This window comes from Electrophorus electricus, chromosome 5 (genome assembly GCF_013358815.1).
Source record: "Electrophorus electricus isolate fEleEle1 chromosome 5, fEleEle1.pri, whole genome shotgun sequence".
NCBI lineage: Eukaryota > Metazoa > Chordata > Actinopteri > Gymnotiformes > Gymnotidae > Electrophorus > Electrophorus electricus.
Genome location: NC_049539.1, coordinates 28,421,817 through 28,493,905, shown reverse-complemented (window position 1 = coordinate 28,493,905; position 72,089 = coordinate 28,421,817). Strand labels below are relative to the sequence as shown.

The 72,089-nt window shown below is 41.4% G+C and overlaps 3 protein-coding genes and 2 long non-coding RNA genes across 5 annotated transcripts in view; 4 read left to right on the top strand and 1 right to left on the bottom strand.

Annotated features, from left to right (window-relative positions):
* LOC118241314 (pre-mRNA-processing factor 17-like) overlaps nucleotides 1-6,014 on the top strand; it is a 10,773-nt gene extending 4,759 nt beyond the window's left edge. The window contains exons 8-12 of the mRNA XM_035525967.1: nucleotides 785-886; nucleotides 1,366-1,481; nucleotides 2,071-2,204; nucleotides 3,903-3,981; nucleotides 5,802-6,014. Coding sequence (XP_035381860.1) covers nucleotides 785-886; nucleotides 1,366-1,481; nucleotides 2,071-2,204; nucleotides 3,903-3,981; nucleotides 5,802-6,014 — 644 coding nt within the window. The remainder of the gene's footprint in view (nucleotides 1-784; nucleotides 887-1,365; nucleotides 1,482-2,070; nucleotides 2,205-3,902; nucleotides 3,982-5,801) is intronic.
* A 32,243-nt stretch (nucleotides 6,015-38,257) lies between these two features.
* Nucleotides 38,258-42,900, top strand: LOC118241313. Its single transcript, XM_035525966.1, has 5 exons — nucleotides 38,258-38,300; nucleotides 40,656-40,949; nucleotides 41,059-41,349; nucleotides 41,939-42,075; nucleotides 42,691-42,900. Exons 1-5 carry the CDS (start codon nucleotides 38,258-38,260, stop codon nucleotides 42,898-42,900), a joined length of 975 nt encoding a protein of 324 aa, XP_035381859.1.
* A 12,912-nt stretch (nucleotides 42,901-55,812) lies between these two features.
* LOC118241349 lies at nucleotides 55,813-57,554 on the top strand. The gene is made up of 3 exons (XR_004776004.1): nucleotides 55,813-55,940; nucleotides 57,007-57,047; nucleotides 57,288-57,554. It is a non-coding gene; the product is annotated as an uncharacterized LOC118241349 (long non-coding RNA).
* A 1,341-nt stretch (nucleotides 57,555-58,895) lies between these two features.
* Nucleotides 58,896-59,895, top strand: LOC118241312. Its single transcript, XM_035525965.1, has 4 exons — nucleotides 58,896-58,956; nucleotides 59,060-59,353; nucleotides 59,463-59,753; nucleotides 59,888-59,895. Exons 1-4 carry the CDS (start codon nucleotides 58,896-58,898, stop codon nucleotides 59,893-59,895), a joined length of 654 nt encoding a protein of 217 aa, XP_035381858.1.
* Nucleotides 59,896-64,777: 4,882 nt separating this feature from the next.
* LOC118241346 lies at nucleotides 64,778-65,505 on the bottom strand. Its single transcript, XR_004776000.1, has 4 exons — nucleotides 65,466-65,505; nucleotides 65,227-65,310; nucleotides 65,023-65,097; nucleotides 64,778-64,887 (listed from the first exon to the last, which is right to left on the bottom strand). It is a non-coding gene; the product is annotated as an uncharacterized LOC118241346 (long non-coding RNA).
* Between the last annotated feature and the right edge of the window lie 6,584 nt (nucleotides 65,506-72,089).

Sequence of the window (72,089 nt, the reverse complement as noted above, 5' to 3'; positions counted from 1 at the left end):
TGGTGCTCCAGATGAATATAGTGATGTTATTTTGTTTGCACCTCGAGGCAGAGAATTGATGAGACTGAGCTTAAGAACATGAAAGGCTCTCAGAACACGGTGCCCTCTGATCAATGTCTCTCCCTCTTTCCCTGCTTCCCTCTGTCTCTCCCTCCTCTGTTCTCTTTATTGAGCTTTGTCAGATACCACCAGAATGTTTTTGCTTGTGTTATGGTTTCATGAGGGAGCGTGCAGGTAACGTGTACAGAATCTTCTGATGTTTTCCCAGCCTATAGACGAAGTGGAGTAAAGTCGAAACGGGCTTTTCTACTGGTCCGGTTGTGCTTGTCGAGATCCATCCATCGTGTATTATTCAACAATGAGGCGGTTGCCGGGCGATCGAGCCCCGCAGCATGAGCACCGGCTCACTGGAGGCGTCGTTAAGGGGTCCCTGCTACCCAAGCCAGTATCTGTGGGGCACCGTCCCGGTTACATTCGCCAGCTGTTGCAGAAACCCCTCCAAACCAGTGCTGGGTGGTCCACAGCAAGTTTTGTCTCATAACTGACAAAATGTTGCATGTACAAATAGAAAAGAATAGAGCAGGATACTCTGTCGGTGTATCTCTCTCTTTCGCGTTCTCTCTCACATGTACTGTCACATTATACTTCTTGTTGTCATGTCGTTTTCCGCTGGTGATCTCAGTCTACCTTATTATATGTGCTTGTCCGGGACACAACATTGTCAGAACAGATGAAGGCAAATGCTAATGGCTTGCTTTCTCCATGGCCCTTCTCCTTGCTGCAGGTCACAGTAAGGCAGTGCGCGACATCTGCTTCAACAACGCTGGAACTCAATTCCTCAGCGCCGGTTACGATCGCTACCTCAAGCTGTGGGACTCTGAGACAGGTGAGCACCATGCACACACCTTTTGGAGACCAACCTGTTTTCTGTGCCTCCCTAGCTTCCAAGTGTTTCTCTCACATTGAGTTGGCATGCAACTTTTCTGTAGTTGGGGTCTTTAAAGAAGCACTCTGCCAGTCATGCACTCTGCCAGTCACGTCTCTGTACGGATGGGAGTCTCCTTCACCAGCATATACTCGTCCCTTCTCTCTGCTCCTCCACTAGGAGGAGCCACTCGTACAGGGCGCACAGGGTTGTTCTTGGGTCAGATTCTGAAACCGGATGTGGGGTAACTCGCACCGCTGTGCTTTGATCAGTGCCATCCGTGTCTGAGCTTATGATTCACTCACTCAGGCGGCCTGCTTCCTTCCAACCCCGTACTCCTCTGGGGAGAGGAGTGCACCTCCTGTGTGCTGAAAGAGGTTGAGGGGTGGAGGATGTTCGTGTCTGTTGGCCACTCTTGACAGAATTCCTTCTGCCTTCAGGTCAGTGCATCTCCAGGTTCACTAACAGGAAAGTCCCCTACTGTGTAAAGTTTAACCCAGACGAGGACAAACAAAGCCTGTTTGTTGCCGGAATGTCGGACAAGAAGATTGTGCAGGTAAGCTATATGCATGCATGGGGGGGTGTACGTGTGCACATGCCTGAGATAGACTGCCTAAGACTGTCCTTAGCGTTCATCTTGCTGTTAGTTTTTAGGTGTTAGACTGTCCACACATGCATGCTCGCACATCCCCAAACCCACACCCAAGAGAAGCCTTGGTTACCCTCAGTAAATCTGAAGACAGGACCTTATTTCACGCTCTGTGCTTCCCTCAATAGAAGGAGAGAGTGTTTGTGTGTGTATGTGCAATGTGAGGAGGAGGGATACTGAAGGATGGATAGATTCACATGAGGGAGAAGTTGAGGAGGAGAGCGAATGAGTGCAGTCCTTCAGCAGCAAACATGATGGGAGTAAATAATCAAAGCTGAAAAACTACTCACCTCTCCTTCCCTCAGTCTCCAGCTCCATCTCATCAGTCTCTGTCACAGGCAGAGACCAAAAGTCATCATCTGATCTGCTACCGTAGGGATACATTAGAGAGTGTGTGTGTGTGTGTGTGTGTGTGTGTGTGTGTGTGTGTGTGTGTGTGTGTGTGTGTGTGTGTGGAGAATAAAGCCCTGTTCCTGCCCCGCTGTCACCTACCTAGTGGGACATCCGCTCTGGGGAGGTGGTGCAGGAGTATGACCGCCACCTGGGAGCCGTCAACACCATCACGTTTGTGGACGAGAACCGCCGCTTCGTCAGCACCTCCGATGACAAGAGCTTGCGCGTGTGGGAGTGGTGAGTGGGCGGTGCCACATTCACATATGAATGAACAACCTTTTGTTTCTCATATTGATTTTAACTCGGTGTGTTGTATGTGACCACACTGAACTTGATGGGTTGCAGGTTAATGTGTGAGTCGAATGCAGAATTGGCCAGCAATAGTTGGATTCAGTGCATATGGGGAAAGTTTTTAGATGCATATTTAAAATGTTTCATTTTCAAATGCAAAACATTGACTTAAACTGTGTGTATAGACACGCTCCAGCTGGCCATGTCAACATCTGTGTGCAGTATAATCTGTAAAAGACATTAAGCAAATGCACTGTTTTAATATTGTAATTGCATGCAGAACCGAGGTAAATAAGTTCTTTGCCATGAGATCTCCCTGCTTGAGGAGTCTCCATTGCTCTGGGCCATAACGTGGATTTGTCTGTTCTCTTGGGTGTCTAGTATTCAGATCCCTCTGCAAAAAATATAGAACACCTGGGGCTAGTCAGTTATCTGTCTCTTGGCGAGAGTCTTTAGAGTGGACTTATTTACATGTAGATATTGATTGGCTTTCAGCTTAGGCCTTGGTGGTAGTTTGACACTGGGGCACTAATTATTCCCACGGTAACTTTTTAAATAGGCATTAAATACCATGTATCGTGTAGTGTGTGGCACAGGGCAATTACTGTGAGATGTGATGAATGTAGCAGTTTTTGGGTTCGGCCATGTCTAAGCATGATGCAGCTCCATTTCCTCACAGTTGATCCAGTAGCACTTAGTGCTATATCCAAACACTTGAATACTATTTTGTGTGACTTTGCCCTATCTTGTGCATCCCTACAACTTTAGCCCTAATTTCCTTTAGAATACTCTTTGGTAATTATTTTCATAGCTTTTCATCTGATTTACAGTCTGACCAATGGTACTTGAATTAATTTTCTGGATAAAAAGTAAACTTGGAGCTTCCATTGTAAGTAATTAGTCATTTTGTCAGAAAATTTTATCTAAAACCAATATCACTTTAAGGCAGGCAGTACAGTTCTCTTGGAGAATATATTAATCTGATTTGTTAGTAGTGTAATGGATCAAGGAGAACATGAACTTTTTCACATTTTCTTTTTTGTTGTCCTAGTGTCATTAGCTATGAGACATTAATTTGCTGTTAACTTCTGTGCGACATTGCCTTTTGATGAATTTTCACATCAATACACTGTCTTAACTGTTTAAATCTCCACTTTCTGGAGATTTTCTTTTTTTTTTTTTGAGTCACTCCACACTGACATGTGCTCCCTAGGTCGTGAGATGGATGAGGATAAGACTGGACTGCAGTATCATTGTCTTACAAGCTACATTTTTCTCAGTAGATTTTGTAGCTTCTGCCAGTATTTGCGTTTTGTAGTCTGGGAAGGACTACAAAACCCACTGTCTCTCTTTGGGGTAGGAAAGATGACAAATTTACCTTCTTTGTCAACAGAGTGGCACTGGCTAATCAAGAGTGTTTAGTTACACAGCCAGAACAGAAAGGAAAGGAGGAAAACCACAATAAAATAAGTTTGAGGCTCAAATATTTAAAAATGTAGCTCCACATCATTTGCACTTGTTTGTGCAGGTCGAGAGGCCCGGTCTGCTTCCTCTACACCATAGTTTGGTGCTAAACATTAAATGCGCTCATTGCATGAACTGAAGGTGTCTGGTTTTCATAAACACCTCCTCTCGTTTTTTTAGGGACATTCCAGTGGATTTCAAGTACATTGTGGAGCCCAGTATGCATTCGATGCATATCAGCACTTCAGTTCAGCGTGAGGCATCTGTTTCTAAGTGTAATAAAACATTTTGTACATCAGTCTGTTTGGTATCACTGGTGATCAGAATCAGACATGGCTGACAGCACAAGGGGTTCTCATTTGTATATTTGATGTAAGTTGTCTCTATCCTCTGACTACGTTGTATGGGCTAACCAAATGAATCACCATGGCCAGTTCCTCTCCTCTAACCTGGTCTAACTGGATCTGATCAATATTATAGTTGGTTTACATGCAGCTGATATTTTAGGATGATTTTGGCCCTCATTTTCTAATCATCTGAAATGGGACAAATGTGTACAAAACATCTTTGTTTCCAAGCAGGCTGAAAGTGCTATAAATAATTTTTCTAGAAGACATTTGGCAGTTTCTGCCCAAACTTCACTATGGCCTTTGAACAAGCTGATAGCAAACAGCCAACACAAAGCTAAAAGCAGATTAATAACACGGGACTGGGAGGCACTAATCTGCCTCGTGTCATGAATCTACTGATGCAGTGACAAACTGCATTGCTTCCTTTTGATGATAAACATGCCTGATTCTCAAAGGCAAGTCAAATTTCCTTTGGACGGCGAACGTACTTTGTGCACCACAATCAGATGATGATTTATTGTTTGCTTATCTTTGAACAAGAGGAGTCAAGGTGAGACTGCTAATGCAAAGCCCCTATTTTGCACTCCTTTCTTATGCCACTTTCGTTCCCTGTGAGTGCAGTTCATTTACTTGTTTGTTTGGTTTAATTAAGTGCCCAGAGTTCTGGCTTCAGTGAGGAGCAGATGCCTCGTTGGAAGCTATATAACCAGGCATTTGACTTATAAAGGGGGAGACCGCTTTGTAAGTGTGAAAGGCTGGTTTCTATAGTTTTTTTGTTTTGTTTTTTCACATACGAGACCATAGTACTGAAAGCTGAAGCACACGAACGCGCTTAAGCAAGCACGGCTTATGTCTCTCGCACGCATGCACATGCAAGGGAAGTCAACTTCTTGGGTCTCATCCATAATTTATCACGTCACTGTATTCTGACGCAGCAAAGTCAAACCATTTCTATGTAGTCAGCTAATATTTCGGAGAAGCTTTATGTGCTGATAGTGATGATACTGAAAAAAAATTCTCCCCAAGGATGAGGGAGGGAACATTTGTCCAAGCAGTCTGCGTCGACAGCCCAGGGGCTCATTCTCCTGTGCTCTCTGACCAACCTTCTTAAATCGCAGGACCGCTCTGTAGTCAGCTGTGCGTCTCTTAGATTTTGACCATACCAGAGACAAAACTAGTCTGCTGTGTTCTGTTTGAGCTCTTTTCCTGCCTGTAGCTCTATTCCAACCTCATTACTTCTCTTTTTTTGAGCCTGTTCATTTGCCCGCCAGCCAAGACTCGCTCACCCTGTGTCTCCCAGAATGAAGGGTCATCGTTCTCGGACCAGATTCTTCCGATAAGAGGCGGAGGGTCAAACGCCTGACCAGTAGCCAGCAGTAGACGGGCTCTCTCCCGCGGAAGCTTTTCTAACTGCGTCGCTGACCCTCTGGAAATAATACGACCTTTACATAAAACACTGCTGAGCGCTTAGAAGCACTTATAGCCCCCCTTTGTCCTCATCTTTTTCCCTACAAAGGATGATGCAGCTCTGCCATATGAAAACAGCACTACAGTGAACAGGCCAAACTGTCAAATCTGAACACATCTGGTTGCAACTTTTGGCCTCAAAGTTTGCCCTTCTGAACAATGTTCCCCTTAATTCAAATTCGTGCCAGGCAAGTCGATCTCCCTGCGGAGCGTAACGTGTGTTGACCCACCCCAGTATATAAGTGCTGCTTGTGTTGTGTAGGTTCCTCTGAAGAAAGAGGCGTGGTTTTGCGTAGACACTGTAGCTGTGCTAGAGACTGAAATGTGCATGCTCAAGCACTCTCAGCAGGCTAAACCAATAGCACACCACGTTTGGCTCGTCCCCGCCCACCTCGAACCCCGCCCAATGCAGGTGGACCTCAAGAAGCAGGAGGCCTACAGAATGCAAAACTCCTTCCAGGACCAGATTCTCTAGAATCTTCCATTCTGCACTCTCCATGTCTACTTTCAGCACATCCACCTGTGAGGAGAAAGCATGCAAACAAGCATTCACTTCATCAGTGATTCATCGTGGACTAACAATCGCACTGCATCTGATTCTTTTGTCTGGCTGTTGGCAGGAAACCAGACAAAGAACAGCTAAACTTCGACTGCTGAGATCCCTTGCCTCATTATTTCTCATGCATTCAGGACTTTCATTAAAAAAGTTCAGTCTGCTGCTGCCTGAGTGAAGCACAATTGTTACATTTGGCTCATTTCCTTTCATTGGGCAGCTCTGGCTCCATGAGTACACTTTTAATAACTGAATTGAATTGACACCTAACAAGACACTATAGGCTTTTGTTACCAGTAAGTGGTGATCTTTATAATCACAGCTATTCTTTATTTCCTAATATTGGTGTGCAGCAGCTCATTAACATTTATCAGTTTGATAAGCTATGTAAATTTGCATCAGACCACGTATAGACGTTTTCATGCATTGTCTCAATATTTTTATCAAAATCATGAACGAGAGTGTGATAGCTCTCCATGTGGATGTCTCCAGATGTCAGTTATCAAATGGTAAGTTTTCAAATTAACTGTGAACTCCAGACGGGTGTTTCGCACACACATGAATTGAGGTGCATTCCCTCTTTCTCCATCTTGTGTCCAGCTAGAACACTGTCCAAAGTGTCATGTTTCTCTGGAAACTGTGTACTTCAATACAATTCTGAATTGAATCTCTGCAACTTTTACTACAGTACACTACAGCTGAAGAAGATTCCAGAAAGGAACCAGAACGTTTGTACTATACATAGAAAGGTGGGGCCTCCATGGATCAAACTTGTTTTTCCAGCACATCCCACAGATGCTTGGTCGGATTGAGATCTAGGAAATTTGCAGGCCAATTCAAGTTCAAGTTCAAGTTCGGTTTATTCGTCACATACATAGTCATACACAGTATAACTCGCAGTGAAATGGTGGAGAGTGCTCTGTCCAAACTGAGGAAGAGAAACACCCCTATGCACAGGGGTGCATAGAGAAAAATATATATATGCAGATAAATATATATATTCTATGTATGTACAAAATTCAACACCAATTCAACACCTTGAAAGCTTTTTCATATTTCTCAAACAACAAATGAGTTTTTTTCCAGTGTGGTAAGGCACATTATCCTGCTAAAAGAGGCCATTGTCATTAGGGAATACAATTCCTATGAAAGGGTATACTTGATGTACAACAATGTTTATGCAGGCAGAAAATTGCCCTTGCCTCCTTCCCATTGTGACTGCTGGTGATATCTTCCCGAGTTACGCAAAGCACCTGCACTCAGCCATCCACATTACATAAAAGAAAACACGATCCACTGGGCCAGGCCACTTTTCTGCAGTGTCTACATGACCCTGTTGCTGGTTGACTGCTTGTCTTTGCTTGGGCCACTTTTGGTAGGTACTAATCATTTCTGGGAATACCCCACAAGACCTGCCATTTGAGGTGCTCTGACCCAAACTAGGCATCACAATGTCCTATAGTTGCCAATGTCCTATAGTTCCTATTGGTTGCTCATTTTCCTGCTTCCAGCACATCGACATCAAGAACCTTGACAGGTGCCAAAGGGCTGGGATATATCAATGTTATTCATTTTCCCTATAAGTGGTTTTAACGTGGATGATCGGTGTATATTGAAGGTAGTCTATTGATTTTAAATGTAGTTCTATGCTCCTCTTGACAACAAGGAAGCATGCTTTGGTTACAAATGATGAACACTTTATAATGAATTTAGAAATGATTGGTTTACAAAACAGCTAGATCTAGGCAACTATCTTAAAATTGTTTAGTGGTACCACCTGGCAGTGGTAGCTCAGTGGTTAAGGTACTTGATTTGTAATTGGAAGGTTGCTGATTTAAGCCCCACCACTGCCAGGTTGCCGCTGTTGGGCCCATGAGCAAGGCCCTTAACCCTCAAGTGTACTCAATCATAATTGTAAGTTGCTTTGGATAAAAGCATCAGATAAAAGCTTAAACATCTGAAGTAAATTAAACTCCCAGCATGGTCTCCTGTGCTAAATCAGATTTCCCTCAATAAATTTTGTTTCCCCCAGAAGACCTTTCTTGAGATGGTTCACAGAGTGTGCACTTCTGAACTTGGAACCTTAATCCCAGCACCTGTTTTTCAGCATTCTTGGTGTGATAAGTGGCTCATAGTTCTGAGCAAACAATATTGGCCATTTTCCAGGACAAAACCTTAGTTCAAAGTTTAATAGTTTTGGCTTCAGGACATAAATTTTCAACCTCTGTGGTCAGAAACCACCAGTGAGTTTGAGGGTTACAAACACAAACTGCACAGAAACAGAAGGGCTAACAGCATCTAATTGCACAAAGTGTTTCTTATAAATAAAAGTCACTAATGAAGTGGGTGGAAAGTATATGTGGTTGCATATTTATCTTCATTTATCCTGTCTCCATGTTTAGCTAAACAGAATGGTCTATCATTATTGAACATCTGTCTTAAAGAATATTAGCACCTTTTGACTTATCATATTTTTTAGGATTAAGACAAGCAAAAAGGCATGTGAGAAAATATCTGTTGTTTATCATCTTATATGGATAATATAGAAATTGAACCCTTCATTCAAGTTATTGAAACAAATTTTCTCCTTAAAAATGTCATTATTCTATATATTCTTATAAGAAAAGCTGACAAATATTTACATTCACATTTGACCTTTGACCTTTTTATAAGCACTCCTTCGTCTACAGGAACTCCTAAGTCATCTTGCATGAGTTCCTATTTCACTGGGTGTAATTATCTAGCAACACACAAGCCAGATACCTTTCATCACCCATCAACATTAGAGAATCTACAAATGGTATTAAATATTAATGACCTTAATCAATCAGATGAGACAAAAGCTGTAATAAATAATGCCACTCCTACTATTACTATGTCCACTATATTATATTCACTATTAGGAGAATGATTAAGAAAATTTGAAATGAGCTAAAATGGCTGGGAAGAGGAAGTGTATTTTGCCTCCACAGTAAAGAGGTGAAACTTCCTCCACGGATCACAGGTGGAAAACTGTAAAAGCAGATTAAATCCTGAGGACAATATGTGTCTAAAATATCGATGCCAATAAATGATTTGCTCTGTTCAGTAAACATCATCGAAACTCTGAAGAAACCTTTTATCCCAGAAAAGATAAGATAGGAATAGGTGATAGTTGTTATCTTTTCATGTGACTGGAATCCAGAGCATATACTTCCAAATTCATACAGAAATGTTTCAGTGACCACAGAAGCTTCAGAAGCCAAAGTGTCTACAGAAGCATCCTAAACCCCACTGAAAACCTCTGAGTTGCGCTAAAGACGAGAGTCCCCAGAGATTGTCTCTATTTTTTTCCCTTTCCTTTGAATTAAGATGATAAACAAGAAACATCTTTCACAAGAGGTTTTGCTTGTTTTTACCAAGGGTGTCAATAATTCTGGAGAGCACTGTATTACTGGAATGTTTTCCACCTGGGCCACAAAGTTTAATCGATAGAGTATAAAGCATCGACTTGCTGATGCTACGCACCAGAGCGTGGTTTGTAGGCTTTTCAGTGAAGGGCCTGAATATAATTTAAACTCACAGCGTGAGAAGGTGGGAGAGTGATATATAAGAGTGACAAAAAAGCCTGGCATCTTGGGATATGGTGCATAGATACGAAGCAATTATCATTTTTGATAAAGGGGTGGGGGTGGGGATATAGTTCTTTCTTTCAGAGCAAAGTTGAAAAAGACGTTGACTGATGAGATGGGCGTTGTGATATGTCAACTGTGAGATCATTGCACGCCCCGCTGACTGTAGGCATTTGACAGCGCTGTCGCTGTGATGTAGTGCAATACAAGTGTATCACTGCACCAAGTGAAGACGTGGCACCAGTACTGAAGTTCTTGGCTCGAGCTGTGACATGACATGGTGGCCTTTGCTTTAAACATGGGTCAGCAATTCATTAAAACAACTGGGTGTGAAAAGTTCCCAATATTCATAGGGCACAGCACTAACACGACCTCATTTTCCACAGACATGAACCAGTGTGCTTGCGCTACAGACTCCGTACATACAGCTGTAATTTGCTATGCAGACAGCTATCAGGCTGCGCGGTATACCTGGCAGGACTGCGAAAATTTCAGGTTTTGCTAAATGATAATGTGATGATATGCAAGGATAAACCCATTCAGTGGAGAGTGTCTTGCAGCTTTCAGGACTGAATGCAGAATGAGTCAGGATGGATGCCCTGATGACTATGAAGATGTCATCATGGGAAAAGCCCTTGTATGGGGTGCTGCTTTGGTCACAAATAACTCTCCACTTATGAATGATTATGCGGGATTTATCGGAGAACTACATTTGGTATTCCACCATCCCTGTCAGGGAAGGCTCTGCGGGCAATCACTTTTGTGCCTGAGGCAGGGATTGAGCTCCACGGCCAACTATGCCATGGAATTCCGGACCTTAGTTGCAGGAACAGGCTGGAATGAACCCATGCAGATTGATGTGTTCATGAATGGGCTGCGGGCTGACCTACAGGCGGAGCTAGCATGTAGACAGGAGGGGAACACCCTAAATGAAGTGGTTCACCTAGCCATAACGTATGACCGACTCCTGCAGGAAAGGCGGCGGTGTGTGCAACGAGAGGCTACGCAACAAACAGGGGCTGGACCCGCCCGACAAACCGACATGCCTGTGGAGCCCATGCAGCTGGATGCAGCCGGGCTACAGCGAAGAGGAAGAGGCGACAGTAGGATGAGTTGTTCTTCCTCTCGTTCCCTGTTTAAATTACCAGTTAAGGTATCGTGCAAAGGCTGTGTACTGTCATCTTATGCCCTAGTGGATTCGGGAGCTGCAGGGAATGTCATGGACTGGGGCTTTGCGAGGAAGCTGGGTATCAAGCCCATTGCTCTACCCTCCTCGCTAAGCATACAGGCCCTGGGTGGGGGTCCGGTCGGCCCATGATACATCACCCAAGTAACTTCCCGGGTTCTCCTTGTCAGCTGGGAGGGGCATACAGAACGCATCAGTTTCTTCCTCCTGCCTGGCCTGTCTCACTCTCACTCTAGGTTTGCCTTGGCTGCGTGCGCACAATCCACAGATGCTGTGGACGAAAAACCAGATCCTGCAGTGGGCACCGTCCTGCTATCGGAGGTGCTTCCCAAACAAGGCAGTACCCCTCCAGGCTACTTCAATAGAAAGCCCTGAAGCTGATAGGTAGGTGCCTATTCCTTTAGAGTACCAGGACCTGGAGCAGGTCTTCAGCTCCAGCAAAGCCACTCGGCTTCTACCGCATCGAGACTGGGACTGCGCTGTAACACTCAAGGAAGGAGCGGTGCCCCCTCGGTGCAGGATCTACCCCCTCTCTCAGGAGGAGCAGCAGGCTATGGGACAGTATATCAAAGAGGTGCTGCAACAAGGGTATGTCTGACCCTCGACCTCTCCGGCATCAGCAGGGGTCTTCTTTGTAAAGAAGAGGGACGGGGGCCTGAGACCTTGTGTGGACTACCGAGGACTCAACAAGCTGCTGGTACCAGCAGCACTTGAACAACTGAGAGGGGCCAGGTATTTCACGAAACTGGATTTACGCAGCGTATGCAACCTAATCCGGATCAAGGACAGAGATGAATGGAAAACAGCCTTCAGCACCTCCACGGGCCACTATGAGTGTTTAGTTCTGCCGTATGGTCTTGCAATGGCCCTATCGATTTTCCAGGTCTACATTAATGAGGTTCTTAGGGAGTTTTTGGGAAGATCCGTCGTCGCCTATATCGACGACATTTTGATCTATTCCCCCTCCCGGAACCAACATGTGCGTGACGTGCGGGCCATGCTACAGACCTTGTTAGTGAACCAACTGTATTGCAAGGCTGAGAAATGCAAATTCCACTGCAAGGAGGTCGACTTCTTAGTGTTCACTATTCAACAAGGGAGTGTGAGTATGCAACCAGGCAAGATGAAGGCGTGGCCAAGGCTGCTTACACCCAAAGCACTACAATGCTTTCTGGGCTTCGCCAACTTTTATAGGAGGTTTATTAAATCCTTCAGTTCATTGGTAAGGCCCCTCACAGACCAGCTGCAGGGACCTGTGCGAAAGATCAAGTGGACTCAGGAGGTCGACAAGGCCTTCGAGGAGCTCAAGAACACCTTCACAACCGCTCCCGTCTTGCAACAACCAGACCATGAGAGAGCTTTCTTGATAAAGGTAGATGCCTCCAACATGGGAGTGGGCGCAGTACTTTCACAACACACGGGAGAGAGAGGCGGCCTGTGTCCCATCGCTTACTTCTCTGCTGAGCTCAGCTTCTGAGAGAGGAACTACAGGGTTGGGCACCGTGAGCTCCTGGCTATGAAGCTCGCTTTTGAGGAATGGAGGCACTGGCTTGAGGGAGCAAGACACCCATTCACAGTTTATACTGACCATAAGAACCTAGAATACCTCCAGACCACCAAGAGACTAAATGCCAGGCAGGCGAGGTGGTCAATCTTCTTCTCCCGGTTTCAGTTCAAGTCACCTACAGGCCGGGAGAGAAGAACACCCGAGCGGATGTGCTCGCCCAACAATACACAGCAGAAGCATGGCCCACAAGCTCAGAGCCGGTTTTCTCACCCACCTGCTTTTTGGCGTCCCTGGAATGGGAATTGGACCAACAGATCAAGGCTGCTAATCCTCATCCACAATGTCCTGCCAATCGCCTGTATGTCCCCCCAGCACATCGAGGCGTACTTATCACGTGGGCACACACATCCTTGGGGACGGATCACCCAGGCGCAGCCCACACCGCGCAACTGATCGGAGCACATAATTGGTGGTCTGCTATGCCCAAAGACATAGTGAGGTATGTGGCTTCCTGTCCCGATTGCGCATGCAGCAAGATGCCTCTGGCAGGGAAACTCTTCCCCTTGCCTACACCCCACTGACCATGGTCCCACCTAGCCGTGGACTTTGTAACCGACTTACCAGTCTCTGAGGGCAACACCATGATCCTGAGTGTCGTGGATCGGTTCTCAAAGATGGTTCGATTTGTCCCTTTGGTAGCCATGCCCACCGTATTAGAGACGGCTACTTACTGTTCCGCCAGGTCTTCAGACAATTCGGTCTACCTGAGGACATCGTTTCAGACCGAGGTCCCCAATTTATATCACAGGTATGGAAGGAACTACTGGGCAAGCTTAACATCACGGTTAGCTTGACGTCTGGTTACCACCCCCAGGCCAATGGGCAGGTGGAACGAGTTCACCAGGAGCTGGGTAAGTTCTTGCGCCTCTATTGTAACCACCACCCAGAGAAACAGAGTACATATCTCCCATGGGCAGAATACGCGCAGAACTCCATGCAACATACGGGAACTGGTCTCACCCCCTTTGAGTGTGTTCTAGGCTACCAACCGCCTCTCTACCCCTGGAATGTCCCTACATCGGACCAGCTGGCGGTGGATAGATGGTGCCGGGAGAGCGAACAGACCTGGGAAGAGACATACCAGAACCTACGTAGAGCGATTGCTGCCTACAAGAAGAAGGGTGACCAGAAAAGAGTAGAGACCCCCAAGTATGAGATCGGGCAGAAGGTGTGGGTCTCTACCAGGGACGGCCGTGCAGGTGCCACAGGCAAGCTCGAGGTAAGGTATGAGGGCCCCAATTCCACTACTGGCCGGGTTAATGAGGTAACCTACAGAGTGGGCCTGACGGGGAGTAGTTGGGTTTCCTGGGCCTTCCACGTATCCTTGCTGAAGCCCGTGGAGGAGGGGGATTCCCTGGATGTCCCTCCCCCGCCTCTGGAGACAGAGTTGGGCCCAGCATGCAGGGTGCGTTCTCTGCTGGACTCCTGTAGGAGGGCGAGGGGCTTCCAGTACCTTGTGGACTGTGAGGGATACGGCCCTGAGGAGCGCTGTTGGGTCCCGGCCTCCCAGATTTTGGACCCCGACCTCATTGCCCCGTTCCATAGGTGGCGCCCGCAGAGGTTTGCCCCAGGTCGGCGGGGTCGGCCGCGGGCCAAGGGCCGGACGGGGCCTTTGGGGGGGGAGGAGTTCTGTCATGGTTGGCTGGTCCCCTAAAGGGGGGGACACGCCCCTGCCAGACCAGGACCGTGTCACTCACTTTCCCCGTTCGCGATCACGTGTCTTCTGACAGGAGACACCTGGGTCTCATTTACCTGTATGTGTATTTGTACACCCACAGGTTCGGAGGGATGGCGCTGCACATTATTAGTCAAACCACACAAGCCTACTGGAGAGACGTTACTCTGCTGCTGAAAAGCCACTAGACTCGGTATCGCTACTTTGAGAGAATGGATAATAAAGATCCTGTTACTGGAACTTCGCCTCTCGCTTCATCTCTGCCACCGATGTCACACCCACAAAGCCTCGATTTAAATACCCGAACATTAGGAGCTTGTGTTGTCTTTTTTGCTGATCTAGCAATCAAAACACTACTGACAGAACGTGACATTACAATATGCAGACTTCAGTGTATTTAACTGGAAATGCCGAAACAGATTTTATTGTGTTATTCAACATTTATTAATAACTGGCAGTGGTGACTGAAATAGTTATACAGGAACACTGCAGCTATGTGTTTTTTCTTGGTCAAAGCAGGGTCACTTTCTTAAAACATGCTAGAAACATTGCCATCTTGTGGAAAAAATGTGCCTTGATCTTAAATGCTTCTTGGGTTTGCAGACAGGAAGCTGTTTTTTTATCAGGACACACTGGTCCATAAACTTCATGATCAGGAGCATTATTCATTCTATTGGTCTTTCTGAATGTTAAGAGAGCTTGGATTAAGAGGTCTATAATTCCAAGCAAATTCACTTATGTACACATGCTAATGCAGTTTGATTTTATTACTTCAAGAGTCAAATATGTGGCTTATTAACTTACAGTTGTGCATATATTGAGAGAGAGAAAGAACATGCAACATATAAAGTCATAACATCCCCCTGTTATGCCATTACTCAGTGTGGAACCAAAGCAGTTTACACACAAAAACACTCTCAGAAGGGGGTTAATGTTCACACTACACAGAACTTGCTGATTCTGCAAGTTGAGGAATACAGCGAGTCCTCAGTCAAAAAAACGGATCGAGACATGACCTTCACCACAGGAGTAATAGGACAAACTGTGTGTGTGTGTTGCTGTATGTCTGTGTGTCGGTGGGATGCATGACAATGTGAATGACCGAAGGGTGTAAATTATGAGGGGATATTTTTCCATGAAATGAATAAGACTTCAAAGACTTCCTCTTTTTCAGGCCCATTTTAGTTTGTTTTTTAAAATATTTTTACATTTTTATTTATGAAGTTTTATTTGGGTGCAATCCAAGTCTTCTGGCATATGAGTTGAATTCTATAAGATATTTATTAATTTCATCTTAAGGGGTTTGACTGGTCCCTTTACAAAATGTAATGTTTTTATGTCTCTTTCTATCAAGAAGTTGAAACAAAATCTGTCTTAGATGACCTGCAAAATACATTTCCCCATCAAGCAGGTTTCACATTATCTCATTAGTGGTAGGTCTCTGCTGTATTTGAACAGTAGGAAAGAGGGTTCCTTTGGGAAAAATCTTATCTATGTGCACATGTATGAATGCATGAACTGTGTGTGGGTGAGCACATGCATGCATACAGACTGTAGTGAGCATTCATTTCAAAATTTGCCGTGTGATCACATGCAGTCTAAAGCGCTCATTCCTTACCTTTTCACCTGAAATCTTGTTGGCTCCATATCTCGCCCATAAATTTTGGAAGCCGAAAAAGGATCCGTGCCTGACCCGAGTGAGCCCACCTTCCCTAGCTGTATTATACACACATATAAATACATACATACATCTTACTCTCTCTTGTTATCTGTGGAACGAAATCTGCAGCAATAGTTTCATTAATTTGAAAATGAACGTTGCAGTTGAAAAACTAAATTGAAACTGAAACTTCAAGTTTTGATTTTGAACTTTGAAAAATACAACAATTTTATTCAAACTAAAAATAAGTGCAGGAAACGTTTCTGTTTAAACACAGCTTTGATTAAATGATTGAATATGATTTATTAATTCAAAATAATTCTGTTTTCACTTTTATAAGCACTTTGAGATCTTAATCTAGTTAGTACACTGAGAGCACATTATCAGACTATATTCAATATTACATTATGTTACATAATGAACTAACCTATAACTCACTTACACTAGTTAGTACACTGAGAGCACATTATAAGACTATATTCAATATTACATTATGTTACATAATGAACTAACCTATAACTCACTTACTCTAGTTAGTACACTGAGAGCACATTATCAGACTATATTCAATATTACATTGTTACATAATGAACTAACCTATAACTCACTTACTCTAGTTAGTACACTGAGAGCACATTATAAGACTATATTCAATATTACATTATGTTACATAATGAACTAACCTATAACTCACTTACTCTAGTTAGTACACTGAGACCACATTATCAGACTATATTCAATATTACATTGTTACATAATGAACTAACCTATAACTCACTTACTCTAGTTAGTACACTGAGAGCACATTATCAGACTATATTCAATATTACATTATGTTACATAATGAACTAACCTATAACTCACTTACTCTAGTTAGTACACTGAGAGCACATTATCAGACTATATTCAATATTACATTATGTTACATAATGAACTAACCTATAACTTTGCCATCAAGGTTCACATTCATCATATTGACACTAAGACATCACAGCACGTCAGCTGCATATATTTAGCTAATAAATAATAAATCAATTACATTTACTACTGTTGTGTCTACTGTTGTGACTGTGATTGGAGGAATGACGCTTCACTAAGCGATATGGAGATAAGAGAGAGGACCGTGATTTTAGGAATGACACTCACTAAGAGATATGAAAATAAGAGAGAGAGGATCATGATTGGAGGAATGATACTTCACTAAGAGATATGAAGATAAGAGAGAGGACTATGATTGGAGGAATGACACTCACTAAGAGGGAGAAGGATAAAAGACCCCAGAATTAAAGTTTCAGTTGATCTCAAGGAATTCCTTTGTAGTAACCCCTGCTGGTATCAGTAGTACAGAAGTTCATCTTCTGATTTTCTCAACTTCCTGAATGCTGACTCTCATTGCTGTTGAGTGCTTTGATTTTTTGTACATGTCAAATAAAGACAAAGTGGTGTAATGTATGTGTGTGGGAAAGACAGAGCGAGAGCGAGGTGTAGTGTGTGTGAGAAAGAGTTAGAGTATATGTGTGTGAGAGAGAGAAGTGTAGTGTGTGTGAGAAAGAGGTATAGTATATGTGTGCGAGAGAGAGAAAAGTAGTGTGTGTGTATGTGACAGAGTGAGAGTGAGGTATAGAGTGTGACAGAGGTACAGTGTGTGTATGTGAGAGAGATGTGTAGTTTGTGTGAGAGTGAGGTGTAGTGTGTGTGTGTGTTTGTGATAGAGAGAGAGAGAGAGAGAGAGAGAGAGAGGTGTACACTAGTAGCTGAGTGCTGTAGCACAGCAGGGTTCCAGAGAGGAAGGAGAGAACATGGGGTGTATGAGAGAAAGCGTGATGAAGGAGAGGAAGAGGAGGAGAGTGGTGCTGTCATGTGCTTCCGTCACACTTTCTTCATGCTAAGAGCTTTCCGCTCTTTCTCCGCCAGTTCTTTACAAAGAGAACTTTCAGAGCTGCCCATTTGTTTCCTTTGATGCTATTACCCCTCAAACCTACCCCCAACAGCCAAATAGCCCACTGACAGCCCTGCAACACCTACCCCAGAAAGCAGCTTTACAAATGTCAAAGTCCAAGCCCCCAGTGACTAAGACAAGGGTGACAGTGGCAAGGAAAAACTCCCCAGACCAAGAGGAAGAAACCTTGAGAGGAAAAAAGACTCAAAGAGGAGGGGGGGGGGCATCCTCCTCTGGCTGACATTGGACACTACCCCATAGCCAATTAGCCTTCACTTCAAATTACAACCACAGGTACTGCGGAACTTCTACACCTGCACTATCGAGAGCATCCTCACGGGGAACATCACAGTCTGGTTTGGGAATAGCACCAAGCAGGACAGACAAGCACTCCAAAGGGTAGTGCATTCAGCAGAGTGCATCACTCACACGGAACTTCCTGACCTGCAGACCATCTAATACAAGCGGGGCCAGACCAAGGCCAGGAGGATTGTGAAGGACCCCACCCATCCCAACATTAGGCTCTTCTCTCTGTTGAGGTCAGGGAGGCGCTTTCGCTCCCTGAAGACCAAGACAGAGAGACTGAAGAGGAGCTTCTTCCCACAGGCCATTCGGGCCCTGAATCAGGGAAACTGATAAACTATGGGGACCACCACCACCATGTAACATAACTGTATATATATAGATATTCTATTCCATCATGTAACATAAAAACTGTAAAAACTGTAAATATATAATTTTACAAATAGATCTGTACATTCTGTACATTGTGTACATATACATACACAACCATATACATTGTACATGCGAGTTGTACTGTGTATGACTGTGTATGTGACAAATAAACCACACTTGAACTTGAACTTGAACAGTCCTTAAACAACTACCCCATCAGCCAAACTGCCCTCAACCATTTCCCACGCAGCCTAATACCCCTAAACAACAATTAACCCATTAGACTAACAGCCCTCAACCACACTACCCCAACATCTAAATACCCCATCATCTTTCTCCAACTACCCCAAAAGCAACCACTTGGTAATTCCCTAGCAGCCATCTGGGACACCATAGCAACCATTTGGTAACATCCTGCCATTCACATAACAACTCCCTGGGAATGGCTTAACAGGTCAACAGTATTTCAGGATTCCATTTTACATGCAAGAAAAATTACCCCCACAAAAATATATCCCTCAACATTTACCCTAGCGACACCATAGCAACCACATTTATTATACTAATAATCCATCATTTGTCATATTAAAAAAAGAATAAACTGATTTTAAAATCTACTCTACATCACATGATGTCAATGATTAAATGTTAAATGTAATCCTGCAATAATGCCGAAATCCTGAAATACTGTTAAATGGTATTTAAACATGAAAAGTAATTTGCTGTGGAGTAGTTGAGGATGGGAGGATTCTTAGCTGTTGAGACATGTTGTAGCTAGCTTTAAATATAATGTGACCAAGTTTCCCCCTTTCATAACCAGTTACCCTCAATGTTTCTATACTTGTAATTTGTCTTTTTTCTAATGTCACTGAATAAGAGTCAAATAATTTCCGCACATTATGGTGTCATTGTACAAGAGCCAAAATACTTCAAAGGAATGTTTGTCATTTACTTCATTTAAATCATTTTACATTTAGACTGGCTGCAGTTGCTCTCTGTATTCGCTGAATACAGAAGGTTATGATTTAGATGGTAAAAACCGATGCCAGTTTTATGAAGTATTTAAAAGGAAACAAAGGCTAAACCACAAATGTAATTCTTTAACTTACTTAGAGATGATGTGAGGTAATCTGAACATTCAGAAACATAAATGAGGACATCAGTGTACATTTACAGCATTTGCCGACTTACAGAAGTGCATTATAGTCTCTATCAAATACAGATCTTCATGTGAAAATAGAGAGGTCAGTGCCAGTAATACTCAGGCTAAAGTCCTGCTTAGAGTGCAACTTGGATGTGGGCTAAAATGTCATAATTATGTAATGAATAAGCTGTTATTAATTAATATGTTCTTAGTGTGTTGACACTTTTAATAGCAGCAAATACCTACATTACATGTGTTTAATCCAATGACATATGACCAGATGTAAATACATACTGAAGTTAGCTGACTGACTAACATGTCTTGCATAGAGTGAAAGTATCCATTGGTCTGTTTCTGTTTTATATGTGGACAGCTAACTCTTTGTATTCTGCACAACAATGCTTAGCTATATGATAAAAGCACTTCAGCTTCATATATGTATTGTTAATTTTGCTAATTTACAAATGCTTTCAAGTATACTGGTATTTCCACATAATCTCAGTAACTTCAGAACCACTGCAGTTATGCAAAAATGGCAGTTTTAATAACTTTCTACTCACTCTTAACGGATCTGACATAGACCTATGGACATACAGACACAAAAGCAAAATATTTAAACTTATAAAATTTCTCAAAAAAATATTCTTTTATCTTGCAAACAAAGTCTCAACTAAAAAATACTGGCTTGTAAATATTTTTGTGATATCTTTCAACTCATATGACCCTGCTTTATATTAAGAGTGTATTTTGAACATTTATTGAAAAAACAAGTGAGCTGTCTACTGCTTCCAAAAGAAATTTGACAAAAAGTCAAATCACTGTCCATCTTAATATGAAAGATTAATCTTACTTTTAGAAACTAACCTATGGAAAGAGAAACACAATTATCTTAATATAAGCATAATAATAATATATAACTATAAGCATAATATCAACATAGGGCTGAGGTATTGCTTTGTTTACCCAGATACAAATAAGCTCTAACTAATTAATATGTTGTATGCGTACTGTCATGTACCTACATATTTGCAATAATAAAATCTAACAGGTCACTAGTTAAAGGAACAAAATTCCTCTCGAATTTAAATGCAGTGTCTCTCGTTGCAAAACAAAATGAATCATCAATACAACTCACTAAAATGCCTGACGTTTGCTGCCACTCACAGGCCTACATTTATCTGCTAAACGGCCAGTTGTCAGCTGACTAATTAGCTCGCCTACCAAGCTCTTGGCAAACGATACGCAAGCAGACACCTGCACCCCCCTTGACACCCACAGTTTTAGATTTCATTAGGCATTGTTAGTTAGCCAGCTAGCTAACTTAACCAAATAAGACTGTAGCTGAATAAAGCAAGCCCGGACCAAACATACACACATTTATCAGGCTAACTAGGTAACATAGCTAGCTAATACAGTTAGCTAGGCGTTTTCTGTCATGTTCACAACGTTAAATAACTAGCTAGCTAGCTAATAAACATGACAAAATTACTGCATCATAGATCCAAATTATAATTACAAAGAACAACACTATTTTGTGACAACCAGATAGCTACAATATTTGCTATTTGTGCTAAAATTTGTTCGTTAAGCAAGTTAAAATATACAGGCGGCCAGGTAATTTAGCTAGCTGGCTAACTAGCTTAGCTACCTTTCTTGAGGTACATTAGCTAACTAGCTGGCTAAGTTAGCTGGCTAGGCTAGCTAAGTTACCAGTTATAATAGACGGAACATTTCGCTATTTATATCTAATAAAGTTCCTCATTCGTCAAAACATTTTTGTCAAATTACAACGTTTATCTTTGTGTTATATTCTGTATGAACGTTGAATGATACTTATGGGAAAGGAGCAGCCGTTTCGCCACAAGTCAATAGAAATCGGTTGAGCTTTCTCGTACTTGGATGCACAAATTTCATTTTCTTAAAGCGTTTAACATAATCAAACATGATTTAATTTTCATTTAAACAGCACAGACCCTTTTCTCTCCCTCACTCCCGCAGCCAGAACTATAGGGACAACTAATCAAACCCTCACCCACAACTACCACTCAGCCAGTTACCACTCAACCCTAATTATCCCCACAGCTAAACAGCCCTCGAGCTCCTGTATATATTATTGTTAACTAGTGTATATATTATTGTTAACTAGTGTATATGTTCCTTGTTAACTAGTTTATATACTATTTGTTAACTCGCGTATATATTATTTTTAACTAGTGTATATATTATTGTTAAATTGTGTATATATTATTGCTTACTAGTATATAGATTATTGTTAACTAGTGTATATATTACTTGTTATCTCATGTATATATTATTGTTAACTCGTGTATATATTCCTTGTTAACTCGTGTATATATTATTGTTAACTCGTGTGTATATTATTGTTAACTCGTGTATATATTACTTGTGTCTCTAGTTTTGTCGCTGGTTATTGTTCACTCATCCTGTGTTCACTGCACTAAGCCTCCATTTATATTAAGCCCCTGTTGTGTTCGCTGTTCGTGTAGCATGTGTTCTTTATTCCACATTTTTGCCATGTAACCTGTTCCCAGTTGTGTTTCTGTCAGTGTATTTGTTCTTTGTTATTGTGTTTTGCTTTCGTTTTCTGGCTCTGTCCGTCTCTACATGTCGACCCCCATTCTACTGACCCTGATTTTGTTCCAGTATGTTCCAGAACACTTGCGTCCTCTCATTGGTCTGTTCCAATTTGCTTCTCGAATTTTCATTGGCTCTCCTGTTGCTATCCCGTTGCTGTGCTGTTGCGAGTTAGCTAGCCGCTCGTTAACCTGTCTGTCGGTCATTTCTGTGTGAAATACAGTGTCTGATTATCTGGCTACATGACATGATTAAAATCATTTAAATGACTGATTACATTCAACCAGCGCGCCTGAAGTGGTGCTTCACAACTCGAGATGGACTGTGTTGCTGTATTGTCTGTCTTCCAGGTGTTACTGCTTGTGTGGAGAGGCGTGTGTGTGAGTGTCTGCCTGAGTCACCGAGTGCCTTTGAAAGTGACTCTTTTCTGATGGCTGAAATTATTCATTGAGTTCGTATGCAGGCAAAGTAAACATCAGATATGTTCACATTTATAGTTATGAGAACATATGACTCGGTGAATTAATTAACACTTTCCAGATTGGGCAAACTGTCAACGCACAAATTCAGAGATTAATTCTGATTCTCTTTGTCATGATGGGATTCTTGATGTAAATATAAATAAGTAAATAATCTCTGAAATATTTGGTGTACTGGTACAGGTGATAACTAGAGAAAGACACACTTGACCAGCCCAGTATGGGAATCAAACCACTGCCCTCACGAGGACATCCATCTGAACCACCACACTACAGAGGAAGTGCATAGGGTAGCCAGACAAACAACTGATAGAGCAGGGAATGCTTCCCTAGACAAAACTAGACACACACCACCATTTATAGTATTTAGCTGACACTTTCATCCAAAGTGACTTGGACTTGTAGCTGAGTACAACATTGAGCAATTGAAGATCTTTCTCAGGGGTAGCTTGGCAGTGGTGGGGCTTGAACTGGTAACTTTCTGATTACAAGGCAAATAGCTTAACCACTGAGCTTCCACTGCAGTACCAATGTCTACAGTGGCCCAACAACATCCTACCAAAACAGTATGAAGAAAATTTAAATAGTTTCCATAGTAACCACTTCAATAAGCACCACCATTCACAACTGTAGCATCACTCTGATGCTGCTTAATAACAAAATCCACCAAATAATAAACCATCATAACACAATAGTTACAGATGAAACAACACAAACACACACCTTTCACCTTTTAACTGTGTATGTATGAATGACCTCTTAATTACTGGTGTCCCAGATCGTGTAAACTCCACTATCAGATGATGCTGTTCCTCTCAGCTCAACAGCAGAGATGAACGACACTCCAGTGAGTGGCCATCCACTGTGCAGATCTGTCCACTAGAAGGAGCAGCTGCACCTGTGTTGTTATAAATCACCTCCACTGACTCTGATATGAGCAAATCCAACATCAGAGGTTCACCATGCTTAATCTGAACTGAAGAATTCAAAGCTGAGGAGAAATCCAGTCAGGAACTTCATTATAATATAAAGTTGCTTTGATCATGTAACTACAGAGCTGCAAATCTGATACTGAACATTAATGATGATTAATGATTGTGATGTTTACAATTCTACTGCTGTAACGATGCAACATCCCCCCCCCCCCCCTCCAAGGATCAATAAAGTTCTATCAGCATCAGTGCATCAGTGATGCTGAGGATCTCCCTTCAGGTACTGATCATGTGACATGTGAAATCCCTCCTTTGACTGGCAGGATGTCTGGTTTATGGGACACAACAGTCCAGACCAGAACACGTTTGAATGCAGGGGAGAGTAGCATCGTCATGACGATTCACCTTTAGTGAGTTGAGAGATGATGCAGAATGAAGAACTGGAGAAGAGGAGAAGACGGAGGATGGAGAATTCTGTGTTACACAGCACACACTCAACAGCACACACTCAACACATTCAACAGCACACACTCAACACACTCAACACACTTAACAGCACATATTCAACAGCTGCTAGATCTGAACCAGTCTTAACATTTGCATCAAATTAACACTACCTGTTAAAACATTTTATACATTTAATCTCACTACAGGCCATTGTAAGGGAGAAAAGCTCATGATTTATGAGACAAGATCACTGCACAAGAACCAGTTCATACTTTCTGGCTGCATAAGTCATTGCTATACAAAACACCTACTATGAAATACTGAACCAAATTCCCAACCAACACCTAACAACCTAAGTCACTAACATCTTTGTGTTAGTCACTAACACCAAAACATATCTAATGAATTGTGCTGCATTACATGAAACATGATTGAAAAAACTGCAGATACAGAATGAGAGAGTGGAGAATACAAGGAGAAACTGTGTCCCTCTTCAACTTTATATTTGATTTGACTGAAAAAAATCAGAATTTAGTATACGTTAGATAGAAATTTAAACTGAATAATAGGTTACAATTTGCAACCCTGGTTACTTATGCAGTGGTGCCAGCAGAAAATATTTAGTGGGGGACAGATGGGACCAGTGAACATCTTGTGGTGCACTAAATTGTGTTACGGCCAGAGGGTTAGGGTTGTGGTAGTACACTAAATGGTGTACCAGGTCCTCTTAGTGTAATCAGCATCAGTGATGGTGAGGGAGAGATCTCCCTTTAGGTACTGATAATGTGACATGTGAAATCCCTCCTCTGACTGGCAGGATGTCTGGTTACACTTAGCCAGAATGTCAAGTTGTTTATGATACACAGTTTATGTGACCAGACCAGAACATGTCTGAGTGCAGGGGAGAGTAACATTGTCATGAAGATTCATCTTTACTGAAGAGGGGATAAAAAACATTGATGAACTCTAGTTTGTTCACCATGTGACGATGTAACTCTGAGGAGAAGCATGACTGAGCAGACAAAAGAGAACTCAGTCAGTACTATACAGAAGATACAGGAGAACCCAGTCAGTACTGTACAGACTAGACAGGAGGACCCAGTCAGTACTGTACAGAGGATACAGCAGAACCCAGTCAGTACTGTACAGACTAGACAGGAGAACCCAGTCAGTACTGCATAGAGGACACAGGAGGACCCAGTCAGTACTGTACAGAGGATACAGGAGAACCCAAAAAAAACCCCATACAAAATCAAATCAGTGTAGGTTATCTGGCATGTGTGATGCTGGCGGCACAGAAAAAGCGAGAGACAAAGTTAAACTAATGTGCTCTTTATTATCCATGACAAACAATCTAGCTAAGGGTTTAAAAAACTGTTTCTGTTTTCACACAATTGTTGAGGCCCACTGAGCATATTGCAAAGATTTGGGAAAGTAGCAAATGGCAAATCACATTTACAGATGACATTTATCCAAAGTGACTTACAATTATCACTGAATGCAATCTGAGTAACTGAGGACCAAGGGCCTAGCTCAGGGGCCCAACAGTGGCAAATGTTTAGTGTTGGGGCTTAAACTGGCATTTTTCTGATTACAAGTTGAGTACTTTAACCACAGAGCTACCACTCAGTTTTACCTGGTTTACGGTTTTCATGTGTGCAAACAAAACTCTATATTGTCTATATCATCTTTCCATTCATATAACCAGTGTACCATCTACAGTTTTTTGTAAATAACAATCATTTAGCATCATTACACTAGCTTTGTCCAAATAGTGTTTAAAGACTATTCCATTCACAAACAGATATTCCTGCACATATCTTGAAATACAGAGATCCCATGAAAAATAGGATGGGTATGTTTATTTTTAAAATCATTAGAAATTAAGAAATTTTGATATTTACTTATTTGTTTTTGTATTTCACAAAATGTTTTGTTTAAAACCCAGTATGTTATATGGCACTTAAATGCCCTAATTTGGGTTAGTTTTGACAGATATTATCGTATGCAATGTAAACAATAAAAATGTTGAGTTTTCTAAGGAAGAAATCAAATTGTTAATTTTAAGAGACTTGTCATATTCTGATTTGTGTATTGACTATTGTTGTTTAATAAAGCAAATGTAATTTGTATCAGATTTGATACAATTGATATTCGATTGATAAAGTAATCCAAAATTGAAGTATTTAGCAGAATACTCAATTACTAAAATAACCTATAGCTACAGATTAATTGATTCTTCTACATATTGCTATGCACGGTTTATCAGCCACAAGAAAACAGTTTCAGGTTTTATAACATGTTTGTCAGATACATTTAAGGCTGATAGCAGTGCAGCCAATGACTGACAGTTTCTGGCTTTCTCTGTCCCAGCACACCTGATCCAAGTCATCAGCTCATCATCAAGTCTTCCATCAGCTGGATCAGGTGTGCAACTGTGCATGGCAGTGGCTTTGCAGAACCACCAGATGTAGAAACCAGCAGATGTAAACTACTTTCATATTTAGGCTACTTTCATACTTCTCATGTGTGTTAGTGTTGCCAGAAATATCTAAATGTATGCTGGGAATTAGGGAATTGAACTGGGTGATACAACATGATGGCAGGACGTTGATGTGTTGGCTCCTGGACTAATCCTCCTCTGGTAAACGAAGACTACTGTGCTGTTGAGGTGTTCTGGGGTTTAGTCCCGTTTTACTGTGGGTTCGTGGGTTAGTCCAGTTTCTACTGTGGGTTAGTGATTTGCTCCTGTTTCTAATGTGGGTTAGTGGTTTGGTCCTCTTTCTACTGTGGGTTAGTGGTTTAGTCCTGTTTCTAATGTGGGTTAGTGGTTTACTCCTGTTTCTACTGTGGGTTAGTGATTTAGTCCTGTTTCTACTACATGACTAAAGACTAAATGCTAAAGGCAGATTATTGAAACACAGGGCTCAAGCTACAGGCTTGAGATGAAAACTCCTTTTTCACCGGGTATGACATAATGTTTACTTCAACATGGCATTGTGCACATGAATAAAATAACCTGGGGTTATTTCCACTGGTCATTACACAAAGGAGACTGAAAGTGGATTATTGTTATTTTCTGAAGTCCAGTTTTGGGGACACACTGCCCTGCAACCAACCTTGTACCTGACAAACATGGTAATACACCTGAAATAGTTTTTCTAGTGGCTGATACTGTACTTGGCCACATGCAGAATCAATTAGTCTGTAGTTGTACACAGGTCTGTAATGCACCTATAAAACAGGAGTACCTACAATAACAAGACAATAACAATATCAAGAATAAAAAATATATATTACCACCAAGTGTAACACGTGGAGGCTTGGTAGGATGCAAAGACAAGCCGTGTAAAACACGACGACGTTAATTGAAAGACACAACAAAGACAATGTAGCCCTTAGGCTAATGTGGTCAAACACCAACAACATCCACACTTAAACAAGAGACTTATATACACTATATTGTTATAACGACACAAAATGAGGAACAGGTGTAAAACACACAGAGGGCGTGGCACACACATAGACACAACTGGGAGGCGGGGCCATACCGGGACACCAAGAAAATGTTTCCACCTCAACTAAGCTTTTATTACCCAAATAAACGTAATTGTATTTGGCGCCTGTTGTTTCCATGAAATTTGAGTTACACTTATACTGTTTGTTTTGCAAAATTATGCTAAATTATGTAGATACATTTAACCTGTCAATAATTAATTTTTTTAAAATAAATTAAAAAATTATACATCTAATCTGTCAATAACCACCAACAGCCCACCATAGCTCCGGTAATCTGCCTCTTTACTTGATTTATTCGTCCTCAGGTTTTAACTAACAAGCGGCAACTTTGGATCAAAGCACAAACTTTTGAAATGCTAAAAATATTCTGAATTATTGCAGGCTTTCATATGATGACATTTTCATAAACATTTTCACATCTACTAACACATTAGATAATCTAAGTTCATCTGCCCTACACGATTAATCTGTTCATAGATCAGACTTTCTGACCCCAATCACTTCTGCCTGAAATCCTGCTTCAACTATTCAGAATCCAAAAACATCAAAAGGTTTCCATTCAAACCCCACAAAAGTGCATGTCACTATGATGGCGCACATATTTAACAGCCATAAGAAGCACCGCTAGAGATCATGTTGGTATACCAAACATTACATTTACCGCCTTCCTCGTCCTGCCTCCCACTAATCAAAGTGAAAGTACCTGCTTGTTTTGGACTGCGCATGTGCAGAACACCACGTTATATTACACTACCTTTGTACAGCAGTACCTCACTGGAACTTTACAATTTACAGCACTGACCACATCTGCAGAATACGTGGTTAAACCAATTGCAGATATAGAATACTCACTGCATTACTGGGTTGACTGCCAGGAAATGCATGTTCATTATTTCAAATCAAACATACAAACATTACATAGATGTGCTTGTTTGAAAATTACAGCCTGATATAGTCAACGGAAAAACTTTCACTTTTTAACCATCTTCTGTTTATATATAAATGCAGAGTTCTTATATATAAATGCAGAGCATTAAACATATTAATAAAATAATTGGGTATAATAATTGGTCTACGCAGTGTCTTCGTTTATGTAATCGGTCAACGTAATTATTATATGTTTCTACACATAATTATTTATGTAATGACTCTGTATATTGTTGCATCTATAGCCAGTAATGCCACACTAAAGTACTACATCAGAGTAAGTAGACACAACACTTGAAAAGACACGGTGGTTGGCTTTTCTTCAGTTTCCTTTATTCTCCAAAGGCACAGTAACCACCTACATTTGGTTATTAGTGCCCTCTAGTGTCCAGTTATGCAAATTGCCTCCAGGTGCAAACAAACCATATACAATACAACCGGTTTAATGGCCTCGTGTCCTCGCAGATCAGGCAGCCACACATACCCCCAATAGCAGGCCAGACTTTGGGTTATGGAGCAACATAAAAATATTTAAAAAGCTCTCTTACTGTGGCTAAGAACTGTACACATAGGGGTCAAAACAAACTTTAAGATGTACAACATACATATGAAATATAATTGGAAACATTGTCATCTAGAAAGTAGAACTAAAGCCACAGATGCAGCACATTTCATCAGGACCTTCACTGAGAATGACCTCAACAGCAGTAAACAATGTGGCAAAGGAAACAAAGTAATACAGCAGGATTTTGATTGTACCAACAGGTTGTTAAATATCATGGGATGAGAAGGCCATCTACAGTGAACATGCGAAGAGAACATGTAGAACATTTCACCAACAATTCTCTCATCTTTGACTGGGTGCCACTATTCCACACTGAAATCAAATATAAAAGAAATGTTTCAGTAACTATAAACTGATTAATTATCATGAACAGTCCTCAATACACCTGCCTGTAAATCTTTTACCAGTCATCTCAGTAGCTTTGCCAGATCTTAAGTACAATATACTATACTTGGAAACAAAGGTAAGACAACAATGGTAAAACATTCAGTGACTGGAAGTTCATCGTAATGAGTTGCTGGCTGACCCAACAAGTTGGGGTTTTTGTTTTGTTTTTTAAAATAAACACCCTGCTGTGACACAGCTCACAGGTGATGGTACCAATCCTCCCAAAAAAGCAAGACTTACAGAATATGTATGTATGATCGTGTGTGTGTGTGTGTGTGTGTCCAAGTTTAAACCTGAGAGATGATACTCCAAACCCCTAATCACCATGATGTGATCCCCTAAAACACAATTCTCTTCTCCTCCTCCTGTTAAGCCAACCACAGGCACATGGAGATTGACACACCTGCCAAACCCCTTATAATGGAGGAGAACAATAAAAGACCCATACAGGGCAGAGCACATCCCTGAGTCCCTCACACACTGCAGCCCAAGCCTGGTCCCAGTGATGGTCTTATTCAGGAACACCTGAACAACCGTACTGAATGGAAACAATAGCAGTGCTGAAGCCCCGTCCAGTGTCTTACCATTGGCTTCTTACTAGTCCTCATCCACGTCCTCTCCGTGTCCTCTGCAAACAGCCATTCTGATGTGTTGTGGCACATTTCCATTGTGTTGGGACTGGATTTGCAGCATTTGTGACGTTGCGTGCGTTTTCTGAAATTGCACCGTGTTGTGTTATCATTTTGATGAATGTGCTTTGTGTATTTGCAGCACAATGTCTCTTCCCGGAGTGTGACTCACGCTCCAACTCTGCTAAAATTACAATGTAAATAAAAATTTGTCTCTCTTGGGCTTTATGTAGTATTCCTTAGAAAGGCTTTTGTTTTGCCACTTTGACTTCTTGGAAATGTAACTGAAGTCAAACGGAAACGTATGCTTTATCCTATTTTATATAAAGCAGAATTGATATGCGGATCGATGCCTACTGTGTTTTCCAGTGTCAGCTCATGTTCTCCATTGGTCAATGCAGGAACATGGTTGAATATTTTCATGAATGGTTTGCATATACATGAATGCTTGATTTATGTTTGCCATAAGCTACATGACACAATTTTAAAACTACATTTACCAAGATCTGTACTATTTTCCCCAACTAATGCAGATATGTAGTTCTACCTAACAAATATTTCATAGATATAAAGAATAACAGCAAAACCTAGTGGAGCCTACACCTAGGCAATTGGCACAAAAGAAGTGAAAGACCTCACATTATTCTTAAGTCTCATTCGTTCTGGATTTACAGAGGAGTCACAGGTGAACAGCCTCCAACAGAAAACATGACATCCATCTTGCTGGAAAGAACAAACACAAAGGTGCTTGACATGAGAAGAAGTGATTTGAAATTCTCACAAAGTGCTTTTAAACTTGTTATATGTGTATCATGTTCAGATGGTAATACTACAAGTTTGCTGTATATGACCTTTGTCTTTTTTCTTTTTCTTTTGCTTTATTCTCTTCCCTTAGATGTAGAGTTTTGTTGATGCTACATTATGGGCTGATTAAGAAGGTGTCACAGTCAAACATTTCCTCATACTAAGCTTGGGTGCTATGTGTGCTTTGTGTTGAGCACAAACTTGGCTGGCCACTGGAGGTTTGTACAGGGAAGGAGAGTGAGCTGAATTTGATCCCAGTGATGAGTCCCTGTCGGGCCTGTGGGGCTGTCTGTAACCTCATCTATCACATTGCATGCTGCAGTCATTTGTCATAAAGAGAAATGTGAACTAAGGCAGTTTACAATGGCACAAAATTGCTACATCATTTAAACTTTAGACAGTATGTGTGTTTGACTTTGTGCATGGCACCTACTCCCCTGGATGGGTTTTTATGTGGGCTGGTGCAACTCCTAATGTTGGCAGATGTGCAATGAAAGTGAAAGTTTGGATTGATGTGACCTGTCGGGGAGGGTCAATCAGCCAACCTCACACTCCAACATCATATGAGAAACAGGAGGCCAAACTAACACAGTAGGCTTAGTGCACCTAATGGTACTGTTCAATTACACATTGAGACAGACTCAAGAGAAAAAACTAGAGAAAGGAGGGGACACATAAAAATTAAGACACCTTCGTAGAGCAGAAGAGAGGTGCCACAAAGGGCTCACAGACCTCAATACCCAGAGTTACCAGCTAGGATCTTGCCTCAAAATTTTAGCAAGGACCCAGCACTGAGTGACTGGGTCACTGGGCTTTTACAGATCTAGCCCAGCTGTCAGGCATCAAGCCTGATTAGTAGTGTGGTTGACTCAAGTTCTCCCTCTGGTGGCCGGGGGGCCTCGGCCTAGTGCCGGCCCTTACAAATATAACCTATTCTGTCCTTTGATTTTACGTGTATTGTCTGTTTGTCTTTTATAGAAGTCTGACAATGCATTATGTTTGTATGTTAATGTCTGGTATGAGAGAAGAATTAAGTTTTTTACACCTATGATATAATGTGAAAATTAACAGACAGCCCCCACCCCTCCAAAAAAAACAAAACAAAACAAAAACCACACCCACAGAACTCAGAGCTTAATAGAGAGATACCAGAGAAATCCCAATATATGAGCCCCAGGGACTTGGTCTCGTAAAGGGAAGAAGCTTGAGAGAAAAGGGTTACTTGAGGAATGCACTCAACCTCATATGTACCACTATCCTAACCAGCCTGGTACCTGCACTCAAAGAGAATGACAAGACTGAACACCAGCCTGTGTGGGGGCATATTACTGAAGAGAGGCTCTGTTCCTCTCTCTAGTACCCAAAGGTAGCCTAGCAAGGTTGGCTGTATTAGATATAAGGTAAATAATCGTCTCTATCGCTTGTTAAATATATCCAATACCAAATAAAATGGCTGCAACCTTCATGTATCAATGACAAAATAACGTTTACCTCAATTTATATTCTGCCAATTACTAAATGTTTTCTATGCTCAGGTATGTTCTCCGTTTTCTATGCTGAGCACAAAAGATATACAGTTATAAAACTGGATTATAATACAACAGAATAGGACCAAGCTGAAACATTTAGAAAACAAAGAAGCCATTCTGTCAACTTACCGGTTATGACCTTAAGCACAGATAACAGCAGGACCCAGGGACACATGCTATAGGATGGCATGGCTGAAGAAAATCTAGTCAGTACTGTAGGGATCACTGGAAGAATCTGCAAAATTATAATAAGCCAGTTATTCAGTGCCCTAATCAACATTACTTTAAAAGAACAAGACTATCATAGTTTTTTAAAAACAATTAGTGCTTAATAATTATTAATGAGCAAATTTTATATGAATCTTCTAAGAACACTTTAAACCATTTTCTAAAGTCATGTAAAAATATATTACGATGATAGGAGAGCATTTAAAAAATATGTCCTCCACAGTGGACATTTGTACTTATTACCTACCTTTTTTTCTCTGTATTTTCAATTACGAAGGAAGGTATTCACTGTCAGAGATCGAGAGAATGTTACTGCGAATTGTTCATGAAAACTCAGATATTGAGTTGTCTGATGAAAAAGATCAAGATGCAGTTTTTGAGGCAGAGGACTCAGAGAGCTCAGAGGAAAAAACTGAGATAGGGCAAACAGAGGCAGAAAAGTCTAGCAAAACCGTCCACATCCAGTCGCTGTCCACTTTGGGGCAGGACTACAATGTACACATTTACTTTATATTCTCAAGATAATATATGACCATGTACATATATACATTTAAATTTTTACTTACATTTTTTTTTCACAAAAATGATTTATTCTGATAATTTATTCTAACAATAATTGAGAGTAATATTCTTTTTCTACCTTCATTATTTTCCTAAGATTCAATCCTCAACTGGAAAATTCTCCCATTGTTCAATTGTCCCATTAAGTAATGATGCCATAACACACCAAAATTGTACCCCAATGAATTATTTTCAACAGTACATTGATTACTCTGTGTTTGAAGAAATGGCTGTGCGCACAAACCAACGTGAAGTCCTTGTGTCTGGAACAGCACTAAACAACACTCCTGAAGAGTTGAAAACATTCATTGGCAATTCTGTCTACGTGGCCTGCCTAGGATATCTAAATATACAGATGTATTGGGCCTCAAACACCAGAGTTCAAGTAGTGGCAGAATCCATGACCAAAAATCTATTCTATAAACTAAGAAATTCCATTAAGATTGTCAATGACCTTGATATTTCAGATGAGAACAAAAGCAGAGACCTCTTGTGGAAAGTCAGGCCCCTTCTGAACAAAGTGAGGCAAGGATGTCTAAATCAGCTTAGAACAGGAAAATTGTCCATTGATGAGCAAATGATTCTGTTTACTGGTCGCTGCCAAATTCGCCAGTATGTACCAGGCAAACCATACCCGACTGGATTGAAGCTGTTTGTCTTGGCCACACCAAGTGTTATGGTCTTAGATTTTGTGGTTTACCAAGGTAAGACCACCTTCAGAGTCACAGAGGGACTGGGCATTGGAGAAGAAGATGCTCTTTATTTGGCAGAGACTGTTTCCAGAGGAACCCACCTGTTTTTTGACAGGTTCTTTACAAATGTCCTGGACACCATGATGGAGAAATGCTTGGGAGGTACAGGAACTCTCATGAAGAACAGAATTCCAAAGGAGTGTAACATTATAGGGGATCAGGCCATCAAAAGGAAAGTAAGAGAAGCATCTGAGATGGTGGTCAGGTGAGATCCTGAACTTGCTGTCAAGTGGTTTGACAACAAACCAGTTAACCAGTTGCTAAGTTTCAATAGGATGGCCACTCGCACTCGGGAAATGGACAGTGCATACAATTTTCCACTTTTTTGATTTGGCAATCACCAATGCATGGCTTCAGTATAAGACTGACTGACTGCTACGTTCTGGGAAAGAAACCATTGCAGTTCCTTGAATTCAAATTGCTCCTTGGTGAGCAGATGATTACTCAGGTCCAAGTAGGAATCTCCAGTGAGAGTGAATATGACACTCCCCCACATCAAAAGTGGAAACATATTAAGATTATGACATTGTAGTGTTTTTACTGTAGGAATTTGGAGTAATGGGATGGCGATATGTTGTTAAATGTCTATTCAGTTGACTATATATCACTACTTGAAGCTCTATAATAGTCTGAACTAGTTGCATTAAACAGTGACTGCGTGCAGGACAGGTGTCGGTGTTCGTAACGGACCTGCTAAAGACAAACTAGAGCAAGAAAACGGGCTGACAGGCCTCACCAGACAACAGCTAACGAGCTAGCAAGCGTTAGCGTGGCAGCTAAATATGAGAGAGAGATGGTGTGTAGCGTTTGGTCATATAGATAATACTTTGCATTTGACGGCTCGACTTTTTCGACAGATAGTCTGTATAATGTAGTCAGACGTCTTTATCGAGTGATGATGGAGCGTTTCGACAGCGCGCCTGGCGCTGGCAGGACCCGGGGTGCGTCGAGCGGTCCTGGCCCGGGGGACGCGGGGACGCTCGTGTGTCCGTGTTCAGCCAGCGGGAACCCCAAGGACAGTGGAGGTAGAGCTGCCGGACAACCGCTGTAGCTGTGGTTAGATATCTAGACACGATACATAACTTTAACTAATCAGCCCGTCGTAAATATCTTAGCCATGTTAGTGCCTGGCCTGTATAAGAAAAGCTAGCTAGCCTAGCCAGGAAACTGAAAGTAACATTTACTCGGAACTCTGCTGAATATTGGTAGCTTATCTAGGTTAGTTAGACTAAAGACAACCGTGTAGCAGTCCTAATATTCATGAATACTAGCCTATGCGAGCTATCTACTGTGGGATTGTATAAACTAAGTGAATGCTAAGATTACATAAATAGAGAATAATGCACAAAATGGAATAGGATTAATGCTTGAATTAATAAAATAATTGCTGTATGTGCAGACATAACAGGAAATGCCTTAGACGTGCATATGTGCGATTGTACAAGAAAACGTGTGTACATGACAGTTGGACAGAGGCGACGGCTGAGATGGAAAAGTACTAAGCAGAAGTGGCGCAAGGCAAGAAAACTATAAGTCTGTGTGTTGCGAAGTTATGCTTTAGATCTCACTCGCACTGTGCTGTGAAGTGACATCTCCAGAGCTCTGCATTAATAAAAGGCCACAAGATAATGCACTGTTTCCGGTCTCTTCTTTCTTGCATTAACAGACACGACACTACGCAGTTAACACAGGCTTACTATATTACTAGCTAGAGTTAGCTGAACAGTTAGAAGATAACATCCACAGCCACATATCTGAATTAACCTTGTTCAGATGACATTGTTGTGTTAAACAGGTCACATACGATGTCAAGTTTATGGTTAGTTAGCTATATTTATTACATTACTGTTACAGAAACACCAAACCCAAATTATTTTAGCTGGGTAGCTAACTGTTTATTATTATGCTAAATGGGTGTTTTCACACACATCTGGACACACAGTGAGGTGAAGGCTTTTGGAGGATGGCTTGGTGTCAAGAAGGGCCACAAAAATGCCACTTCTCTCCCAGAAAAACATTAAGGACAGACTGATATTCTGCAGGAAGTAGAGGGATTGGACTGCAGATGACTGGGCTAAAGTTACTTTCTCTAACAAAGATGTCCCCTTCAGACTGTTTGGGACATCTAGACAAATGATTGTCTGGAGAAAAAAAAGATGAGCACTACCATCAGTCCTGTGTCATGCCAACAGTGAGGCATCCTGACACCATTCATGTATGGGGTTGCTTCTCATCCAAGGGAATGGGTTTGCTCAAAATTTTGCCTGTGGTCTATCCTCAAAAAGAAGGTGGACAAATGCAGAAATTGTGATCAACTCCAAGCACTGATTAGGCAAGAATGGATTGCCATCAGTCAAGACTTTGCGCAGAAGCTAATATCCAGCATGTTAAGGTGAATTGCAGAAGTCTGAAATGCTTAATTGTACTTAGCTGTACCATATAAACATCTAATAAACTGAGGCAGTAAACTTTGTGAAAACCAAAATTTGTCAGTGTCGACTTTTGTGTACGACTGCACTGCTAGTATTTGATGATAACTTCCAAGATCTCTCTCTACATGGATCTGGTTTAGGGTATCTGGACAGTCATCATAATGCGTGAAGGATGGGACACTGATCAAGCCCAAGCATTAGTGCAGAAGGCCTCACACTTCTTAGATTAACGTCTATAAGAGCACAAACACTCCTCTTCGTGTCTGTTGAAGTTGTGTTACGGAAGGAGAGCCGGTGTAGGCCCGATAACTGTTGCTAACTTAGCAGAAATAGCGCTACAAGGTCAATATGGATTAAAGCATTTATATTTCATATGTAACAAGCCACACGGCTCTAAATGTAATTTCTGGGGAACTGATGATCCCATGTAGAAATAACCATCATACTACAATAGGCTACATTTCCAGTTAACCAAGCTAGCGTTGTAGCTACAGATGTTAGCGAAGCTAGGAGAGCTAGCTAACAAGCACGGACCCAGAATGAGAACATTTCTGAGTTAGCGGGCATTCAGCAAACTAACGGATGTGTTTACACAAAATAAAGCTAAATCGTAACTGTTGTAATTCCATTTCATTACTTAGATAGTAAGATAGTTACCTTAAAAACAACCACCGGGTCCGAAATCAGTGTTCAGAGCAGCCCGTGGGTTAGCTAGCATTAGCTGACCAAATCCCAAGCCGTTTTGTTGTAAACATATCAACTACTCACCACTCTGGTGGGTTTATTTATTTGTAAACATATCAGCTACTCACCACTCTGGTGGGTTTATTTATTTGTAAACATATCACATATTCACCACTTTGGTGGGTTTATGTATTTGTAAAATTATTAACTAGCTACTCACCACTCGGTTGGGTTTATTTATTTGTAAACATATCAACTAACTACTCACCACTCTGGTGTGTTTACTTGTAAACATATCAACTAGTTACCACTCTGGTGTCAAACAGCTCTCTGCGTAAGGAAATCTATAAAGTGACATTAGTGTCTTAGATATGAAACCACAAACTCACTGTGGAACTGAGCAGAAAAGCAGAAACGGAAATCACAAGCCACAAGTTTCCGGTGAGTCTGCCCTGCAGGCTTGGCACGAGCCCCCATCATCTCTAGAGGAGGTTTCTCGCTCCTTTAGTTCACACAATGAAAATCTAAAATAAACATGTTCTTCAGCTTATTTAAACATATCTTGGGTCTAAGGCACCTAAAGAAAGTGTGTGTTAAAGCATATGTAGATGAGAAAAGTCTTATTTTTTGGAAATTCAAACCTTCCATTTTTTTCTGTTAAATCCACTACATTTATAAAGATCACTTTCTTAGCTACTCATAAGATTTCCTAATGGGTGAAGGTGGATAAAATATAGAGCAATATTGTGCAAATAGCTAATCAGTTCACTATAGTATATTTTAAAATGACAAAAAACACAAATCAAATGATCAGTTCACTCTGTGATATTCTTGGAAAACACTTTGCAACATATTCAAAATATGACATTGTAGTGTTATTACTGCAGGAATGTGGAGTATTGGGATGGCAAGCTTGTGTAAAATGTCTCTTTGCTTCACTATATATATAGCACATATTGAATCTTTATAAAATAAACAGATCAAATAATCCACTAAATTCTTGAAATACTCTCTCTTATGTAGTTACTTTTAGTATGACTAAGTTATTTTTACAGTGGGAATTTGGAGTAAAACATGAAAACTTTGGTATTTAAGGCCTCTAGCATTTTAATATATCTGCAAAAATGCCTTCCCTTAAAACACATCCTCTCACACCCTTACACTTGCAGTTTCCCCTTATGCCATAAACTTCCACTGGTGTGTGAGAGAGAGAATGAGAGTATGCGAATGTATGAGTGATGTGTGATGCAGGTGACACGGGCAACACAGAGGACGTCAGAAGTGAGAGGAAGTGCTTAGAAAGTCAAGACAGTGCTGTACTGATGTAACAACAAAAAGGAAAAACCCCAGTCTAGCTCTCTCTAGGCAACGTTGCATCTTCTAGAGACTCCGTAGTTACAACCGCTAATGTGCAGTGCTGTCTTGGGTTTAAATAGGGGAGAAGGGAAATAAGGAACAGGTGAACACAATTAATTGTTGTTGTTGTTGTTGTTGTTGTTACATATTAGTATTATTATTATTACTATATTTATGATTGTTAATTTTCATGACAAGGAATGGCTTTGCAATTAATTGCAATTCATCTGATCACATTTCACAATCTAGAATGCAAATTGCTGCCATGAAAACTGAAGCAGCAAACTTTGTGAAAACCAAGCATTGTGCTAGTTTCAAAACTTTTGACCATGACTGTATGCTTTATGCTGTATGCTTTCATTTGATTCACGTGCTGATGACAGTCTGACTTGTTACCCTTTAAAGGGGTATCACAGAATCTAATCTGCTGCAGATCTAATTGTTTTAAAAAACTATGATTGTCTTGTTCTTTTAAGGTAATGTTGATTAGGGCACTGAATAACTGGCTTATTATAATTTTCCAGATTCTTCCAATGATCCCTACAGTACTGAGAAGATTCTCTTCAGCCATGCCATCCTATAGCATGTGTCCCTGGGTCCTGCTGTTATCTGTGCTGACAGTCATAACCAGTAAGTTGACAGAATGGCTTCTTTGTTTTCTAAATGTTTCAGCTTGGTCCCATTCTGTTGTATTATAATCCAGTTTTATAACTGTATGTTATTTGTGCTTAGCATAGAAAACAGAACATACCTGAGCATAGAAAACATTTAGTAATTGGCAGAATATAAACTGAGGTAAATGTTATTTTGTTATTGATACATGAAAGTTGCAGCCATTTTATTTGGTATTGGATATATTTAACAAGCGATAGAGACGAATATTGACCTGATATCTAATATAGCCAACCTTGGGTACTAGAGAGAGGAACAGAGCCTCTCTTCAGTAATATGCTCCCACACAGGCTGGTGTTCAGTCTTGTCATTCTCCCCTTTATGAGACCAAACCCTGGGGCTCATCTATTGCAATTTCTCTGGTATCTCTCTATTAAGCTCTTGAGTTCTGTGGGTGTGGTTTTTGTTTTGTTTTGTTTTTTTAGGAGGGGTGGGGCGTGTCTGTTAATTTTCAGATTATATCATAAGTGTAAAAAACTTAATTCTTCTCTCATACCAGACATTAGCATACAAACATAATGCATTGTCAGACTTCTATAAAAGACAAACAGACAATACACGTAAAATCAAAAGACAGAATAGGTTATATTTGTAAGGGCTGGCACCAGGCCGAGGCCCCCCAGCCACCAGAGGGAGAACATGAGTCAACCACACTACTAATCAGGCTTGATGCCTGACAGCTGGGCTAGATCTGTAAAAGCCCAGTGACCCAGTCACTTAGTGCTGGGTCTTTGCTAAAGTTTTGAGGCAAGATCCTAGCTGGTACCTCTGGGTATTGAGGTCTGTGAGCTCTTGTGCTGTACCTCTCTTCTGCTCTGCGAAGGTGTCTGGGTTTTTACATGTGCCCTTCTTTCTCTAGTTTTCCATTTTGAGTCTGTCTCTCTCCTGAGGCTTCCCTTAGCCATTAAAGTTCCTCCAGGTTTCTGCTTTTGTTTGGGAAGTTTTAGTTTGGTTTTCCCCAGTGTATGCCATTCTTCCTGTGTTGTCCTTTGTTCTCCCTTTTTCCATGCTTGGTGTTGTGGTTCAGTTTTTCCTCTTGTTTTACCTGTTACAAGATCTAACTTCTGCTCATGGGCTCACCATAACTAGAGCGTGGTTGCTCACCCAGTAGGTTGTCGGTGTCATCACCTAGCTGATGTGGGTTCGAGCTCACCCAACAATATTATCATGCTGTCAGTTTCCATGTTCTCAACAAAGGTTAGGAAAAGTTGCTGCATAGTATTCTGGCAGACTTTCTGACAGCATATCTAATCTTCTCCATGGTATGGGGAGGGGACATGACTTCCCTGATCCAGTGACTGTATGTGGGTGGAATGGGTTCTTTCCATTTAAATGGTGACTATCCTAGAGAAGGTCTCAAAGATGACTTGCCAGAATGTGTAGAGCTTTGGCCATTTCCAAAATGAATGCAGTAGTATTGGGGTTACAGGAGTAGGAAAGCATAATGGAAAGCAGTCTGGCTTCAAGGCAGCAAAGTCCTCCATCACTGATCTGGTCTAAAAGGGGTGTGGTCTCATTGTCTGATTTATGCTCTTATGGAGTTGTTTGTGTTTTTATTCTATATTTTTATTTAGTGCCTTTTAAAACTCCACTTTCTTAATCTTTCAGTATCTGTATTGACCTCTTCAGTAAAGGTGAATCTTCATGATGATGCTACTTTCCCCTCCACTCAGACATGTTCTGGTCTGGTCACGTGGACTGTGTCCCATAAACAACATGACATTCTGGCTCAGTGTGACCGGATATCCTGTCAGTCAAAGGAGGGATTTTACATGTCCCATGATCAGTACCTGAAGGGAGATCTCTCCCTCACCATCACTGATGTTGATTACACTAAGAGGACCTGGTACACCTGTGAGTGTGGTGGTGTAGACATCTGTGCTATGAGCCTAGGGATAGAGGGTAAGGGTTTGTTCTCTCAGTCTTTGTTAATGAACCCCTAATGATTTAGGTGTAATAGTGTGTATCAGATTTGAACCCGTTTGAAATTCCTGATGGTTTTTGTTTTCAGCATTGAGTTCTTCAGTTTGGATCAAGTCCAATGAAAATCTGGTGCTGGATTTGCCCATATCAGAGTCAGTGAAGGTGATGTATAACAGCACAGGTGCAGCTGCTCCCTCTAGTGGACAGATCTGCACAGTGGCTGGAAGCTCATTACAATGTAAAGATGAATACACCCAGAGAGCATCTCTTATCTCTGCTGTTGAGCTCAGAGAAACAGCACCATCTGATAGTGGAGTTTACACGATCTGGGACACCAGCAATGAAGAGGTCATTCACACATACACAGTTACTGTTGACGGTATGTATTTAATGTGAATACTGTGATCTTAATGTTGTCTAGAATTATTTTGTTAGGGAGAGAGTGTACGTAGTGTCAGTAAGGAATCTAGATAAGGTGTAGTGATAATTTAATGCAGTTCTCAATAACTGCAGACTGTTAAAGAATGGCATCTTGTCAGCTTACGAAACCCTAGTAGTATGGTTTATTTTTTAATTAGTAAACTTGTGCATGAATAATATTTCTCATGTAGGGGATGCAAAGTCAGACTGCTTTCTTGCATTATGAATGGTCTGCTTATTGTTTGTCAGACTGTAATATGTAAATGTGAACAGACTGGGCTTTACAACAGCTGTTGTAAGTGTCCTGGTTCTCATACTGAGGCCTTAGTCCTGCTGTTGTGTGCATGTAAATGTTCTCATTATGCTGTGTGTTAATATGTAAATGTAGTCAGTGATGGTGTAGTGATTATGTACCAGAGTGAACACTGAACCATCATATGAACCACAGTTTAAACAGTATATGGCACATGTTAAAACCATACACACATGATTATAACTCTGTACTGTTTAAATAGTGGTTCATATTTACTGACAATTGTGTGTTTCAGAAGTCCAGCCATGTCCAGATGAGAGCTCCACAGTGACGGTGTTGGCGGTGCTCCTGGCTCTGATGGGGGCAGGGCTTGTGGCAGCAGGGCTGGTGATTGTGCAGCTGAGGAAAAAAATCAGCAGCTCCAGAAAGGAGGTACATTGAAGGGAAACTGTAACCATGGCAAGAGAGGAGATATTACAGAAAGATGGATGTGTGTTCCAGGTCCACTGCCAGGATTTCCAGGATTTTTTCTTTTTCTTGTGGGTGGTGGTTTGCACTGTTCTGTTGTTGGAATTGCTGCTTTTGAGTTGACGGAGTTTGTGATCTGTCCATCGCTCGAACAGTTTGGTAAGTGCCGCAAGGTTGACCTTTTGCTAATAGCTGACTTCTTTGATGTAGAAGTTCCTCGTACTGCAACTAAGAGGGACATTTATTTAGTGTTAGTCTTGTCTTGTTCATGATGGGATTTTGCCTGAGAGGGGTAGCCCGATGGGTGTTGCGATGGGCTCAGCTCGATGTTTGCCGGTGGCAGAGGCAACTGATGACTCTGAGGCTGGTGTATGTATAGATCCTGGAATATGTGTGTTCCCTGGGGTAGATCCTATGCTAGTGCTGGAGTTGGAGATGACTTAAAAAAACAGGAGCGTGAGAACTATTGTGTGTTTTGGGCTGTACAAATTGAGCCGGACTAGGTGACGCTGATGAGGATGAGTATGGGTCCCGAGAGGTCGGTGCCTCTTCCTCAGAAGCTTGCCTCACCTGTGCCAGCCAGCCCATCACAGGAATTTTGTTCTGGTCCCTAAACCACGCTCTCCTCGAGTGGCCTTGCTCCCAACCAACTCTACTCCCGCTGCTGACACTTTTGATGCCAGTCGTCAAATTGGCCTTGTGCCTGTTCTCAGGGAAAATGAGGTGGACGTCTATTTTCCGATATTTGAGCGCATTGCGGCGTCTCTGAGATGGCCTAATGACCTATAGTCACTAATGCTACAGTGCAAACTAGAGGGCAAAGGACAAGAAGTGTGTTCCTGGCTAACTCTTGCACAGAGTTTAGACTATGAGGTTGTTAAAGCCACTGTTCTCCGAGCCTACGAGTTGGTTCCAGAGGCATACAGACAAAACTTTAGGTGCCTAGTAACGCTAGCTTCCCTCCTCGAAGCTCTCCTGTGCCTCAAAAGGCTGCCACTGCCGTTACGCCAGCCTGTGTCCGCGGACCTGTTTCCTTACTCACAGGCTTCATGTTCCCTGCCCGTCCAACCTCGGCCTCCTGTGTCTCCTTTGTGTCCTGCTGCTGCCTTGTTGTTCTTGCCTGGTTTTGTCTTTGCTCCTGTTGTGTTGTCTGTGTCTGGTCTGGTGCCCATGTCTGTTTTTGTTCTGGTTCCTTTGTGCCTGATCTGTTTTGCGTTTTTGTAATCCTCACTCCTGGCACGTTCTCCTCCTCTGTCAGTTTCTGTTGTTGGTTCTGCTCTTGCTGCTACTTCTGTTTCAGGTCCTGCTCCTTCAGTTTCTGTGTTGGTTCTTGTCATGTTCTGTCTGCTTCGGTTCCAGTGCCTATTCCTGGTCGTGCCCTATAGTAACAGGAGCTGCCATGGTGATAGCAGGTAAAGGTGTGGAGGACACCTCACTGTGTTTCATTCCTACAGCAGGTGCTCTGGACCTCTGACAATGATGGAAGCTGTTCAAGCTCTGATGGCAAAAGATGATCAGGAGAGAGTTGTCAATCACTTTTTATTAAGCCAATCAACAACATGAGTAGCCCAGATAAATGTTCAGTAGGGGTTTGTTGTCAATGTGATATGGTAATTTTAAGGAGGAATAGTGACACGTTTGTCTAACTGCCCCTTTTAATCGTTTTTTAGAGGGAAAATGTGAAGAATTGTGTGGTGCATGATGAGCTTTCCTTCTAGAGAAGTGATGATTTGGGTTTTCAGATCGAGAATACTTGCATAACTCTCAAGCCATTGTTGGACACAAAAGAGTGTGTTGTGAGAAGTGTCTAAACAAAGCTATATTTGTTTAGCAAAGCTATATTTGTTTAGGGGGGGGGCTACTGTTGAGCTACTGAGACCAGAACAGATTCAATTCTATAGGTGCCAAATATGAACAAATCTGTGTTTTTGCATGTTTTGAGTATGTGCTGAATTTGTATGTCATTGTGTGGTACACGTTTGTATGTGAGGCTGTGTGTGTGTTCGTTCTCTCACAGGGAATCTGTTGAAGACGCTGATGAACATGTCTCCTGTGAGGGGGCTTTTTCGGCGAGTCATAAAGGACACAAGGGCGTTCCTGAAACAGGAAGTCACTCTGGCTACGTCTACCTTACCCATGATCCTCTCCTGCATGCATACATACACAACAACAAAATCAACATCATCGCACCAGCTGGACCAGCACACAGGAGCAGTGTGTGGGTGTGTTATACTACACCTGTGTGGCAGGAATATGTGCTGTATCCGTTTCCTTCATCACACCCCTCAACACTTTAACCAGATAGAGTGTAGCAGAGAGAGACACACACACATACCCACACACACAGTATGAATCACAACCATCTAAACTGGCTGAGTTTTCCTGTGTTCATTTCATGGTTCACCTTTGCCTGCACCACTTCACTCTGAGAAGCAGCACAGTGAACAGCATCATCTGTTGGGGATGATCTGAGACACAATGGCACCATGAAGACCAGAAGGATATGAGCTGTATACAAGACTTCATGTATAAACAAATGAACAGAATTAGGCGCTGCTGTTCTGTAAGCAGAGTTTAGTTCCAGCTCCACTCCACGAGATCTACTGCCCTGCAGACTCTAATTGCAAGTATCTCTACATGATTTACACATACATTAACCCACCATAAACAGTCATTAATGAAATATGACAAAACATCGTAGGTGTTTTTCTGGCATAACTCCCACAATAGCCACCATAGTGCACTATAAATTCTCTCTCTTTTCTGACTCTCAACTACACGAACAATCCAATCTGCAATACCTAGCATCAGTTTCTGATTGGCTGTGTGCAAGTAAATCAGGCTGTTCCTAAAAGATGCATAAGTTTATGTAGAGATTTAGGTTGTGCTGCTTCTCTCAACTAACTGTTTGACCTTTCAAGCACTTTATTTCTGCCTTGAACCTAAACTATTTACACAGCTAATACAGACAGGTCTACCAGCTATATCTGATACTATGGGATCAATACAGAGTAGACAAGAAATTAAACTGAATTCATACTATCATCATAACATGCCTGTGACGGTGCAATTAGCAAAAAGATTTATTACATACACACCTACAGGCCGTGTCTGATTCCATAACGTACAGAAGTTTTATGCTTGCATTTTATCAGTGATGAAAGTGTTAGTCTGGGGAAAAAAGGTGAAAAATTAAAGCCAGCCTTAACCTCATTGGTCTGTGTGATCATTTGTGTGTTGTGATTGGCTAGTCATCATTTTGGTTCCTGTGTACATTAGTTGGTCCATTTCTTCTTCCTTTCTCTTGGGCCTGAATGTGTTTTATTTGGAGTATGTGATGTGCTTTGATATGAATTTGTAACAGTTTTAGGAAGACTGACGTCGCTGCTGTTGTAAACCAGACAGCTCCACAACCTTGATCTCTGACTTATGTCCTTTGTTCTGATGTGGGTGTATCCGTGTTGCTCAATTCACCATGTGGTTTGCTTGCTCATATTTAAGATTTTAGATGCCTCTATCCTTTCTTGAATAACAGTTGATAATTTGATAAGAGTTTGATCTGTGTATTTTATAGAGCTTCAAGTAGTGCTATATAGTGACATTTAACAGGATATTGCCATCCCATTACTCCAAATTCCCACAGTAAAAATAACTTAGCCATTCTAAAAGTAACTACATAAGAGAGTGTATTTCAAGAATTTAGTGGATTATTTGATCATTTGATCTGTTTGTTTTATAAAGATTCAATATGTGCAAAGACATTTTACACAAGCTTGCCATCCCAATACTCTACATTCCTGCATTAGATATTATTTGACACATCACGGTTTGTTTACACTAGTTATGTCACCACCTTTATGGTGTCACACCAGTTACACAATGTAAACAAGGTTTTATATGGCACAAATAGAAAATTCAGCAGCACAAAGTACTGCGGCCAGTTTGGTTAAAATATAAGACATACAGAGTGCCAACTTGACTTGGTTATATTGCAAGAACTCTGAGAGGGGCGTGGCCAACGCCTCTTCTGATTATGCGATCTAGCTCATCTCATCTCATAGTATGTGGGGTCTAATACCATGTAAAAAGATTCACTCAGAATATGAACACCTTCCATGTGCGTGAACAACACTCAAAGACTAAGTCTGGACGGCCATTTCAACATAGAGAGACCAGCTACAGAAGGTGGTAGTAGGGGATTAACGTGAACTGCGCCGGCTGAATGGAGGAGGTGTGGTTATAGAGGGGCTGAGCAGAGAAGTGTCACCTCACTCAGGATGTCCACCATGGTCTTCCTGGGCAGGTCTCTTAGGTGATCCCTGTACTGAGCCAGACTCTGTAACAGCTTAACACACTCCAACAGCACCTGTGGCTCCTAGATTTCTTACCTTCTTGGCTGTCTGCAGGTTGTGTTTCTCCTTGATCTGATCTAGTGTGCTTTTAAGTGAAATCTCCTCAAACACACTCAGCACCTGCAGACAGACATCACGTGCAACTGTCAGCACACTCCGGAGCACGTGCTGGATTTAGATATTTGCGCAAGGACAGTGATTGACCTTTAATTAACTAGATTAACTAGAATTCATTATTATTTGGGATAGTTTGATGTTACTTCATCGGTGCTCACCTGCACCAGCGCCAAGCTGTATCCAGACCACGCGTCCTCTAGAGCGTGGGACAGCCCTTCCACAAGCCTCTTTAGAGAGTATTTTAACTGATGCAGTGCCCTAATCAACATTAACTTAAAAGACTACAACACCTTAAACTATAGCAACAGCTGTATTCCCCAGAGGATCACACCACCTTACACTACAGCAACAGAAGTAACTATAGCAACAGCAGTATTCCCCAGAGGACCACACCACCTTACACTACAGCACCAGAAGTAACTATAGCAACATCTTAAAGCCAGAAGACCTAGATGTGCTTGCACTTGTTTTCTGAAGCCACCACCTTTGTTGTGCGTGTCTGTATATGGTCTCATTAATGGGTGTGTAATGAAGACCATCAATCATGAAGGTTAAATGGCTACTCGAGCTTCTGTGCCAAAGAGCATAAAAACATTTAGTAATTAGCAGAATAAAATTGAGGCAACTGTTATTTTGTTATTGATGCATGAAATGTGCAGCCATTATTATTTGGTATTGGATGTATTTAACAAGTGATCGAGATGAATGTTTACCTTATATCTGAAATATCCAACCTTGCTAGGCTGCCTTTGGGTACGAGAGAGAGGAACAGAGCTAATCAGACAATCAGTTTCCATGTTCTCAGCAAAGGTTAGTAAAGGTTGCCAAATAGTATTAAACACTGTGGTAGACTTTCCGACAGCGTATCTAATCTCCATGGTGTGGGGATTCCCTGATCCAGTGACTGTATGTGGGTGCAGTGGGGGGTTTGAAAGCAGTCCGCCTTCAAGGCAACAAAGTCCTCCATCACTCATCTGGTCTAAAAAGGTTCTGATTGTCTGATTTATTGAATGTCTTTTTAAATTCCACTTTCTTAATCTCTTTCACTTCCTGTATTGACCTTCTCTTCAGTAAAGGTGAATCTTAATGATGATGCTACTCTCCCCTGCACTCAGACGTGTTCTGGTCTGGTCACATGGACTGTGTCCCATAAACAACTTGACATTCTGGCTCAATGTAACCAGACATCCTGTCAGTCAAAGGAGGGATTTCACATGTCACATGATCAGTACCTGAAGGGAGATCTCTTCCTCACCATCACTGATGCTGATTACACTAAGAGGACCTGGTACACCTGTGAGTGTGATGGTGTAGACATCTGTGATGTGAGCCTACAGATAGAGGGTAAGGGTTTGTTCTCTTAGTCTTTGCTAACGAACCGTTAATGATTTAGTTTTATTAGTATGTATTAAATTTGAACCCCTTTAAAGTTCCTGATGGTTTTTCTTTTCAGCATTGAGTTCTTGAGTTAGGATCAAGCCCAATGAAACTCTGATGCTGGATTTGCCCGTATCAGAGTCAGTGGAGGTTATTTATAACAGCACAGGTGCAGCTGCTCCCCCTAGTGGACAAATCTGCACAGTGGATGGACACTCACTGAAGTGTGAACCTGAATACACTCAGAGCGTCGCTCATCTCCGCTGTTGAGCTGAGAGGAACCGCACCATCTGATAGTGGAGTTTACATCATCAGAGACACTAAGAATGAAGAGATTATTCAAACATAAACAGTTACTGTGGAAGGTAAGTGTAGTTATTGTGATTTTAATGTTGTCTAGAATTACTTTACGTTGGGGAGGAGGGTGTGAGTAGTGTCAATAACTTTTCATGCACATCTGTGGTTCAATATTAGTTAGACTATAAATGCCGGGATCATGCAAACAGTGTGGACTGAGTGTAATAGTTTGAGGTCTTGGTCTTAATTGAGGTGCTGTTTATCGAAGCATATCCCCACTAAAGCATGTGACTTTCACTGGACTCTTTGAGGTGGATTCTCAGATGGACACTCTTAGATCCAGCCATTGATGTTTTACGGCACTTTGTGTGATGCCTGCTTACTGATACCAAAACAATTATGAGTGATGAGTGAGAAAAATTCAAGTGTCTGTATTTTAAGGTGTAGGGTTGTTTGTGTTTGTTTATGTTGGAGCCTGTGGCTCCTCCTCTTCTTGATGCTCCTCCACCTGATCAAGTCTTTTGTCCTGTGCTGTACTGCTGTGTTGTGTCTTGACTGTCTGTCTCATTCTACCCCACGCATAAGGGGAAGCTCGGGAAAAAGCGGCAGACAGAGATTCATCTCTGCTGTTGCTGTGGCTAGTTTTGTTTGTTCAGTGAGCGTTGTTTGCTGATTGTTATGTTTTTGGTCCTCTGCTGGTTAAATCATTCTGACTTATTGCTTTTCTGGGCATGTTTGCTGTTGTACATTCTGTGTATGGAGTATTATAGTAGTCCTGTGTAAATTGTTGTCGGGAAATAGGGAGTTTGACGACTTTTTTATTTGCTCCGTTCTTTACTTGTGTTTATTCGTTTTTGTTAGTTAGGGAGGGTTATTGTACTTAATTTGGTTTGTGTTCCACTGGGACAGTTGGTTCTTTTGTGCAGCAGGGCTTAGTGTTTGGCCAGTTTGCCTCTCAGCCTTTGAGTCTCTATCTGGGTGGAGTTTCCATGTTCTCCCTGTGACTGCGTAGGTTTCCTCTGGGTTCCTCCCACAAACATGGAGGTTAGGTTGACTAGATCCTCTAAAACTGTCCTGTATCAATGTAAGTTGTGTATGCATGTAGATATAGATAGGTGTGTGTGCTGCGTATTAGCAGGGACGAGGCGAGAGGCAGAATGTAGATGCAAGAGGTTATTTATCAAATGATAACGGAGGGAACACAATAGAGCCAAAATAAACAGACACAGGAAAACACTGAGGCATAGTGATAAATGAACTAGACAAACGCAAGAGCAAGGGCGCCGACAGAGATAGCGTGAACAAATGGAACAAACCAAACTTATCGCATTAACCAACAACATGAGAGACAAAACACATTTCTTAAACAAACAAAACAATTAAGGACTAACCAGACACAGGTGAACATAAGAACAGGGAAAACCAAAACAAGGACTGGAACTGAGGAACAGACGAGGGGTGGAGAAAACAAAACCAAGCATCAGAACAAGGAAGTAAAGGATAACAGACACGACAGGGAAACTATGGAAACAGGGATGTCAGGAGGGTGGCCAATCGTTACAGTGTGTGTATGTTCAGCTATGGTTGGTGGTCTGTCCTGGTCTTAACCTCCTCCCCTTCCCCTGCACTGGTGCACTCCCCCAGGGGGCTGTGGTTTCTGATAGAGAGAACACTGTAAATTCGCTGATGCTTCTCATCAGTCTGTGTGTGATTTGAGTGTAAAAGCTGATTTCTGTCTGTAAAGTGTCCTTGAGTTTGCGAAAGGTGCTAAATAAATGTAGCCGACTAATAATAATATTTTATTTCTAGTGTGGCTGATGTGTTTTTTTAGTTTGGCCTTGTCTGTCTGAAGCTCAATCCCTCTACATACGACCCTCAATAAATCAACAAACACTTCACCCTCAGTATCACTGTTCAAATATCTCATTGCTGTAGCACCTGAAGCCCAGACCAGGTCAGAGATCAGTGTATATTCGATCATACGTGATCAGAGTTTTATCACATTAGCACTCCTGAACTCACCTGGTAGAGCAGGTACAGTAAGATGCATCTCCAGAATCATGGTCTGATCCTCAGAGAGCACACGTAATGTCATACTGATGAATATGTATCAGTCACTATAAGACCATCTGCCCAGTACTGTAAATTTAATGAAAAGATGTTTATGTAAAAATGCAATATAAAAATGTTTATGTAAATATTACTGAGATCCTGTGATGTAATTTAATGCATATGTAAATACTTTTGTGTCAAGTCATGGGAAAAACAGGCAGTTTTGCCTGTAGCATCTTTACATTTTCGTTGCCAATTATCAACATTTTTTATTAAAGTTTCAAGGACCAGTATCAAAATAAATGGTTCCAATGGTAGGATGGAGGGATTAATGAAAGAAGAGGAGAGAAGGAGAAGGAGTACACAGATGAGTACTGTTGGTATAATATGCAGTTTGGAGCTTGAGGTCCACTGATGGGTCTCTTTGCCAAGCCTGGTGGCTATAGCCTTCAAGTTCAGGGAGATAAAATGTCGTCAGTGCAAAATTTTCTGCCAGGAGTTGCTTAATGTTTATCTTTAAAAATGACAAATTTTATTTTTCATTCTTTTTCGCCAACCTCTTTCCTTGCAGTGCCTTATGGGTAAAAACCGGCCATGTGTTTTATTTATTTGTTTATTTTTTTAATCTCAGACATATAATGTAATGATGCTTATTTTTACAAACAAGAAGAAATCATATTTTATGGCACTTCTTTTGCCAGTTATTCAGTGCCCTAATCAACATTACCTTAAAAGAACAAGACAATCATAGTTTTTTAAAACAATTAGATCTGCAGCAGATTAGATTCTGTGATACCCCTTTAAAGGGTAACAAGTCAGACTGTCATCAGCACGTGAATCAAATGAAAGCATACAGCATAAAGCATACAGTCATGGTCAAAAGTTTTGAAACTAGCACAATGCTTGGTTTTCACAAAGTTTGCTGCTTCAGTTTTCATGGCAGCAATTTGCATTCTAGATTGTGAAATGTGATCAGATGAATTGCAATTAATTGCAAAGCCATTCCTTGTCATGAAAATTAACAATCATAAATATAGTAATAATAATAATACTAATATGTAACAACAACAACAACAACAACAACAATTAATTGTGTTCACCTGTTCCTTATTTCCCTTCTCCCCTATTTAAACCCAAGACAGCACTGCACATTAGCGGTTGTAACTACGGAGTCTCTAGAAGATGCAACGTTGCCTAGAGAGAGCTAGACTGGGGTTTTTCCTTTTTGTTGTTACATCAGTACAGCACTGTCTTGACTTTCTAAGCACTTCCTCTCACTTCTGACGTCCTCTGTGTTGCCCGTGTCACCTGCATCACACATCACTCATACATTCGCATACTCTCATTCTCTCTCTCACACACCAGTGGAAGTTTATGGCATAAGGGGAAACTGCAAGTGTAAGGGTGTGAGAGGATGTGTTTTAAGGGAAGGCATTTTTGCAGATATATTAAAATGCTAGAGGCCTTAAATACCAAAGTTTTCATGTTTTACTCCAAATTCCCACTGTAAAAATAACTTAGTCATACTAAAAGTAACTACATAAGAGAGAGTATTTCAAGAATTTAGTGGATTATTTGATCTGTTTATTTTATAAAGATTCAATATGTGCTATATATATAGTGAAGCAAAGAGACATTTTACACAAGCTTGCCATCCCAATACTCCACATTCCTGCAGTAATAACACTACAATGTCATATTTTGAATATGTTGCAAAGTGTTTTCCAAGAATATCACAGAGTGAACTGATCATTTGATTTGTGTTTTTTGTCATTTTAAAATATACTATAGTGAACTGATTAGCTATTTGCACAATATTGCTCTATATTTTATCCACCTTCACCCATTAGGAAATCTTATGAGTAGCTAAGAAAGTGATCTTTATAAATGTAGTGGATTTAACAGAAAAAAATGGAAGGTTTGAATTTCCAAAAAATAAGACTTTTCTCATCTACATATGCTTTAACACACACTTTCTTTAGGTGCCTTAGACCCAAGATATGTTTAAATAAGCTGAAGAACATGTTTATTTTAGATTTTCATTGTGTGAACTAAAGGAGCGAGAAACCTCCTCTAGAGATGATGGGGGCTCGTGCCAAGCCTGCAGGGCAGACTCACCGGAAACTTGTGGCTTGTGATTTCCGTTTCTGCTTTTCTGCTCAGTTCCACAGTGAGTTTGTGGTTTCATATCTAAGACACTAATGTCACTTTATAGATTTCCTTACGCAGAGAGCTGTTTGACACCAGAGTGGTAACTAGTTGATATGTTTACAAGTAAACACACCAGAGTGGTGAGTAGTTAGTTGATATGTTTACAAATAAATAAACCCAACCGAGTGGTGAGTAGCTAGTTAATAATTTTACAAATACATAAACCCACCAAAGTGGTGAATATGTGATATGTTTACAAATAAATAAACCCACCAGAGTGGTGAGTAGCTGATATGTTTACAAATAAATAAACCCACCAGAGTGGTGAGTAGTTGATATGTTTACAACAAAACGGCTTGGGATTTGGTCAGCTAATGCTAGCTAACCCACGGGCTGCTCTGAACACTGATTTCGGACCCGGTGGTTGTTTTTAAGGTAACTATCTTACTATCTAAGTAATGAAATGGAATTACAACAGTTACGATTTAGCTTTATTTTGTGTAAACACATCCGTTAGTTTGCTGAATGCCCGCTAACTCAGAAATGTTCTCATTCTGGGTCCGTGCTTGTTAGCTAGCTCTCCTAGCTTCGCTAACATCTGTAGCTACAACGCTAGCTTGGTTAACTGGAAATGTAGCCTATTGTAGTATGATGGTTATTTCTACATGGGATCATCAGTTCCCCAGAAATTACATTTAGAGCCGTGTGGCTTGTTACATATGAAATATAAATGCTTTAATCCATATTGACCTTGTAGCGCTATTTCTGCTAAGTTAGCAACAGTTATCGGGCCTACACCGGCTCTCCTTCCGTAACACAACTTCAACAGACACGAAGAGGAGTGTTTGTGCTCTTATAGACGTTAATCTAAGAAGTGTGAGGCCTTCTGCACTAATGCTTGGGCTTGATCAGTGTCCCATCCTTCACGCATTATGATGACTGTCCAGATACCCTAAACCAGATCCATGTAGAGAGAGATCTTGGAAGTTATCATCAAATACTAGCAGTGCAGTCGTACACAAAAGTCGACACTGACAAATTTTGGTTTTCACAAAGTTTACTGCCTCAGTTTATTAGATGTTTATATGGTACAGCTAAGTACAATTAAGCATTTCAGACTTCTGCAATTCACCTTAACATGCTGGATATTAGCTTCTGCGCAAAGTCTTGACTGATGGCAATCCATTCTTGCCTAATCAGTGCTTGGAGTTGATCACAATTTCTGCATTTGTCCACCTTCTTTTTGAGGATAGACCACAGGCAAAATTTTGAGCAAACCCATTCCCTTGGATGAGAAGCAACCCCATACATGAATGGTGTCAGGATGCCTCACTGTTGGCATGACACAGGACTGATGGTAGTGCTCATCTTTTTTTTCTCCAGACAATCATTTGTCTAGATGTCCCAAACAGTCTGAAGGGGACATCTTTGTTAGAGAAAGTAACTTTAGCCCAGTCATCTGCAGTCCAATCCCTCTACTTCCTGCAGAATATCAGTCTGTCCTTAATGTTTTTCTGGGAGAGAAGTGGCATCTTTGTGGCCCTTCTTGACACCAAGCCATCCTCCAAAAGCCTTCACCTCACTGTGTGTCCAGATGTGTGTGAAAACACCCATTTAGCATAATAATAAACAGTTAGCTACCCAGCTAAAATAATTTGGGTTTGGTGTTTCTGTAACAGTAATGTAATAAATATAGCTAACTAACCATAAACTTGACATCGTGTGTGACCTGTTTAACACAACAATGTCATCTGAACAAGGTTAATTCAGATATGTGGCTGTGGATGTTATCTTCTAACTGTTCAGCTAACTCTAGCTAGTAATATAGTAAGCCTGTGTTAACTGCGTAGTGTCGTGTCTGTTAATGCAAGAAAGAAGAGACCGGAAACAGTGCATTATCTTGTGGCCTTTTATTAATGCAGAGCTCTGGAGATGTCACTTCACAGCACAGTGCGAGTGAGATCTAAAGCATAACTTCGCAACACACAGACTTATAGTTTTCTTGCCTTGCGCCACTTCTGCTTAGTACTTTTCCATCTCAGCCGTCGCCTCTGTCCAACTGTCATGTACACACGTTTTCTTGTACAATCGCACATATGCACGTCTAAGGCATTTCCTGTTATGTCTGCACATACAGCAATTATTTTATTAATTCAAGCATTAATCCTATTCCATTTTGTGCATTATTCTCTATTTATGTAATCTTAGCATTCACTTAGTTTATACAATCCCACAGTAGATAGCTCGCATAGGCTAGTATTCATGAATATTAGGACTGCTACACGGTTGTCTTTAGTCTAACTAACCTAGATAAGCTACCAATATTCAGCAGAGTTCCGAGTAAATGTTACTTTCAGTTTCCTGGCTAGGCTAGCTAGCTTTTCTTATACAGGCCAGGCACTAACATGGCTAAGATATTTACGACGGGCTGATTAGTTAAAGTTATGTATCGTGTCTAGATATCTAACCACAGCTACAGCGGTTGTCCGGCAGCTCTACCTCCACTGTCCTTGGGGTTCCCGCTGGCTGAACACGGACACACGAGCGTCCCCGCGTCCCCCGGGCCAGGACCGCTCGACGCACCCCGGGTCCTGCCAGCGCCAGGCGCGCTGTCGAAACGCTCCATCATCACTCGATAAAGACGTCTGACTACATTATACAGACTATCTGTCGAAAAAGTCGAGCCGTCAAATGCAAAGTATTATCTATATGACCAAACGCTACACACCATCTCTCTCTCATATTTAGCTGCCACGCTAACGCTTGCTAGCTCGTTAGCTGTTGTCTGGTGAGGCCTGTCAGCCCGTTTTCTTGCTCTAGTTTGTCTTTAGCAGGTCCGTTACGAACACCGACACCTGTCCTGCACGCAGTCACTGTTTAATGCAACTAGTTCAGACTATTATAGAGCTTCAAGTAGTGATATATAGTCAACTGAATAGACATTTAACAACATATCGCCATCCCATTACTCCAAATTCCTACAGTAAAAACACTACAATGTCATAATCTTAATATGTTTCCACTTTTGATGTGGGGGAGTGTCATATTCACTCTCACTGGAGATTCCTACTTGGACCTGAGTAATCATCTGCTCACCAAGGAGCAATTTGAATTCAAGGAACTGCAATGGTTTCTTTCCCAGAACGTAGCAGTCAGTCAGTCTTATACTGAAGCCATGCATTGGTGATTGCCAAATCAAAAAAGTGGAAAATTGTATGCACTGTCCATTTCCCGAGTGCGAGTGGCCATCCTATTGAAACTTAGCAACTGGTTAACTGGTTTGTTGTCAAACCACTTGACAGCAAGTTCAGGATCTCACCTGACCACCATCTCAGATGCTTCCCTTACTTTCCTTTTGATGGCCTGATCCCCTATAATGTTACACTCCTTTGGAATTCTGTTCTTCATGAGAGTTCCTGTACCTCCCAAGCATTTCTCCATCATGGTGTCCAGGACATTTGTAAAGAACCTGTCAAAAAACAGGTGGGTTCCTCTGGAAACAGTCTCTGCCAAATAAAGAGCATCTTCTTCTCCAATGCCCAGTCCCTCTGTGACTCTGAAGGTGGTCTTACCTTGGTAAACCACAAAATCTAAGACCATAACACTTGGTGTGGCCAAGACAAACAGCTTCAATCCAGTCGGGTATGGTTTGCCTGGTACATACTGGCGAATTTGGCAGCGACCAGTAAACGGAATCATTTGCTCATCAATGGACAATTTTCCTGTTCTAAGCTGATTTAGACATCCTTGCCTCACTTTGTTCAGAAGGGGCCTGACTTTCCACAAGAGGTCTCTGCTTTTGTTCTCATCTGAAATATCAAGGTCATTGACAATCTTAATGGAATTTCTTAGTTTATAGAATAGATTTTTGGTCATGGATTCTGCCACTACTTGAACTCTGGTGTTTGAGGCCCAATACATCTGTATATTTAGATATCCTAGGCAGGCCACGTAGACAGAATTGCCAATGAATGTTTTCAACTCTTCAGGAGTGTTGTTTAGTGCTGTTCCAGACACAAGGACTTCACGTTGGTTTGTGCGCACAGCCATTTCTTCAAACACAGAGTAATCAATGTACTGTTGAAAATAATTCATTGGGGTACAATTTTGGTGTGTTATGGCATCATTACTTAATGGGACAATTGAACAATGGGAGAATTTTCCAGTTGAGGATTGAATCTTAGGAAAATAATGAAGGTAGAAAAAGAATATTACTCTCAATTATTGTTAGAATAAATTATCAGAATAAATCATTTTTGTGAAAAAAAAATGTAAGTAAAAATTTAAATGTATATATGTACATGGTCATATATTATCTTGAGAATATAAAGTAAATGTGTACATTGTAGTCCTGCCCCAAAGTGGACAGCGACTGGATGTGGACGGTTTTGCTAGACTTTTCTGCCTCTGTTTGCCCTATCTCAGTTTTTTCCTCTGAGCTCTCTGAGTCCTCTGCCTCAAAAACTGCATCTTGATCTTTTTCATCAGACAACTCAATATCTGAGTTTTCATGAACAATTCGCAGTAACATTCTCTCGATCTCTGACAGTGAATACCTTCCTTCGTAATTGAAAATACAGAGAAAAAAAGGTAGGTAATAAGTACAAATGTCCACTGTGGAGGACATATTTTTTAAATGCTCTCCTATCATCGTAATATATTTTTACATGACTTTAGAAAATGGTTTAAAGTGTTCTTAGAAGATTCATATAAAATTTGCTCATTAATAATTATTAAGCACTAATTGTTTTTAAAAAACTATGATAGTCTTGTTCTTTTAAAGTAATGTTGATTAGGGCACTGAATAACTGGCTTATTATAATTTTGCAGATTCTTCCAGTGATCCCTACAGTACTGACTAGATTTTCTTCAGCCATGCCATCCTATAGCATGTGTCCCTGGGTCCTGCTGTTATCTGTGCTTAAGGTCATAACCGGTAAGTTGACAGAATGGCTTCTTTGTTTTCTAAATGTTTCAGCTTGGTCCTATTCTGTTGTATTATAATCCAGTTTTATAACTGTATATCTTTTGTGCTCAGCATAGAAAACGGAGAACATACCTGAGCATAGAAAACATTTAGTAATTGGCAGAATATAAATTGAGGTAAACGTTATTTTGTCATTGATACATGAAGGTTGCAGCCATTTTATTTGGTATTGGATATATTTAACAAGCGATAGAGACGATTATTTACCTTATATCTAATACAGCCAACCTTGCTAGGCTACCTTTGGGTACTAGAGAGAGGAACAGAGCCTCTCTTCAGTAATATGCTCCCACACAGGCTGGTGTTCAGTCTTGTCATTCTCCCCTTTATGAGACCAAACCCTGGGGCTCATCTATTGCAATTTCTCTGGTATCTCTCTATTAAGCTCTTGAGTTCTGTGGGTGTGGTTTTTGTTTTGTTTTGTTTTTTTAGGAGGGGTGGGGCGTGTCTGTTAATTTTCAGATTATATCATAAGTGTAAAAAACTTAATTCTTCTCTCATACCAGACATTAGCATACAAACATAATGCATTGTCAGACTTCTATAAAAGACAAACAGACAATACACGTAAAATCAAAAGACAGAATAGGTTATATTTGTAAGGGCTGGCACCAGGCCGAGGCCCCCCAGCCACCAGAGGGAGAACATGAGTCAACCACACTACTAATCAGGCTTGATGCCTGACAGCTGGGCTAGATCTGTAAAAGCCCAGTGACCCAGTCACTTAGTGCTGGGTCTTTGCTAAAGTTTTGAGGCAAGATCCTAGCTGGTACCTCTGGGTATTGAGGTCTGTGAGCTCTTGTGCTGTACCTCTCTTCTGCTCTGCGAAGGTGTCTGGGTTTTTACATGTGCCCTTCTTTCTCTAGTTTTCCCTTTTGAGTCTGTCTCTCTCCTGAGGCTTCCCTTAGCCATTAAAGTTCCTCCAGGTTTCTGCTTTTGTTTGGGAAGTTTTAGTTTGGTTTTCCCCAGTGTATGCCATTCTTCCTGTGTTGTCCTTTGTTCTCCCTTTTTCCATGCTTGGTGTTGTGGTTCAGTTTTTCCTCTTGTTTTACCTGTTACAAGATCTAACTTCTGCTCACGGGCTCACCATAACTAGAGCGTGGTTGCTCACCCAGTAGGTTGTCGGTGTCATCACCTAGCTGATGTGGGTTCGAGCTCACCCAACAATATTATCATGCTGTCAGTTTCCATGTTCTCAACAAAGGTTAGGAAAAGTTGCTGAATAGTATTCTGGCAGACTTTCTGACAGCATATCTAATCTTCTCCATGGTATGGGGATGGGACATGACTTCCCTGATCCAGTGACTGTATGTGGGTGGAATGGGTTCTTTCCATTTAAATGGTGACTATCCTAGAGAAGGTCTCAAAGATGACTTGCCAGAATGTGTAGAGCTTTGGCCATTTCCAAAATGAATGCAGTAGTATTGGGGTTACAGGAGTAGGAAAGCATAATGGAAAGCAGTCTGGCTTCAAGGCAGCAAAGTCCTCCATCACTGATCTGGTCTAAAAGGGGTGTGGTCTCATTGTCTGATTTATGCTCTTATGGAGTTGTTTGTGTTTTTATTCTATATTTTTATTTAGTGCCTTTTAAAACTCCACTTTCTTAATCTTTCAGTATCTGTATTGACCTCTTCAGTAAAGGTGAATCTTCATGATGATGCTACTTTCCCCTCCACTCAGACATGTTCTGGTCTGGTCACGTGGACTGTGTCCCATAAACAACATGACATTCTGGCTCAGTGTGACCGGATATCCTGTCAGTCAAAGGAGGGATTTTACATGTCCCATGATCAGTACCTGAAGGGAGATCTCTCCCTCACCATCACTGATGTTGATTACACTAAGAGGACCTGGTACACCTGTGAGTGTGGTGGTGTAGACATCTGTGCTATGAGCCTAGGGATAGAGGGTAAGGGTTTGTTCTCTCAGTCTTTGTTAATGAACCCCTAATGATTTAGGTTTAATAGTGTGTATCAGATTTGAACCCGTTTGAAATTCCTGATGGTTTTTGTTTTCAGCATTGAGTTCTTCAGTTTGGATCAAGTCCAATGAAAATCTGGTGCTGGATTTGCCCATATCAGAGTCAGTGAAGGTGATGTATAACAGCACAGGTGCAGCTGCTCCCTCTAGTGGACAGATCTGCACAGTGGCTGGAAGCTCATTACAATGTAAAGATGAATACACCCAGAGAGCATCTCTTATCTCTGCTGTTGAGCTCAGAGAAACAGCACCATCTGATAGTGGAGTTTACACGATCTGGGACACCAGCAATGAAGAGGTCATTCACACATACACAGTTACTGTTGACGGTATGTATTTAATGTGAATACTGTGATCTTAATGTTGTCTAGAATTATTTTGTTAGGGAGAGAGTGTACGTAGTGTCAGTAAGGAATCTAGATAAGGTGTAGTGATAATTTAATGCAGTTCTCAATAACTGCAGACTGTTAAAGAATGGCATCTTGTCAGCTTACGAAACCCTAGTAGTATGGTTTATTTTTTAATTAGTAAACTTGTGCATGAATAATATTTCTCATGTAGGGGATGCAAAGTCAGACTGCTTTCTTGCATTATGAATGGTCTGCTTATTGTTTGTCAGACTGTAATATGTAAATGTGAACAGACTGGGCTTTACAACAGCTGTTGTAAGTGTCCTGGTTCTCATACTGAGGCCTTAGTCCTGCTGTTGTGTGCATGTAAATGTTCTCATTATGCTGTGTGTTAATATGTAAATGTAGTCAGTGATGGTGTAGTGATTATGTACCAGAGTGAACACTGAACCATCATATGAACCACAGTTTAAACAGCATATGACACATGTTAAAACCATACACACATGATTATAACTCTGTACTGTTTAAATAGTGGTTTATATTTACTGACAATTGTGTGTTTCAGAAGTCCAGCCATGTCCAGATGAGAGCTCCACAGTGACGGTGTTGGCGGTGCTCCTGGCTCTGATGGGGGCAGGGCTTGTGGCAGCAGGGCTGGTGATTGTGCAGCTGAGGAAAAAAATCAGCAGCTCCAGAAAGGAGGTACATTGAAGGGAAACTGTAACCATGGCAAGAGAGGAGATATTACAGAAAGATGGATGTGTGTTCCAGGTCCACTGCCAGGATTTCCAGGATTTTTTCTTTTTCTTGTGGGTGGTGGTTTGCACTGTTCTGTTGTTGGAATTGCTGCTTTTGAGTTGACGGAGTTTGTGATCTGTCCATCGCTCGAACAGTTTGGTAAGTGCCGCAAGGTTGACCTTTTGCTAATAGCTGACTTCTTTGATGTAGAAGTTCCTCGTACTGCAACTAAGAGGGACATTTATTTAGTGTTAGTCTTGTCTTGTTCATGATGGGATTTTGCCTGAGAGGGGTAGCCCGATGGGTGTTGCGATGGGCTCAGCTCGATGTTTGCCGGTGGCAGAGGCAACTGATGACTCTGAGGCTGGTGTATGTATAGATCCTGGAATATGTGTGTTCCCTGGGGTAGATCCTATGCTAGTGCTGGAGTTGGAGATGACTTAAAAAAACAGGAGCGTGAGAACTATTGTGTGTTTTGGGCTGTACAAATTGAGCCGGACTAGGTGACGCTGATGAGGATGAGTATGGGTCCCGAGAGGTCGGTGCCTCTTCCTCAGAAGCTTGCCTCACCTGTGCCAGCCAGCCCATCACAGGAATTTTGTTCTGGTCCCTAAACCACGCTCTCCTCGAGTGGCCTTGCTCCCAACCAACTCTACTCCCGCTGCTGACACTTTTGATGCCAGTCGTCAAATTGGCCTTGTGCCTGTTCTCAGGGAAAATGAGGTGGACGTCTATTTTCCGATATTTGAGCGCGTTGCGGCGTCTCTGAGATGGCCTAATGACCTATAGTCACTAATGCTACAGTGCAAACTAGAGGGCAAAGGACAAGAAGTGTGTTCCTGGCTAACTCTTGCACAGAGTTTAGACTATGAGGTTGTTAAAGCCACTGTTCTCCGAGCCTACGAGTTGGTTCCAGAGGCATACAGACAAAACTTTAGGTGCCTAGTAACGCTAGCTTCCCTCCTCGAAGCTCTCCTGTGCCTCAAAAGGCTGCCACTGCCGTTACGCCAGCCTGTGTCCGCGGACCTGTTTCCTTACTCACAGGCTTCATGTTCCCTGCCCGTCCAACCTCGGCCTCCTGTGTCTCCGTTGTGTCCTGCTGCTGCCTCGTTGTTCTTGCCTGGTTTTGTCTTTGCTCCTGTTGTGTTGTCTGTGTCTGGTCTGGTGCCCATGTCTGTTTTTGTTCTGGTTCCTTTGTGCCTGGTCTGTTTTGCGTTTTTGTAATCCTCACTCCTGGCACGTTCTCGTCCTCAGTCAGTTTCTGTTGTTGGTTCTGCTCTTGCTGCTACTTCTGTTTCAGGTCCTGTTCCTTCAGTTTCTGTGTTGGTTCTTGTCATGTTCTGTCTGCTTCGGTTCCAGTGCCTATTCCTTGTCGTGCCCTATAGTAACAGGAGCTGCCATGGTGATAGCAGGTAAAGGTGTGGAGGACACCTCACTGTGTTTCATTCCTACAGCAGGTGCTCTGGACCTCTGACAATGATGGAAGCTGTTCAAGCTCTGATGGCAAAAGATGATCAGGAGAGAGTTGTCAATCACTTTTTATTAAGCCAATCAACAACATGAGTAGCCCAGATAAATGTTCAGTAGGGGTTTGTTGTCAATGTGATATGGTAATTTAAGGAGGAATAGTGACACGTTTGTCTAACTGCCCCTTTTAATCGTTTTTTTAGAGGGAAAATGTGAAGAATTGTGTGGTGCATGATGAGCTTTCCTTCTAGAGAAGTGATGATTTGGGTTTTCAGATCGAGAATACTTGCATAACTCTCATAAGCCATTGTTGGACACAAAAGAGTGTGTTGTGAGAAGTGTCTAAACAAAGCTATATTTGTTTAGCAAAGCTATATTTGTTTAGGGGGGGGGGGCTACTGTTGAGCTACTGAGACCAGAACAGATTCAATTCTATAGGTGCCAAATATGAACAAATCTGTGTTTTTGCATGTTTTGAGTATGTGCTGAATTTGTATGTCATTGTGTGGTACACGTTTGTATGTGAGGCTGTGTGTGTGTTCGTTCTCTCACAGGGAATCTGTTGAAGACGCTGATGAACATGTCTCCTGTGAGGGGGCTTTTTCGGCGAGTCATAAAGGACACAAGGGCGTTTCTGAAACAGGAAGTCACTCTGGCTACGTCTACCTTACCCATGATCCTCTCCTGCATGCATACATACACAACAACAAAATCAACATCATCGCACCAGCTGGACCAGCACACAGGAGCAGTGTGTGGGTGTGTTATACTACACCTGTGTGGCAGGAATATGTGCTGTATCCGTTTCCTTCATCACACCCCTCAACACTTTAACCAGATAGAGTGTAGCAGAGAGAGACACACACACATACCCACACACACAGTATGAATCACAACCATCTAAACTGGCTGAGTTTTCCTGTGTTCATTTCATGGTTCACCTTTGCCTGCACCACTTCACTCTGAGAAGCAGCACAGTGAACAGCATCATCTGTTGGGGATGATCTGAGACACAATGGCACCATGAAGACCAGAAGGATATGAGCTGTATACAAGACTTCATGTATAAACAAATGAACAGAATTAGGCGCTGCTGTTCTGTAAGCAGAGTTTAGTTCCAGCTCCACTCCACGAGATCTACTGCCCTGCAGACTCTATGTGCAAGTATCTCTACATGATTTACACATACATTAACCCACCATAAACAGTCATTAATGAAATATGACAAAACATCGTAGGTGTTTTTCTGGCATAACTCCCACAATAGCCACCATAGTGCACTATAAATTCTCTCTCTTTTCTAACTCTCAACTACACGAACAATCCAATCTGCAATACCTAGCATCAGTTTCTGATTGGCTGTGTGCAAGTAAATCAGGCTGTTCCTCAAAGATGCATAAGTTTATGTAGAGATTTAGGTTGTGCTGCTTCTCTCAACTAACTGTTTGACCTTTCAAGCACTTTATTTCTGCCTTGAACCTAAACTATTTACACAGCTATTACAGACAGGTCTACCAGCTATATCTGATACTATGGGATCAATACAGAGTAGACAAGAAATTAAACTGAATTCATACTATCATCATAACATGCCCGTGACGGTGCAATTAGCAAAAAGATTTATTACATACACACCTACAGGCCGTGTCTGATTCCATAATGTACAGAAGTTTTATGCTTGCATTTTATCAGTGATGAAAGTGTTAGTCTGGGGAAAAAAGGTGAAAAATTAAAGCCAGCCTTAACCTCATTGGTCTGTGTGATCATTTGTGTGTTGTGATTGGCTAGTCATCATTTTGGTTCCTGTGTACATTAGTTGGTCCATTTCTTCTTCCTTTCTCTTTGTCCTGAATGTGTTTTATTTGGAGTATGTGATGTGCTTTGATATGAATTTGTAACAGTTTTAGGAAGACTGACGTCGCTGCTGTTGTAAACCAGACAGCTCCACAACCTTGATCTCTGACTTATGTCCTTTGTTCTGATGTGGGTGTATCCGTGTTGCTCAATTCACCATGTGGTTTGCTTGCTCATATTTAAGATTTTAGATGCCTCTATCCTTTCTTGAATAACAGTTGATAATTTGATAAGAGTTTGATCTGTGTATTTTATAGAGCTTCAAGTAGTGCTATATAGTGACATTTAACAGGATATTGCCATCCCATTACTCCAAATTCCCACAGTAAAAATAACTTAGCCATTCTAAAAGTAACTACATAAGAGAGTGTATTTCAAGAATTTAGTGGATTATTTGATCATTTGATCTGTTTGTTTTATAAAGATTCAATATGTGCAAAGAGACATTTTACACAAGCTTGCCATCCCAATACTCTACATTCCTGCATTAGATATTATTTGACACATCACGGTTTGTTTACACTAGTTATGTCACCACCTTTATGGTGTTACACAATGTAAACAAGGTTTTATATGGCACAAATAGAAAATTCAGCAGCACAAAGTACTGCGGCCAGTTTGGTTAAAATATAAGACATACGGGGTGCCAACTTGACTTGGTTATATTGCAAGAGCTCTGAGAGGGGCGTGGCCAACGCCTCTTCTGATTATGCGATCTGGCTCATCTCATCTCATAGTATGTGGGGTCTAATACCATGTAAAAAGATTCACTCAGAATATGAACACCTTCCATGTGCGTGAACAACACTCAAAGACTAAGTCTGGACGGCCATTTCAACATAGAGAGACCAGCTACAGAAGGTGGTAGTAGGGGATTAACGTGAACTGTGCCGGCTGAATGGAGGAGGTGTGGTTATAGAGGGGCTGAGAATAGAAGTGTCACCTCACTCAGGATGTCCACCATGGTCTTCCTGGGCAGGTCTCTCAGGTGATCCCTGTACTGAGCCAGACTCTGTAACAGCTTAACACACTCCAACAGCACCTGTGGCTCCTAGAGCGAGAGAGAGAGAGAGAGAAAGATAGGGAAAGAGAGCACACAACAGAGTAAGAGAACAAGAGGTGGTGTGTGAGAGTGAACATGAAGAATGATTAAAGAAAATGAGTAATTAGTTCTTAAAGTGTTTACCTTGTGTAGTCGTATGGACTGAGACAAGGCCAGCACTCCAAAGAAATTCCCAAACGCAACATTTCAGATCTGTTTCTGTCACAGGAGAAAGAGTTTCAGAAGGGCACACAGACCTGATACTCAAGACACCAACACAACAGGATGAGGTGGCATTATCTTGACAATCCCAACTTTCTATGGTTAGCTTTCTTACACATTTCTTACCTTCTTGGCTGTCTGCAGGTTGTGTTTCTCCTTGATCTGATCTAGTGTGCTTTTAAGTGAAATCTCCTCAAACACACTCAGCACCTGCAGACAGACATCACGTGCAACTGTCAGCACACTCCGGAGCACGTGCTGGATTTAGATATTTGCGCAAGGACAGTGATTGACCTTTAATTAACTAGATTAACTAGAATTCATTATTATTTGGGATAGTTTGATGTTACTTCATCGGTGCTCACCTGCGCCAGCGCCAAGCTGTATCCAGACCACGCGTCCTCTAGAGCGTGGGACAGCCCTTCCACAAGCCTCTTTAGAGAGTATTTTAACTGATGCAGTGCCCTAATCAACATTAACTTAAAAGACTACAACACCTTAAACTATAGCAACAGCTGTATTCCCCAGAGGACCACACCACCTTACACTACAGCAACAGAAGTAACTATAGCAACAGCAGTATTCCCCAGAGGACCACACCACCTTACACTACAGCACCAGAAGTAACTATAGCAACATCTTAAAGCCAGAAGACCTAGATGTGCTTGCACTTGTTTTCTGAAGCCACCACCTTTGTTGTGCGTGTCTGTATATGGTCTCATTAATGGGTGTGTAATGAAGACCATCAATCATGAAGGTTAAATGGCTACTCGAGCTTCTGTGCCAAAGAGCATAAAAACATTTAGTAATTAGCAGAATAAAATTGAGGCAACTGTTATTTTGTTATTGATGCATGAAATGTGCAGCCATTATTATTTGGTATTGGATGTATTTAACAAGTGATCGAGATGAATGTTTACCTTATATCTGAAATATCCAACCTTGCTAGGCTGCCTTTGGGTACGAGAGAGAGGAACAGAGCTAATCAGACAATCAGTTTCCATGTTCTCAGCAAAGGTTAGTAAAGGTTGCCAAATAGTATTAAACACTGTGGTAGACTTTCCGACAGCGTATCTAATCTCCATGGTGTGGGGATTCCCTGATCCAGTGACTGTATGTGGGTGCAGTGGGGGGTTTGAAAGCAGTCCGCCTTCAAGGCAACAAAGTCCTCCATCACTCATCTGGTCTAAAAGGGTTCTGATTGTCTGATTTATTGAATGTCTTTTTAAATTCCACTTTCTTAATCTCTTTCACTTCCTGTATTGACCTTCTCTTCAGTAAAGGTGAATCTTAATGATGATGCTACTCTCCCCTGCACTCAGACGTGTTCTGGTCTGGTCACATGGACTGTGTCCCATAAACAACTTGACATTCTGGCTCAATGTAACCAGACATCCTGTCAGTCAAAGGAGAGATTTCACATGTCACATGATCAGTACCTGAAGGGAGATCTCTTCCTCACCATCACTGATGCTGATTACACTAAGAGGACCTGGTACACCTGTGAGTGTGATGGTGTAGACATCTGTGATGTGAGTCTACAGATAGAGGGTAAGGGTTTGTTCTCTTAGTCTTTGCTAACCAACCGTTAATGATTTAGTTTCATTAGTATGTATTAAATTTGAACCCCTTTAAAGTTCCTGATGGTTTTTCTTTTCAGCATTGAGTTCTTGAGTTAGGATCAAGCCCAATGAAACTCTGGTGCTGGATTTGCCCGTATCAGAGTCAGTGGAGGTTATTTATAACAGCACAGGTGCAGCTGCTCCCCCTAGTGGACAAATCTGCACAGTGGATGGACACTCACTGAAGTGTGAACCTGAATACACTCAGAGCGTCGCTCATCTCTGCTGTTGAGCTGAGAGGAACCGCACCATCTGATAGTGGAGTTTACATCATCAGAGACACTAAGAATGAAGAGATTATTCAAACATAAACAGTTACTGTGGAAGGTAAGTGTAGTTATTGTGATTTTAATGTTGTCTAGAATTACTTTACGTTGGGGAGGAGGGTGTGAGTAGTGTCAAGTAACTTTTCATGCACATCTGTGGTTCAGTATTAGATTATAAATGCCAGGATCATGCAAACAGTGTGGAGTGAGTGTAATAGTTTGAGGTCTTGGTCTTAATTGAGGTGCTGTTTATCGAAGCATATCCCCACTAAAGCATGTGACTTTCACTGGACTCTTTGAGGTGGATTCTCAGATGGACACTCTTAGATCCAGCCATTGATGTTTTACGGCACTTTGTGTGATGCCTGCTTACTGATACCAAAACAATTATGAGTGATGAGTGAGAAAAATTCAAGTGTCTGTATTTTAAGGTGTAGGGTTGTTTGGGTTTGTTTATGTTGGAGCCTGTGGCTCCTCCTCTTCTTGATGCTCCTCCACCTGATCAAGTCTTTTGTCCTGTGCTGTACTGCTGTGTTGTGTCTTGACTGTCTGTCTCATTCTACCCCACGCATAAGGGGAAGCTTGGGAAAAAGCGGCAGACAGAGATTCATCTCTGCTGTTGCTGTGGCTAGTTTTGTTTGTTCAGTGAGTGTTGTTTGCTGATTGTTATGTTTTTGGTCCTCTGCTGGTTAAATCATTCTGACTTATTGCTTTTCTGGGCATGTTTGCTGTTGTACATTCTGTGTATGGAGTATTATAGTAGTCCTGTGTAAATTGTTGTCGGGAAATAGGGAGTTTGACGACTTTTTTATTTGCTCCGTTCTTTACTTGTGTTTATTCGTTTTTGTTAGTTAGGGAGGGTTATTGTACTTAATTTGGTTTGTGTTCCATTGGGACAGTTGGTTCTTTTGTGCAGCAGGGCTTAGTGTTTGGCCAGTTTGCCTCTCAGCCTTTGAGTCTCTATCTGGGTGGAGTTTCCATGTTCTCCCTGTGACTGCGTAGGTTTCCTCTGGGTTCCTCCCACAAACATGGAGGTTAGGTTGACTAGATCCTCTAAAACTGTCCTGTATCAATGTAAGTTGTGTATGCATGTAGATATAGATAGGTGTGTGTGCTGCGTATTAGCAGGGACGAGGCGAGAGGCAGAATGTAGATGCAAGAGGTTATTTATCAAATGATAACGGAGGGAACACAATAGAGCCAAAATAAACAGACACAGGAAAACACTGAGGCATAGTGATAAATGAACTAGACAAACGAAAGAGCAAGGGCGCCGACAGAGATAGCGTGAACAAATGGAACAAACCAAACTTACCGCATTAACCAACAACATGAGAGACAAAACACATTTCTTAAACAAACAAAACAATTAAGGACTAACCAGACACAGGTGAACATAAGAACAGGGAAAACCAAAACAAGGACTGGAACTGAGGAACAGACGAGGGGTGGAGAAAACAAAACCAAGCATCGGAACAAGGAAGTAAAGGATAACAGACACGACAGGGAAACTATGGAAACAGGGATGTCAGGAGGGTGGCCAATCGTTACAGTGTGTGTATGTTCAGCTATGGTTGGTGGTCTGTCCTGGTCTTAACCTCCTCCCCTTCCCCTGCACTGGTGCACTCCCCCAGGGGGCTGTGGTTTCTGATAGAGAGAACACTGTAAATTCGCTGATGCTTCTCATCAGTCTGTGTGTGATTTGAGTGTAAAAGCTGATTTCTGTCTGTAAAGTGTCCTTGAGTTTGCGAAAGGTGCTAAATAAATGTAGCCGACTAATAATAATATTTTATTTCTAGTGTGGCTGATGTGTTTTTTTAGTTTGGCCTTGTCTGCCTGAAGCTCAATCCCTCTACATACGACCCTCAATAAATCAACAAACACTTCACCCTCAGTATCACTGTTCAAATATCTCATTGCTGTAGCACCTGAAGCCCAGACCAGGTCAGAGATCAGTGTATATTCGATCATACGTGATCAGAGTTTTATCACATTAGCACTCCTGAACTCACCTGGTAGAGCAGGTACAGTAAGATGCATCTCCAGAATCATGGTCTGATCCTCAGAGAGCACACGTAATGTCATACTGATGAATATGTATCAGTCACTATAAGACCATCTGCCCAGTACTGTAAATGTGATGGAAAGATGTTTATGTAAAAATGCAATATAAAAATGTTTATGTAAATATTACTGAGATCCTGTGATGTAATTTAATGCATATGTAAATACTTTTGTGTCAAGTCATGGGAAAAACAGGCAGTTTTGCCTGTAGCATCTTTACATTTTCGTTGCCAATTATCAACATTTTTTATTAAAGTTTCAAGGACCAGTATCAAAATAAATGGTTCCAATGGTAGGATGGAGGGATTAATGAAAGGTGAGGAGAGAAGGAGAAGGAGTACACAGATGAGTACTGTTGGTATAATATGCAGTTTGGAGCTTGAGGTCCACTGATGGGTCTCTTTGCCAAGCCTGGTGGCTGTAGCCTTCAAGTTCAGGGAGATAAAATGTCGTCAGTGCAAAATTTTCTGCCAGGAGTTGCTTAATGTTTATCTTTAAAAATGACAAATTTTATTTTTCATTCTTTTTCGCCAACCTCTTTCCTTGCAGTGCCTTATGGGTAAAAACCGGCCATGTGTTTTATTTATTTGTTTATTTTTTTAATCTCAGACATATAATGTAATGATGCTTATTTTTACAAACAAGAAGAAATCATATTTTATGGCACTTCTTTTGTTTAAATGTATTACTGTATTTTGATACTTGATGCATTGTTACCAAAATATAATCTTTTAAATACATCTATGGTCTGTTTATCTCTAATTTTCCCATTTGAAACTGCTGATTACAGTCTGATTTGATATTTTTGATAATTTGAATAAGTAAATGTTAACAGCATTACTGCTAATAAGTAAAAGTCTCAGTTTGAACACAATGTATTGCAACAACAGACTCAAAATGAATACGTTGATTAATGATGATTGAGGCATTTTAAGTGTTTGATCATTTGGGGGTGTCTATGGAAATTATACATGTAAAATAGATGTTATTTCTTAACAAATATTAGCAAGTAAAAACAACACACTTAAAGAAAAAAAAGTGATCAGTGGATTTATGTTAAAGGACCAACTAGATAAAAGTGTAATTTTGCTCCAAGTATTGATTTAAAACTCAATGATACCATTTCAGATGCAAAGAACTGAGAAATGATTATGGCTGAGAAAACAAGATGAAGTCTATAAGAAACAAGATGTAAAACATGAGAGACCTGCGATTGTGTGGAGTCATACAGTGTTACACATCACATGACCAACCCTACACACACATTCAGTAACAGTGTTACACATCACTCACATCACATGACCAACCCTACACACACACTCAGTAACAATGTTACACATCACTCACATCATATGACCAACCCTACACACACATTCAGTAACAGGGTGACATCAGTCACATCACATGAACAACCGTACACACACACATTCAGTAACAGTGTAACACATCACTCACATCACATGATCAACCCTACACACACACATTCAGTAACAGTGTGACACCTCACTCATATCACATGACCAACCCTACACACACACACTCAGTAACAGTTACACATCACTCACAGCTCATGCCCAACCCTACACACACACACACACACACATTCACTAACAGTGTTTCACATCACATGACCAACCCTACACACACACATTCAGTAACAGGGTTATACATTACTCACAGCTCATGCCCAACCCTACACACACACATTCAGTAACAGTGTGACACATTACTCACATCACATGACCAACCCTACACACACTCATTCAGTAACAGTGTGACACATCACTCATATCACATGACCAACCCTACACACACACACACACATGCAGTAACAGTGTCACACCCCCTCATATCACATGACCAACCCTACACACACACACACACACACACATTCAGTAACAGTGTTACGCATTATTCACAGCTCATGACCAACCCTACACACACACATTCAGTAACAATGTTACACATAACTCACAGCTCATGCCCAACCCTACACACATACACAAACATTCAGTAACAGTGTAACGCATCACTCACATCACATGATCAACCCTACACGCACACATTCAGTAGCAATGTTACACATCACATGACCAACCTTACACACACACACATTCAGTAACAGGGTTACACACACACACACACATTCAGTAACAGTGTTACACATCACTCACATCACATAACCAACCCTACACACACACATTCTGTAACAGTGTGACACATCACTCACATCACATGAACAACCCTAAACACACACATTCAGTAACTTACACATCACTCACATCACATGGCAAACCCTACACACACACATGTAGGAAGAGTGTTACACATCACTCACATCACATGAACAGCCCTAAACACACACATTCAGTAACTTACACACTTACACATCACTCAGCATTGTCCCAGAGTGGGGCAGCCCACCCACAAACCGAGTCCTGGCTGTAACATCCAGAGTTTGGTTGTTGTCCTTAACCATGACCATGATAACCATTAACCATGACCATGATATCCATTAACCATTAACCATTAACCATTAACCATTAACCATGACCATGATAACCATTAACCATTAACCATGACCATGATAACCATTAACCATTAACGATTAACCATGACCATGATAACCATGACCATTAACCATTAAACATTAACCATTAACCATGACCATTAACCATGAACCATGACAACCATTAATCATTAACGATTAACCATGACCATGATAACCATTAACCATTAACCATTAACCATGACCATGATAACCATTAACCATTAACCATGACCATGATAACCATGAACCATTAACCATTAAACATTAACCATTAACCATGACCATTAACCATGAACCATGAACCATTAACCATGGCCATGATAACCATTAACCATTAACCATGACCATGACAACCATTAATCATTAACGATTAACCACGACCATGATAACCATTAACCATGACCATGATAACCATTTACCATTAACCCTTAACCCTTAACCATTAACCATGACCATGATAACCATTAACCATTAACCATGACCATG

Coding starts and splice junctions, on each gene's coding strand:
- LOC118241312 (XM_035525965.1), top strand. CDS start 58,896: ATGGAAAGCAGTCTGGCTTCAAGGCAGCAAAGTCCTCCATCACTGATC. Junction 58,957..59,059: donor ACTGATCTGGTCTAAAAGGG/GTGTGGTCTCAT, acceptor TTAATCTTTCAG/TATCTGTATTGACCTCTTCA. Junction 59,354..59,462: donor TATGAGCCTAGGGATAGAGG/GTAAGGGTTTGT, acceptor TTTTGTTTTCAG/CATTGAGTTCTTCAGTTTGG.
- LOC118241313 (XM_035525966.1), top strand. CDS start 38,258: ATGTGTGATGCAGGTGACACGGGCAACACAGAGGACGTCAGAA. Junction 41,350..41,938: donor ATACACAGTTACTGTTGACG/GTATGTATTTAA, acceptor TGTGTGTTTCAG/AAGTCCAGCCATGTCCAGAT. Junction 42,076..42,690: donor TCAGCAGCTCCAGAAAGGAG/GTACATTGAAGG, acceptor CACCTGTGCCAG/CCAGCCCATCACAGGAATTT.